General features: G+C 42.4%; 1 protein-coding gene across 2 annotated transcripts; it reads left to right on the forward strand.

The window, feature by feature from the left end:
* The first annotated feature begins 30,107 nt into the window (after positions 1 to 30,107).
* On the forward strand, positions 30,108 to 59,967 carry LOC147893043 (MACPF domain-containing protein At4g24290-like). Of its 2 annotated transcripts, none has more exons than XM_087387059.1 (7): positions 30,108 to 31,465; positions 31,717 to 31,955; positions 49,164 to 49,365; positions 49,745 to 49,834; positions 50,071 to 50,254; positions 50,365 to 50,531; positions 59,216 to 59,967. In XM_087387059.1, the coding sequence occupies exons 1-7, from the start codon at positions 31,208 to 31,210 to the stop codon at positions 59,909 to 59,911; spliced, it is 1,836 nt and encodes a 611-aa protein (XP_087243185.1). In that variant the 5' UTR covers positions 30,108 to 31,207; the 3' UTR covers positions 59,912 to 59,967. The 2 variants fall into 2 exon arrangements, with proteins under 2 accessions (XP_087243185.1, XP_087243187.1); XM_087387061.1 differs by having other exon boundaries at positions 31,351 to 31,465; positions 31,769 to 31,955.
* Positions 59,968 to 67,297: the final 7,330 nt, after the last annotated feature.

Raw genomic sequence — 67,297 nt, forward strand, 5'->3', positions numbered from 1 at the left:
GATGGAAGCATTGAAAGATACAAAGCCAGACTAGTTGCAAAGGATTTGCACAACAATATGGTCAAGACTATGATGAGACATGCTCTAGTAAGATGGATTCCATACAGTTCTTGATATCACTAGTGACACTCACCAGATGGAATGCGTACTAGCTTGATGTCAAGAATGCATTTCTCACTGGGAGTCTACATGCAACAACCAGTAGGTTATGCTGAACTAGGAAAAGAGAATCAGGTTTGCCATCTCAACAAAAGTCTCTACAGCTTAAAGCAAGCACCCAGAAGTTGGTACATCAGAATCGACAAGTATTTCACTGATCAGGGGTACATCAAATCCAATGCAGATCATACTCTCTACTACAAAGTTAAAGGGGAATTGCACTTTTGTAAGTAGATAATCTGATTTTGACCAGAAGCAAGAATAGCTTCATCATAAAGTTGAAACAAGATTTATCTTCAGAGTTCAACATGAAAGATCTTAGACTTATGCACTATTATCTTGGAATTGAGTTCTGGAGAGATTTAGACAGCACCTTCATGAGTCAGCTCAAATATGTTGATAGTCTCTTGAAGAAGTTTCATATGGTACATTGCAAGATTTCAACCACTCCCATGGAACAGACTTTGAAACTTACAAAAGATTTAGAAAAGCCTACAGCCAATGACAGGTACTGTAGGAAACTCATTGGATATCTTATATATCTGACTATCACATGTAGGCGAGATATTTGTTATGTAGTAAGTTCACTAGCATAGTTTATGGCAAATCCAAAACAATCTCACTTGAATGCACCCAAAAGAGTCTTGAGATACATAATATGTACAAGACAGTTTGGGATAGAATATAGAGGAAGTCATCCGAGGTTGCATGGATAGTGTGATAGTGACTATTCCGGAGATCATGAGACCAAGAGATCAACACAAGGATATACATTTTTCCCTGGTCAAGGTGCTATATCATGGTTTTCAAACAAACAGCCAACTATTTCTTTGTCTTCGACTGAAGCAAAATATAGAGCACTCACTACAAGTGCATGTGAGGCTATATGGCTCAGAAGACTATTGTCAAAAACATATTACTTTGATGAATCAAAGCCAACAACAGTATACTTTGATAATCAATCGGCTCAAGAATTGGCCAAGAATCCAGTATATCACTCTAGGACAAAGCACACTGATGTCACAGAGAACTTCATCAAAGAATGATTGTTACTTGGTGACATCACAATACAGCATTGTGATAGCAAAGAGAATGTTGCAGACATATTTACCAAACCACTCAATAAAAAGCTTTTCGAGAAACACTGACAAGCTCTTGGTTTGACGTAGAGGAAGGACATTCCCATTAAAGGGGTCTGATGGAATGTAATGCTCATTCCTTCTTCGATTCCTTAGAATCATCATCTTGAGGAAAGGCCTACTTCATGATGTTTATCTTGAGGGAAGGTGTTGAGAGATCGTGCTCAACATCATGTGATTATATGTGCATAGCACTAACACATATAGAGTGTTATAAAGGAAAGGGTTTGATGACCTAAACCTAACCCTATTTGTATATATTCTACCTTTTTAACTAAATCTAGTGTACAGTTAGTCATTTGAGGCGAGCTCTCTAGTTGTGCCCTCTCTCCTCATCTCCACTCTTCTCCTCTCCCCTCTTCATATTTTGTCAGATTTGGCTTCATCCTCTAATTGTGTGATTGATTTAATGAGTTGATTGATAGTGATATCACAAGCTTTTAGCATTTAATTCCTTATAGTCCACATAGACTCGTATTTTTCCATTTTTCTTAGGCACAACCATAATAGGAAAGAGCCAATCAATGCGATCGATGGCATATATAAACCTATCACGTAAGAGTTGATCCAACTCGGTTTTGACATGCTTGGCATAGTTTGGATTCATTATGTACCTTTGTTGTCATATTGGTTTAGCATTTGGCACTAAAGGTATCTTATGTTGACACAACTCAGGAGGAACTCCTCATAAATTGGTGTAACTTCATGCAGACACATCCTTGTATCTGAGGAATAGATCTCTTATTATTTTGAGTTGCTCAGTAGACAGATTGGTGTTCACCACTACCATAGTCAAGTGATCTCGTGCTCCAAGTTCAATTCTTGTGAGGGTTCTAGAACTAACTATTCAGTTCTAAGTCGATTAATAGTCACTGGCATTTCAGTAATCTCCCATTCTCCTTTGATTTCTTTAGGGAAATTTCTTGGGAAGAGATTCTTTTGTTTATCAATCTACTCTTCTCTCAACTACTTCGTCTTGATATCTTTGGCTGCTTGAACTATGTCTATATCACCAATAGGTAAGATATGCAAATCCATTAATCGAGACTCAACATCCTATGGAAATGGATCTTTGATTTCCAAATCCTTAGGTCAACAACAACTTGGGACTTTTCGAGGGTCGGTTGGTATGCACAAATGTCGACCATCTATCTTGATAGTCATTTCTTCTACACCCCAATCATGGACTACCTTTGCACTCTTCCACAAGGGTCTTCCAAGTAAGATTGGGTAAGCATGCTATTCCATAGCAATCATAACAAAAATTTACTGTATAATAGAAATCCATAGCAATCATAATGAAATTGATAGTATAATAGATTCTGCCCAATCGAAATGACCATGTCTTGTCCATACCCTTAGGGTCAACTAGTCATTGGTCTGTCATGCATACTCGGAATGACAATGGCTTATATGATTTGAGCTTCAGGTTTGTGCAATCTCTTCAAAAGTTATATTCACTCTTGATCCTCTACCCACTATTGCACACGGTCCTTTTTGTACATCAACCATTGGATCAAATGATTGTTTTGGCTTTTTCCTTTGAGGTCCATAGTAGTGATCATTCAACTCTTCAATTCTTTGAAACTCATCGTTTTCATTATCTACTTGCACACAATCAATATGTTGCGTCTTTGGCCAAAATCTCTCGTACATGCCCTCTACACTATTGTTTGGTTTATGAAGCTCATCAATCATGTTCTTCTAGTACTTCACTACCAGCTTGTAAAACTTTGTGAAAGATGCTTCTGGACCTTGCAGGTGTGCCCATTTTTCCCAAAAGTGTACATACTCCTTGATACCAACTATCACATCTGAGTGATCCTTCACATACTCGAAAATGGGTACACAAGGTGGCTCTCCACTTGGTAGCATTGGATGACCATTCGGATGTCTCTTCCACAACTCAATGCCACCTTCACTTGGTTTCCAATCTAATGATCATGGATGCACTTTATATTGCATGATAGGAACTTCATTTCGCATAAAGAACCGAAATTGGAGAGGCTTTGAGTGTCCCACTAAAGCATCTTGCCCATTGCATAGGCATCCATCAACATAGCTCTTGAAATTAGGGACTTCCGTTACCAAAAATGGCGTTGGAGAAGACTCCTCACATTGTCTAACAGTATCCATGAGATGTGCAAATGTCAATGTTTGGCTAGTTCTTAACCTGTTTTCACCGTGAGATGTGCAAATGTCAATGTTTGGCTAGTTCTTAACCTCTCTGAAAACCTGCTGAACATTGCATCAATATCCTCATGTGTATGCCCAACCATCAAGAATCCCAATTGAATTGACTTGAAAATCCCTAGAGGAACAAGTAATGATAGGCATGCAAACAAGTACCTATTCTTGTTTTCAGAACCACAATTATCCAACTGCAACAATAGGTGTTCGGGTAGTTTCTTATAAGGATTTTTTTGATGGGAACTTCCAAGTTCAAGGTCTTTGAATGTTCCATCCACTGCTCCAAGATGAAGTTGTTGCTTGTCATTAGAAACCAATGCTTCTCTTGTGGTTAGTGCGTTTAGTAGAGCATTATTAGACCTTGGCATCCCATCATGTACCAAATCTCCAAGTGCATGGTTATCAAATCTTTCAAGATTTCTCAAACACAAAGCCAATGAACCGATTGTGAAGTTAGGATCCGACGGCCACAAGGATGAAGAAAAGTGACCATAACATCCTTGACCATGTCCATGTGTTATCATGCCAGTCAAAGCCACTGGGAGCTGAAAGGATTTGTCTGTGTCCTTTGAACGATTGCATAATCTAGGGATGGCTGTCTTCTTTTGGTCCATCTTATCATGGATAATGCACAAGTATGTCTGAGGATACATTTCAGAAAATCTACACCAAGTGTAGTACACATTTCTACAACTTTTTTGTTATAACATGTGCTTTCTTCTATCTTCCATCAACTTATTACGTTCATTTTGGCATTTTGTCGCTGCAAGCTGAGCCTTGATTGCACTACATAAACCATACTTAGAGAATTCACTTGTTTTTGACAAAGTTACATGCTTGAATTCAGAGTTCCATATACGATTGAATGTGGAAGTTGACATCTCCTTACAACCCAAACTACACTTTAACTACATGTTAACCTCATAGAGAATATCAACCTACTTGTATACATCCAGTATCACCAGCTATGTTTCCCTTGATCCATCCTGAAGTGTTGTACTTTTGTGTGGCATACGCTCAGAATTGTTATTCACAAAATCTTGGATTATGGCTCTATCCAGTTCTATGTGGTCCCAACCTCTCTGCATGATTCCTTTATTACCATGCATGCACCTTTGTATACCAATTTTAAATTGCTTCCTGTATCGATAAAATGTTTTTGGAATACCATGCATTTCATACCATGCTCTACAACAAACTTGAATACCATTCAATGAAAAGACATATTTGAACTGCCCATTGTCATCTTTTCGACAAGCAACCCCAAGAGTGTCATATACATAATTGGTGCGAGCCTCCAAACTTTGGCCCCAAAACTCTATGCATAATTTGGATATCATTTGACGATCGGCAAATTGACAACAATTTTGTTTACAACAATCAATCATAGATACTTTTGTGACTGCATCCCTTGTGAGTCTAGATGATGCTAATGGCATGCCATGTTTTTTAGTTTTCCTCTTTATCATGCAGTAACGCCTCTTTTTTGTGGATTTTTCATTTGGGTCCTCATCTTCCATGTGCTTTTGCCTAGAACCACTTGGAAAATTCATGGTGTCATCGATTCTTAATGAAGTTCCATCTAAAAAGGTTATTTGTGCAATGGGCCATTTTATTAAGTGGATGGTATCGATGCCTGATACATCACTATGATACTTTTCAATTCCCACACCCAGATTACCTTCACCAAGCATCTCAAAATTTATAGGTTCAAATGGGTAGACATACAAAACAACACCCTCAGCAATGCTCTTGGTTTTCTGCTCATCCCATATCCTTCCATGATTCTCGAATGGAAAACTCATCATATTCACATAGAGGTTCAACATCAATGGTATCTGATGTTATATCATTCATTGGTACAATAGCTCCATTGACATTGTCCACACAACTCATTGATCGTGCTTTCCAACGAACAACACTACCCAAAGCCTCATAGACTAAGAATGCATCCATTGTAGAAAATGGAAGAAGTGCACTTTAATCCATACAAATATCGATCGCCACTGATACATTATTTTCTCCCAAGGGCACACCTTGGCACATGTCATCATGTGATGTACAGAATATTGTCCCAATGGCAACAATCTTTCCACTTACAAGCAAGTTGACTTTAACCCCCACTTTCAATGTGGCACCTGCATACATAACATTTGTTATAGTTCAATATTGATATCTGATGGTGTGACTTAGGATGAAAATGCTTTACAAGATTTCACTACACTAACAAATCTTCCTAAACCTTGGTGCTTTGAATTTTAGCCAACAAAATCTGGCTGCATGGCCAAATCTTCACAAACCATGGTGCTTTGAAAGGGAGATAGCAAGATTTGTCCACACAACCAAATCTCTTGAGATGCTGGTGCTTTCAAGAAACCATCAAGATTTATCCACACAACCAAATCTACTTAGACCTTGGTGGTTTGAAAGAAGCCAAATCTCCACATACCCTAGTGCTTTCAAAGAAGCCCACACTCCCCATACCCTGGTGCTTTGAAAGGAGCCAACAAGAGTTGGCCACATGGCCAAATCTCCTAAGACACTAGTGCTTTGAAAGAAGCAATAAGATTTGGCCACACGGCCAAATCTACTTAGACCTTGGTGCTTTCAAAGAAGCTAGCAAGATTTGGATGCACGGCCAAATCCTTCGAGACTTGGTGACTTCTTTCAAAGCACTGAGAAGATTTGGTTGTGGCGTTCTTTCAAACTTGGGAAGATTTGGTCATGTGGCCAAATCTTGTAGGCTTCTTTCAAAGCACTAGGGTATGGAGAGTTTTGGCCGTGCAACCAAATCTTGCATGCTTCTTTCAAATCACCAGGTTTTAGGAGATTTGGCCGTGTGGCCAAATCTTTCAAAGCACCAGCGTTTGGGAAAATTTTGCCGTGTTAGGACAAGGAGTTGGAAGCTATGACTTGTTGTCTGACCTTAAAGAAAAGGAAGCTCATATCACCTTTGGTCAATTACTTGCTTTGTCTCCAAAACTACGGAAGGAATGGGGAAAACTAGCAAGCACAAGGGTGTCAAAGAAGAAAAAGAAGAAAAGTGCCAATCCTGTTGTTCAAAAGGTAGATATAGATGTTGGTGATGATGTACCTATGATTGATGTGATCATTGATGGTCAAGTGATTTCTAATGTGTACATTGATGGAGGTGCATCGATTAATGTCATGAGTGAGAAGACCATGATTGATGCTGATTTAAAATACTCTAGTACTACCTCTCCTTATCGCATCAAATTGGCTGACAACACTAGGGTTAAGACCTTGGGAGTTGTGAAGAATCTAGAAGTGGATGTATGTGGAATTTCTGTGCCGAATACTTTTCAGGTGATCCCTACCAAGCCAGATGCACATGCCTATCCATTGATTTTGGGAAGGCCTTGGCTATGCAAGGTGAAGGCTGTTCAAAAGTGGGATACTGGAGAATTGATTTTGCACGAAAATGATAAGAAGGTGCGCTACAACATCAGAAGCCGCAAAAAGGAAGTTGTCAAGGAGGAGTCTTCAACATCAGAGAGTTCAAGCTCTGACTTAACCGATGAAGAAGAAGAGACAGGGTGTAGCTCCGAGGAGTCCAACTCAGAGGGTGAGGTGGAAGGAGTGGCCTTTGGTCTTTGTCTTGGTGCTGATCGGGATGAGTCAGGAAGGAACAAGGTGGTGGTGCAAGAAGATCCTGTAGAGACACTTCATGTGGAGGATGTGGAGCACATTAAACGACGCCAACGCAATGAAGAGCTTCTTGGTGATTCTCTATCAGGTAGTGAGAAGCTCCAGTACTTAGATATGCTAGATGATTTTCCATGTCTCTTTGCAACAAGCTATTCACAGGTTCGGCCAGTCTCTCTTGTGGAGCACAAGATTGAGTTGAAGCCAGAAAGCAAGCCAGTTGTGCAATGCTTAAGGCGATTGGGGGTGATCCAAGCTGAGACACTAAAGAAAGAGGTAATACAACTACTTGAGGTGGGATTCATCTTTCCTGTTGATGATTCAGAATGGATATCTCCTGTAGTTTTCACACCAAAGAAGAGAAATAAGTGGCGAGTTTGTGTGGACTTTCGTCCTTTGAATGCATGCACTAAGAGGGATCATTTTCCTTTGCTATTCCAAGATGAAATACTAGACCAAGTAGCAGGGCATGAGATGTATTCTGTATGTGATGGGTATTTTGGGTACTTTCAAATTCGTATTCGGGAGGAAGATCAAAAGAAAACATCATTTGTCACACCTTGGGGAGTTTTTGCTTACCGAGTGATGCCTTTTGGGTTGACCAATGCACCAGCTACATTTCAAAGGTTCATGAGTCAAGTTCTTGAGCCTTACTTGGGAAAGTTCATAAGGGTGTTTTTGGATGATTTTTGCATTTATTCTCGGCGCATAGATCACATGGAGAAGTTAAAGATGGCCTTAGCTAGGATTGATGAAGCAAAAGGGTGTCTAAATCCTAGCAAGTGTCATTTGGCTCAAACAAAAGTAGTCTTGTTGGGGCATATTGTGTCTCAAGAAGGCCTGCAAATGGATCCTGACAAGGTTCAAGCAATCATGGCATTGCCAAGTCCTGAGAGTGTCACTGGTGTTTGTAGAATTCTAGGAAAGAGCAAGTATTATCAACGCTTTTGTGATGATTTCATAGAGATAGTGCATCCCATGAACTTGTTGACAAGAAAAGGAGTTTCTTTCCAATGGGGTATGGAGCAACAAGAGTCTTTCCAGCAACTTAAGGAGGCCATGAGTAAGGGCCCAATATTGAAGCCCCCTGATTGGTCTCAAGACTTTTATGTAAATCCAAGTGTATCTTTGCATTCAGTTGGTGCTGTATTGCTACAAAAAGGAGAGGCAGGTAGAATGCAACCCATCTATTATGCCAGTCGACAGCTTACAGATGTGGAAACAAGGTATGAAGAAATGGAGCAGCAAGCTCTCTCTTTGGTGTTTTCCGTCAGAAAGTTTCGCTCCTATTTATTACCTCGACCATTTTTCTTCCTTACCTCTCAGTCTATATTAGCATATCTAGTTCGCAAGCCTAATCCTGGGGGGAGATTTGCAAAATGGTTGTCAGAGCTTCAAGAGTTCTCTTTCTCTTTTGTCACTGAAAATACCACTAGGTCCACTGTGGCAGATTTGCTCACAGGGCGGGAGGATCTAGGAGAAGAAAAGAAATGTAAGGAGAACATTAAAGATGAAAGGGATACACCACCAACAGCTTTTGTTTTGTATTTTGATGGGGCTTTTAGTCCTTCATGCCAACAAGGAGCCGGGGGGATAGTCTTGATGAATCCTGAAGGTCAAGAGGTATGGGCAAGAGGACAAGAGCTTCCAGGTATCACAACTAACAATGCAGCTGAGTATAATGCTTTGATTCTTGGTTTGGAGGGTTGTCTTCAAAGTCAAGTTAAAGAATTGGAAGTAAGAGGAGATTCTCAGCTTATTATAAAGCAAATGCAAGGGCATTACCAGACAAGAAGTCCTCATTTGAAGGAGCTTAATCAAACTATGTAGTCAGTTTGATTTTTGCAAGTTTGTTCATATAAACAGAAAAGAAAATCAAAGGGCAGATGAGTTAGCTACTCAAGCCATTGTAGTACAAGACCGGGGGGTGGTTTCTTTGGTAGACACTGGATGGCCAGAATTGCAAGATGTTCAGTAATATGTGGAAGAATGCATGTTTCCTCGAGGGTTAACTCCACAACAGAAGCAAAGATTGGTAAGGAAGGCTTGTCCCTATACTATTGTTGATGACATTCTTTATAAATTGGGAAAAGATAAGGTGCTCCGTCGGGTGGTCCATCCCATGGAGACTAGGAGAATCCTAGAAATGTGTCATGAATGCTCTGGTCATTTTGCTTCAGCAAGCACAGCTAGGAAAATTCTTAATGCAGGATACTTTTGGCCATGCCTCCATAAGGATGTATATGAATGGTGTCGAAGTTGCAAAGTATGCCAAAAGTTTGGAAGGTGACAGTTGATTCCTGGGCCCTTGAAGCCTATTCCAGCATATGGACCATTTGAGAGGTGGGGGTTGGACTTTGTGGGACCACTCCCTCGCTCATCTCAAGGCAAGCATTATTTATTGGTGGCCACAGATTATGCGACTCGATGGGCAGAGGCCAAGGCCACAGTCAATAGCAAGGCAAGCACAGTTGCAAAATTTCTCTTTGATCAAATTTGTTCACGCTTTGGTTGTCCTTTGGAATTCTCACTGATGGAGGAACCTCTTTTAGAAATGAACTAATTGAAGATGTGGTGCATAAGCTAAAGATAAATCATAGCATGTCCATGCCATACTATCCCCAATGTAATGGCTTGGTTGAGAAAACAAATGGATTGTTGTGCAATTCAATGGGAAAGCTTGTTGACACCAAGAAAAGGCATTGGGATAGGCATTTGGCAGAAGTTTTATGGGCTTACACAACCACACACAAGCTAGCTATTGGGTTTACACCATTCCAACTAGTGTATGGAATAGAAGCCATTTTACCCATTGAATTGGAGATACATAGTTTTCACATGGCTGTTACAAGAATAGAAGAACAGGAGGATGCCTATGCTCAACGCTTGGTACAGCTAGAAGCCTTGGATGAATACAGATTACAGGCCTTACAAAACTTGGAATCTTCTCAAAGAAGGCGCAAGGCCCGTTTTGACACCAAATTACGCAAGAAGAAAGATATTGCAGAAGGAGATTTGGTAATGAGATTTGATAGCCGTCTAGACAAGCGGCTAGACAAAAAGTTTATCGGCCGATGGGAGGGACCATATCGAGTCAAAAAGAAGTTCACGAATGGAACCTTTCAGCTTGAGGATGTTGATGGCATGGTGATACCCGGATGCACCAATGAGTATCGCCTTAAATTCTTCTATGCTCGACCACCTTGAGGGCCAGCAGACCCTCTCTGTACTAGAGAGGATCTACTGGGGGGGAAAAAGATGTGATGCCAAAAATTGATATTTTTAACTTGGCATTGATAATGTTTTTCTCTATGTTTGATAAGGGTTTGAGTATCAAGTGATAGCCTAGCGGCTCTCACTTATTTCTATTTTCTATGATATTGTATGGCATTGAGAGGATGAGTGGAATGGCTCATTGTAAATACCATAGGTATGAATTATAAATACCTTGGTATGGGGTGAGAGTTATTTGTGTATGGGATATTATGGAGTTTTTTAGAAAATAGGAAGAGTGAGTCATATAAAGAGGTGGGCTCATGTCCATGTGTTCCAATAATATAAGAGAGGCCACATGCCAAGCGTGTGGAAGGCATGTGGAGGAGTGTGAAATCAAGAGGAATCCTTCTAGAACTCCTATGTGGAATAAGGAGGATGTGGACATGTGGAAAAGAGAGGGTCCCTATGGGCTCCATGTGAGGAGACTCTTGACTTTCTCAATATTTTAAGAGTCTTGAGCATCTTTTGATGGGACACATGGCAAGAGTAGCCAAAAAGGACATGGATGGTGACATACGTGCTTATGTGATTGATGGGGAAAGGAATCTACAGGCAGCAATTGTAGCAGCAATTGTAAATGGGTGAAGGAGGGTAACAAAATCTCTATAAAAGGAGCCCTCCTCTCCCTTGTTCATCAAAATCTCTTCCACCATTGGGCCTTATGTTGCTGTAGTTCTAGTCTCCCCAAGCCTCTTCCATGAGCCTTCTCTCCCTCTTGTAGATATTCTCTCATGTAGACTCTTGAGTCCATCTCTCTCTAGTTTATTCTCTCTCTATGAGTAGTCTTGAAGCTTCCGCTCCCTCTTGTATGTATGAAACCTCTTCTTCTCCCTTGTGTTTGTAGTGTTGAAGTGGATTCTCACTCTATTTGTAATGAAGGTCACTTCAAGTTCTCTCTCTCTTGAGTGTCTGTGATCAGATCTTGAATCAGATACTGTTGCAAAAAGTTATGAGTCTCTGTGTCTGACAGTCTGTTTTTATGATAGTTTTTACCCCCGTCTAGTAAACTGTCCATAACTTTTTGGCCGCTTCTCTGTTTCTTACGAAACATATATCAGCGCGAAGCTCTCTTTAAGAACATGTCTCTATGTACTTAGATCTTAAATCAGATACTGCTGCAGAATGTTATGAGTCTCTGCGTTTGATAGTCTGTTTTCATGACAGTTTTTACCCCCTTCCAGTAAACTGTCCATATCTCTTCAACCGTCTATCTGTTTTCAATGAAACTTATATCAGTGTGAAGCCCATCTCAAGGCGCATCTCTTTGTGTACTTGAATCTTTGATATCATGTCTCTACTGAAAGTTATAGGCCTCTATGTCTAATGACAGTTTGTAGAGTGTTTTGAGCTAAGTATAAAGGTGTCTATGAAGGAGGTGCAATGTTTCCTCGGAATCTACCCATCCGACCTAATCAGCCCCTTCAAACTCCTCGATATATATCAGTTCATGTCATGTTGAGCCGCAAGATCTTCTTTCAACAATGTATCGCTCTTCTCTTTAGTGCAGACCGGCTCGCTGAGATTATGGCCTCTGTTGATCCTTTCCTTCTCCCTATGCTTGACTACAACATCACTTGGGATGTTACCATCTTCATTCTCATCTAAGGGAGGAAAGTATGGTGTGGTATCTTGGCATAAAAGCTTCTTTCTAATGTCTCATTCTTAATGATAAGTATCTTTGGCAGTCAGTTCGAATGTTGCAGGAAGTAAAGAGGTGCGTGAAGTTTATTACCCCCAACTTCATGTCACAGTGCCTTTGCCTAAAGACAAGAATGCAATTGGTTGCAAGTGGGTTTATAAGGTGAAGCACAATGCAGATGGTTCTGTGAACAGATATACAAGGCAAGATTAGTTGTCAAGGGGTATGCACAAACATATGGCATTGATTATGAAGAAACATTCAGTCTGGTTGCAAGGATGGCAACCGTAAGAGCAGTCATTGCTATGGTTGTATCAAAGGGATGGTCTTTACATCAGATGGATGTAAAGAATGCTTTCTTGCATGGTGATTTGCAAGAAGAGGTCTATATGGAGCAGCCACCAAGTTATGTTCATGCTATTCATCTTGAGTTTGTTTGCAGGTTGAAGAAAGCCTTGTATGGCTTGAAGCAAGCACCCAGAGCATGGTCTGACAAGATAGGACAGTATCTTGTCACTATTGGCTTTCAGATTTCCAAGGCAGATTTCTCACTTTATGTGAGAAAAATAGAGAAAGGCATTATGCTGCTTGTCATTTATGTTGATGATTTGACCATCACACATGACAGTGATGAAGATATCCTTTATTTGAAAATGCTATTGAAGCAGAAGTTTGAGATGAAGGATTTGGGAGAGCTGCGTTACTTCTTGGGCATTGAGGTGATTAGATCCACAAGTGGGATATGGCTCTTGCTGTCCAAATATGGGATGACAAGCTGTAAGCCTATTTTAGTTCCTTTAGAGCAGAATGTGAAGTTGAGCATAGATGCCAGTGAGTTTCTAGAAGACTCTACTATGTATAGACTCATAGTAGGAAGTTTGATTTATATGACTATTTCCAAGCCAGATTTGAGTTATGTTATTGGGTTGGTAAGTCAATTTATGCAAGCTCCAAGGAAGCCGCATTTGAATGCGGCTAGATGCATACTGAGGTATGTGAAGTCCACATTGTAGTATGGACTATTTTATGAGACTGTGGTCCAGATACAGTTGCATAAATACACTGATGCTGATTGGGCTGGTACTATTTCTGATAGAAGATCTACAAGTGGATATATGTTCTCTTTTGGAAGTGCTGCAGTCACTTGGAGCAGCAAGAAACAGCCTACAATTGCCTTGTCGAGCACAAAGGCTGAGTACAGGGGTGCAGCAATGGCTGCATGTCTCCGAGTATGCAGACGACACAGCCCTATATGTGCAGGATGATGTCGAGTCACTGGAGCGAGTGAGACTATCCCTAGAGATTTTTTGCCTTGCGGCTGGGGCGAAAATCAACTGGCATAAGTCAGTTGGTTTTCTTACAGATCCGGGAGCCAGCTCACAGTGGGGTATTTTCTTGGGGTTTCGTTGTATCCCCAGAGGATAGACGACACGTTACCTGGGATTCCAGGTAGGCCTTGACATCACACCGGCTCAGAAGTTCTTACCGGTCATAGCCTCCATACGACGGAAGCTTGCTTTCTGGAGCACGGCTCGGCTTTCCTTGGCAGGCAGGGCCCTTGTGGTCAACCAGGTCCTTCTTGCCACTGCTTGGTATGTGGCCTCTTGTTGGTGTTTTTCGAGGTCTTGTGTAGCTCGGCTGAGGAGACTGGTGCGGAACTTCCTTTGGTCTGGTTCAGACGGTTCCGACACCACCAGAGCTAGGGTTGCCTGGCAGACGGTCATTCTCCCCCAGGCAGAGGGCGGCCTTGGCATCATAGATCCAGAGCTACAGAGTCAGGCACTTCTTGGCAAGCTAGTCATCCGTGGTCTGACCCCAGGAGGACAGACGTGGAAGCTCTTGCTACAGCATGGTCTAAGTGGGTGTACTCCCTAGAGAGGGGGTGTTTGGCAGCCTTCTATTCGATGGATCTTCACTTCAGCTCCTTTGACTCATCCCCGTTCCCCCTTCCTCCGTAGCCTCATTTCAGTCTGGAGGAAGTTGCGACATAGCCTTTCCCAGGTTCCCCCTAGCTGCCAAGAGGAGACAGACAGACAGCCCTTGATCTGGAGCAGCCAGCTGACAAATGATACAGGTCGTCAGCTTGGAGAGAGATCCCATATCCCTTGGGCACTCTCGGCGCATGGGCCCGCGCGCTCATTCCGGGTTTGGAGGGACGTCTACAATCGGATGAGCCCAGGCGAGCTGGCAGCAGTAGTAGGTACGGCACGTGGGATCCAGGCTCGACGAGCGGAGATTAATGCTGCCATCCCTGCAGGTTGGAGGATTCCCATAGGCACCGGACAGCTCTTCTCGGGAGATGAGAGGTGGCTAGGACAATTCACTCCACGAGGCATTCCTTTGGTGGTGGCACGCCTCTTCTCGGATTCTTCGGTACATTTCTTCTCCATCACTGATGACAGTTGCCTACAGAGCAGAGAGGCCGTGATCGACGACCCCCAGCTTCCCTGGCAGCGCCTTCGCATTGTAGGGCTGCAAGGGAAGACTTGGCATATAGACCCCCTGATTACGCAGGACCAGGATTGGAGACTCTGGATATGGGAGGGCCGTTCCTTGTTAGAGGTGGAGTGGGACCCAGGGGAGTGGCTTTGGCCACCGTCGAAAACCTCAGAGAACCCTACCCCCTTCTTTTCTTACAGTGCACACACTGGTCGGCGTGCTCTTGGGGCTCTCCAGCATGGGCTACCCACACAGGCACATAGGTGGTATGCCCAGGGGATATCCTTGGTCTTTCTTCGCACTTTCTGGAAGACTCTTTGGGCTAGTTGGCATCCGAAGAAGATCTTCTACTTCCTTTGGATGGTGGCACACAAGGGGCTTCCAGTTGGTAGCTGGCTAAGATAGATGGGGCAGGAGGGGCATTGCCAGATGTGTCTTCTAGAGGAGGAGTCCCTAAAGCATTGCCTTTGGAGCTGCTCGCATGCGTAGACGGTTTGGAAGGGAATCATGGGGATCTTAGCTAGGGCTACACCCGAGCTAGGACCGATCACTTGGGGAGCCATTTGTTGGTGCAGCACTGAGCCGGGACATCACTTGGCCTATGAGTTCTCTAGACAGGATCCTGTCTTTTTCATCACGCAGGCCACTTGGGCATACATGGACAGCTTCCCATGGCATTTGACAGAGACAGATGCAGGAGCGATGCCTCGGCACCCAGTTTGGGAGATCATAGGGAGCATCACAGGCTGGCATATCTGGACTTCCAGATGCGTGCAGATTGTAGAAGCTCAGACTTCTTCTACCACCCAGACCCTCGTAGATATCTGGAGCATGATCATTCACACGCTCAAGGGTCAGTGGGATCAGATTCAGGGAGAGTCCCGGGTAGGGAAGGAAAAGAGACGACGTTTCCTTCGCGATTGGGACCACCAGGAGTTATTCTTCTAGCACTCCACTCAGAGTCTTCAGTGGCATTACGCCCCTCCACCGTGGCTATTTGTCCACTCTCCGACGATTATGCCCTAGGAGGCTTGTATTTAGCATTTTGACTTCTCGGGCTGAATTTTTTTTGTGATTACAGCCCGCTGGCCTTCAGGCCTTCTTGTACTCTCGCTTTCAAGTAATATAACTAGCACTACTTTTTGCGCAAAAAAAAAAGCAATGGCTGCATGTGAGGTAGCTTGGTTGCATAAGCTACTTTATGATATGCATCAATCTACAGATGGGCCAGTTGTCATTTATTGTGACAACATGAGCAGTATACACTTGGCAAATAGCCCAGTCTATCATGCTAGAACAAAGCACATTGAGGTGCATTATCATTATGTGCGGGAGAAGGTTCTAGTAGGTTTTATTGATCTAGTTTATGTCAGCACAGAGGATCAGGTAGTTGACATATTCACGAAGGCATTGGGCATAGAGAAGCTGCACAAGTTCAGAGACCTACTTGGTGTATAGGAATTGGGATTGAGCTCAAGGGGGAGTGTTGAGATATCGAGCTCCACTCGTGATATGCCAAGGTGACCATTGTGCATTTATGTCACTGGCTTATTAACTGCAGATGCGGTTGGTACACCGCCCATGAATAATAGCTGGGTGGATGACAGCTATCTTTATGTACTCTGGTTAGTGGCTTAGTTAGTATGCCACATTAGTTAGCTGAGTTTGGTTTGAGACCCGCATATAGGGTTCACCTATTCTTTTGTACTTAGAGTTCTTTTGGCTTTCACAACTAAGAAGAGGAAAACTATTTTTAGCCTCCACCTTTGTGTATATTCCCCTATTGTGTATGTGAGAAAGCTACAAGTGAGACTCCTTCCTTCTCTCCCACTCTATTCATAGTTATAACTTCTTGTAGCTTGAGCAAACGCTTTAACATTATATAGCTCATTCCAAGACATGTTTCGCCAAGCTTTAGAAACTCAAGTGGCTTATCAATAGGTTGGTGGTTCTTGAATGTGCCCAATAGTCTCTCATGGCTAACAAAGTATAATACCTTTGAACCAAGGGGACTCCGCTGATTTATACCAATCTTCAAGAATAAGGCTAAGACAATGGCAACATGGCAATTCCCAAATAATCGGATATTTTCTATTTATAATTCTTCCAACTTTCCAATAGTTCTTCACATTATTGGCGATTATCTGAATAATGTTAACTTGCCCAACATATATATTTACTCTCTCCAACTATTTAGTGATGTATTCACCTGTCTTGGCATGTCCACTTGTGTTGATGGACTCACGAAAGGCCTCTCCCTTAAATGTTACAACTATGATATTAATCATAGGCCTCTTGATGATGTTTTTTCATCCATCACTGACAATGGTACGACCTCTCCCCTCGATACCATCGTATACTACTAATTGCATCTCTTGTTTCATCTTCTCATAATATGCATATAAGTAGTTTTTGTGAATGGCATTATAACTCTGCATTGTAAAACTTGGACTAGCTCTTGCTATAGACACCATGGCTCTTTTCAAATGCAAGTTTTGCACCATGCTTAGCGGATACCCGATGCATCAAATGGCCTCAAAAACATCTTGTTGTGCTTTCTCTATATGTTGTTGTTTGAACGACTCTTCCAATGACCTTTGTTGCAAGTGCAAAGATGATTGTGAACGAGCCACATCATTGCCTTGTTCACTCTCCATATGCAACACGAAGCAACTTGCTGTCTGTGTCATCAAACTCACGCCACTATTGTGAGTTGCCACATTTTGCGATGAACTACCTATAGCAGCTTGAGATCCTCAAGGTGTGAATATATCATTAAATATGGTTCATAAGGCTAGGATTGGTGACGTGCTACTATGTCATTCACTTGGCTATCTATATTTCTAGGTATTTCTCCACCTAGAACGGCTATAACTCTCTCCACTCCTAGGCCCTTGCATTTTCTTTTTTTTTTTTGAGGATCGCCCAAGAAGTGCCTTTGCATTCTTTTGCTAGAGTACTTTTGCATTCTTTTTCCAGAGCCTGGGTATTAAATTACACGGCACAGTGGAATAGAAACTGAACAAAGAATAGAGAGTACATAGCAAACTAGAGATGAACAAAATTTTCCTTCAATACTGATGTAGTACATATGATGGCTCCGTCCACTCGTGCACTCCTGCAGTGGAGCTTAGATGGTGATCTAGACAGATACTAGGTGAAGAGCTACTAGCTAGAAGATCTTTGCTCTGGAAGATATGATCTGGTGCAATGGACTGGGAAGGTCACCTCTTTATAGCTATGAGGGCGGTAGTCGCAACGTAGTCAATGGAACTGACCAGTCAACCTAGTCGATGGAGCCGACCAATCAACCTAGTCGGTGGAACCGACTAGTCATCCATGGAATATTCAAGGAATACTCCTTATATCGTCACCAACAACAAGAGTAAGGGGTTCCCACACAATCAATTCAATGTGCCTCGTTGTGCTACCAGCTTACCTACCCTACCTAGCCCATAGGCTAGACTTACATAGATCACCTTCTACCATCAACGGTCTCATTTGATAGACCTCATCTAACGTGCAAGTCAGGATCCACATCCAGTGTCTCGGGCTCACGCATGGCTTCTTCTCATATGGGGGCCTTACAACTTGAGCACCTTGGACCACTGGTGGTTACCAAGAGGGTGGGGCATTGAGCATATCTAACACCCCACCTCAATGTCCACCCGTAGGTGAACTACCTTCTCGGCCCAATGCCAAGTCTCTAAAGATGACCCTGAAGCTGATCCTTCCTCAGTGCCTTGGTGAAGATATCTACTCCATTTTGCTCTATTGGATAGTAGACCAATTCCACTATCTCGTCCTCGATCAAATCATGCACATAGTGATTGAATCTCTATATGTTTTGTGCGCACATGAAACACTAGATTTTTAGCAATGGCCATGCAACTTTGATTGTCGCACCTCAGCATAGTTGCCTCATCCTCTTGCACTCCCATGTGCCATAAGATCCTCCTCAGCCACAGTGCTTCACAAGTAGCAAAACATGCTGCCTTGTACTCAACCTCAGTAGAAGACAATGCCACTATTGGTTGTTCCTTACTAATCCAAGAGAAGATACTTGAACTTCAAGAGAAACAATATCCAAAAACTGATTTCCTAGAATCAACATCTCTAGCCCAATCTGAGTCACAATGACTAGCCAAGGAAGTGCCCGTACCATAAGTGATGCCATAATCAAGAGTGCCCTTCACATACCTGAGCACCCGTATCCCTGCATTCCAATGATTCTCCTGGGGCTTATTGGAGAACCTGCTCAAAACCCCAATAGCAAAACTGATGTCTGATCTGGTGTTGCACAGATAGATGAGACTTCCGACCAATGTCCTGCACCTCCCGATGTCTATTGGTGGTGAGGTATCCTCCATAGACAACCTCACCTTTACCTCCATAGGTGTAGCTATCTCCTTGCACTCGAACATAACAAATGCCTTCAAGATCTCCCTTGCATATTTATGCTGACAGATGAAGATCTTGCCTCTGGCTCTTGCCAGACTTCAATCCCCAAATAGTAGTGCATCAAGCCTAAGTCTGTCATCTCAAACTCAGTGCTCAATGCCTTTCTAGTCTACTAGATCATGTCTTCATAGTCACCTATAATAAGGAGATCATCCACATATAGAACAATAATAGCAAATTTTCCATCTTTCATATACACATACAAGTTAGCATCTAAGGCATATCTTTTAAAGTTTAATTTATGAAAGAATTTGTTTATTCATTGGTACCATGCTCTTGGGGCCTGTTTCAGCCTGTACAGAGCCTTCTTCAACTTACATACCTTGTTCTTAGAATGGGGGGCCTCAAACCCAGGTGGTTAAGCCACGTACACCTCCTCCTTGAGGTCACCATTCAAGAATGCTGATTTAACATCCATTTGATAAACTAGCCACTTTTTATGAGTAGCCACCGATAGTACTGTGCGAATAGTGGTCATTCTGGCAGTCGGAGTGAAAGATTCTTGAAAATCAAACCCTTCAACCTGCAAAACTCCTTGTGCAACCAATCTGGCTTTGTACTTTTCCAAAGTCCCATCGGCCTTGTACTTTACCTTCCAAACCCACTTGGTGCCAATAACCTTTCTGTTAGGTGGTCGATCTACCAGTTCCCACGTTTCATTCTTCATGATGCTATCATATTCTACTTGCATAGCGTTTTTCCAATCTCGGTCTGCAAGTGCTTCCTCGAAACTCGCAGGCTCCTTTACTTCTACAATAATCTCAGCCATCAAGGCCATATTGACTATGTGAATAGAAGCCCTCCTTTGCTCCTCAATTCTCTGAGACCGCCTTGGTCCACCTGCATGCTACTCAACACGCATAGGCATCTGGTTATCATGGTCATAGAGCTGCCTTACCCATCGTGGTAATGGCTTTTCTGATGGTGTAACAATAGGTTGGTGACTTATACCTTCATCATCTGATATTTCCTCCTCCTTTATAGCTCATAGGACAAGTCCATAGTGAATTACCTATTCGCTTGATGATAAAGTGGAGGAGCTCTTCTCTGCCTCCACTGCATGTGGCTGCTCCCTGAACACCACATCATGGCTCTCTATGATCTTCTTTGCCTCTCATTCATACAACTTATAGGCTTTCTTCTCATCACAATAGCCTAAGAAGATACATTTGGTGCTTTTTGGTTGTAGCTTGTTTCTCTCTTTGTCTAGTACATGTGCATAGCATTCACACCCAAATGTTCTAAAGTGGGAGACAGATGGCTTCTTACTGCTATAAGCCTCATGTGGTGTTTTATCTTTGAGTGCCTTTGTATAGCTGTGATTAAGGATGTGAACCACAGTATTGACAGCCTCAGCCCAAAAGTGGTTTGGCAGCAGTCCAGCACCTTTCAACATACACCTCCCCATCTCCATGGTGGTCCACATTCGGTGTTCAACAATCGAATTTTGTTGAGGCGTATGTGGTGTCATCGTTTGTCACTTGATCCCTTTGCTCTTGCAAAAATATCCAAACTCTATAGAAACAAACTCACCACCACCATCCAATCTAATTTTCTTCACTTTTCTCCCTGTTTCAGTTTCAACAAGCTATAGCCATTCTTTCAATTTACCAAAAGCTTGAGCCTTTTTGCGAAGAAAGTACACCCACATCTTCCTACTATAGTCATCGACAATCAATAAAAAATAGGAAGATCCCCCCAAGGCCTATGTAGGCATCTTACCGCACAAGTCAACATGCACCAACTCTAGAGGAGCGTTTGCTCTATTCTTGCTTTCTTGTGGGAATGCTTGCCTCTATTGCTTGCCCATCATGCAAGCTTCACAACACGGTTCTTTGATTTCTATGACTGCAGGTAAGTGAGCAACCATACCTTGCTTCTACATCTCCTTCAGCACTACAAATCCAATGTGGCCAAATCTTTCGTGCCAAAGTGTGCTTGTGCCCACTCCAGCGGTAGCTGTAAGAGCACTTAGCTCATAAGGTTGTTCCTCCTTATTCTTGTGCCAACAAGATTTCTTGCACTATCCAGAATTTTTGCTCCTATCTTGTTGAACCTCACCTCATGGTCAAGGTCAATTATGGAAGCAACTGATAGCAAATCTCTCTTGATTTGTGGAACATACAGCACATTAGATAGTTTCTTAACATCTCCATTTACAAAAATAAATGAAACCGTACCTGTACCCTCAATAGGGCATTTTGTGTTATTACCAACCGTCATGGTGATGGGTTCTTGTAGAGGCTACATGGAACAATATAGACCCTTCTTGCAGGTCATGTGACGGGAGGCACCACTATCCAACACCCATTAATCAATGGTTGAAGCTTCTTGGACTGAGGAACACTCTTCCTCAATGGCCAGAAATAGATCCAACTCTGCTTCCACTGTGTTAGCTGACTCTTTCCCCTTATCTGTCCTCTTCAAGGTACCATTCTTGTCATTTGCTTTCTTGACCCGGCAATCTGCAATCACATGGCCCTTCTTCTTGCAGTAGAAGCATTCTCCCTTAAACTTCTTCTTACTGCCCTTCTTCTTTTTGTCACCACTAGTAGAGGACTCACCTTTGGCAGAGGAACCACCTTTGCCTTTGTAGTGGCAGAGAATGTAGCATCCCCATTGCTGCCTCCATCTCAAGCCTTAAACCTCAATTCCTCCTCCATAAGTAAAGCACAGAACTCCTCAAATGACAATGGTTGGGGTTTCACCTGAGTGTTAAGCACTGTTACCAATCCATCAAACCTTGGTGGACATATCTAGAGACACCGCCAAGCTAGCGCTTCGCTAGTCTTTTGTATCCTAGCACCAGCCATCTGGTCACGCAGATTTTTGATTTAGGTTATGAACGCCTCTGTTGTCTCTCCATTAAACTTCTTAGCTATGAGCTAATTCTCCAGGTTCTAGAGCCTTGTCTGATTCCGTGTCTCATACTGACTCTTCAATATGTTCAGGCCATAGTTGCCTTAGATGTATGCTAAATCAAGGTCAAAACACTATCAGTAGTACTTGTAACTAGGGCACACAGAGCATCTGCATTCTTGCATTTCCAAGCTCGTAGAAGGTCGGCATTAGGAGGTATTGTACTCCCCGGATTTGCTGGGTCGAGGGTTCCTTGTGGTTCTAGGTCAGTCCCCAGTACTGTCTCCAGAAGCTCATATGAATCTAGAATAGCAGTAATTTTAAACTTCCACAGAGTGTAGTTCGTACCATCTAGCTTGCCTTTAGTAAAGGCTAGTGGGTAAATCCTCAACGCCTGGATTATTGGTGAAGCTGGTGCAGTTGTAGCTGCTGAACTCGAGCCTCTTCCTGTTGCCATCACTCCGTATGCTATTAAAGCCCTCGCCTCTCTTCTATTCTTCGATCCTTAGAGCCGCCTGGGCTCTGATACCATGTTAAATTACACGACAGAACAGAATAGAAACTGAACAAAGAATAGAGAGTACACAGCAAACTGCAGATGAACAAAATTTTCCTTCAATACTAATGTAGTACAGATGATGGCTCCATCCATGCGTGTGCTCCCACAGTGGAGCTTAGATGGTGATCTAGACAAATACTAGGTGAAAAGCTACTAGCTGGAAGATCTCTGCTGGAAAATATGATCTAGTGCAATGGACTGGGAAGGTCGCCTCTTTATAGATATGAGGGCAGTAGTCGGATCAACGTAGTCGGTGGAACCAACCAATCAACCTAGTCGGTGGAGCCGACCAGTCAACCTAGTCAGTGAAACCGACTAGTCATCCATGGAATATTCAAGGAATATTCTGTATACTATCACTAGCAAGAGTAAGGGGCTCCCACACAATCAAGACAATGTGCCTCGTTGTGCTACCAATGTACCTACCTTGCCTAGCCCATAGGCTAGACTCACATAGATCACCTTTCTACCATCAACGGTCTCATTGATAGACCTCATCTGACATGCAAGTCAGGATCCAAAAGTCAGGATCCATCCAGTGTCCCGAGCTCACACATGGCTTCTCCTCATATGGGGGCCTTACAACATGAGCACCTTGGACCATTGGTGGTTACCAGGATGGTGGGGCATTGAGCATATCTAACACTGGGTACTCTTAATGGCAAATATTGCATTTCCACTTCTTACTATTTAACATCATAACATAATCCCAAGCCTTTGTCAAGTTTCATCCTCTTTTCTCCAGAGCCATGGTGGCTGTCGAACACCCCTGGGCTAATTAGAAAATGTTCAAAATGTTTTAATACCATGATTTAAAATGAATGTTTTAATACTGCCACTGCAAATCCTTGGTATGATCGAAACCCATGCAGCCAGCAAGAGTTTCATGTTCTTAGCTCTGCATGATAACTAGCATTACTTAACAAGCCACATAGGGCCAAGAAGTTTGAGCATGGTGACTATTTTGTTTGAAGCCATTTTTTCACCTTAGTGGATGCATATCATCTTGGCCTACTAGTGCAGCCTTTTCCAACCCAAGAAGAAATCATTCAAGTTAACGTGATAGCCAGCTTTCTCTTCTTACCCAATGTTTTTGTAAGTGGGAAAATCAAATTCGCTTATTGAGTTGGTTGTGGACATATTGAAGGCATCTAAAAAGTGTAGATGATGTTGTCATACAATCCAAGGCCATAGGTTTAATGCTTGCATGAGGGGTAGAAGAGGAAGGCCTCTAAGGATTGTAGTGCGTGAAGGTGTCTCTAGGGCCTCCCTTTGTTGAGGAAGACAAGAGAGACACATCATCTGCATAAAGCAATATCTGGATCTGTGTGCCCGCCGCGAGAGAGCAACCTACCCCCCCTGTGTCTACATCATTGTCTCAAGCTTGTCAATGTAGAGGCCAAACAAGGTAGGTGATAATGGGCACCCTTGTTTGACCCCGATAGTGCTCATGATCTCATCTGTCCACCCAGATCCTGCCTGAAACTTGCTCATAAAGTGTCATGATAGCCCAAATGACCTCCTAATCATAACCCAAATCCTGTAGGCATCATATGAGGCAGGCTCTTGGAATTGTGTCAAATGCCTTGCGGAAATCCATAAAGCAACAGTAAACTCTCTGCTTCTGTGCCCTTGCCTCCTCAATGATACATATGAGCATGAGAATGTGGTCCATGGTCCCATGATCACGTCTAAATCCGAGCTTGTCCTATTGCTCTAAGTCCTCGACACTCCCCAAATCTGCCGACCTCATAATCAAGCACTGATGCATAAATCTTGGACATGACATGTCCAATCATAATGATCCTATAGTTCTCCGGGCTCATGGGATCTTGCCTTGTGAATGGGTGAGATCATGTTGATGGTCCAGGTGCGTGGAAACCCCAAACAAACAGCTTCATTAAATAGCTTTGCTAAGATCAGGGCTAGGAGGTTAATCTCATATGGAATGAACTCAGTGCATAGTCCCTCATGATCCTTCGCTCGGCCATTATGAAGTTTCATTACGGCATCCTTTACCCCCCCTAGTGAAGAGGGTGCAGGATGTGGGGTGTGGCATATGTGAGAGGTTAGGGACTAGCTGATTTGGGATATCATAGAGTGTGCATGCATAATCAAACCACACCTGAGTGTCAGTGAGTGGTGAGGGGGACCGCCCCTCTAGAAATCTCCACCAAAAGTCCTTACAATTGTTACTGAATAGAATGTTCAGTAGCTCCTCCTTGTTCCTGCGAACAAAGTCTAGTTTCTTTCTGTGTACCAGTCGACGATACTCACGTAGCAATCGCTCGGACGACTATTTTTGGTTTCAAATCTGCCGTGAAGTAATTGGTTTTTTGAGCCTGCACAAAGTAACCAAACAAAGCTGTGACTAACAAGCATATCAATAGAAATATAGATGAATACTTCTAGTATGCTTACGAAGCTTATATTGATGCATGTCATTTTAGCCAAAAACCATAGAAAAAATGGTCGAGGACTCTCTTTATCTATTGTAGTGAATTCTCTCTAGTATGTCTTAAGCCCTTGCTTGGTTTGGACAATGGCATGCCTTGGAATGGGGATGTCGATGCAATGGCACAAGGCTTCTTATTAAAGTGTGTTGCAATACATGGTGCTTTTGATCCAATGAAAATCATGGACAAGAATGTGTTGGCTATTGTGGTAGTAGTTCATTGGAGGCCACATGTGATCACCTCTGCCTACCTAGCAGAATTGAGTAACATGGAATTAAACATCCATTGGGCCTTGGCCCCTAATGATTGAGCATGCTAAACATCCATTGGGCCCTGGCCCCTAATGGTGGAGCACACTTGACTAGATACTTAGAGTACTAGGAAGGCTTTGTGAACTTAGTAGCAACACCACTATGGCCCCGCTTTAATGAAAGGAAGAGGAGTTGAGGTTGAGGTCATACAAAGAAAGGCTATCCTTTAATGGGCACAAAGAACACAAAATTAAAGAATAAGCTACTTTCTAATACTATCAACTTGACTAGAAAGAAAGAAAAACAAACATCGGCCCAAATTAGCCAAAACAAAATTGCCAACTTCCATGGACCTTAGCTAGAGCCATAGATAGCAAGCGGGGGGGGCACAACTTGTACCATTCTCTCTCTCTCTCTCTCTCTCTCTCTCTCTCTCTCTCTCTCTCTCTCCCTCTCCCTCTCCATCCCCTTCATAAGAGAATCTATGGCAAAAGAATACAAATGAGTCATATCTTCTATATATTAACCACACCACGGATGGGTTTTTACCACTTGGCAACTTAGAGGATAAGAGCTTAGGAAATGTTGCCACATGCCACGCTTGGACTCCTTAAACTATCACTACTTCTTAGATTACCACCCTTTAACTCTTGTGAGCTCTTGGACTACCAACGGCCCACACATGCACAGGTACACATTATTAGACTTTACCTCACTTGGACTATGGGGGTTTTCATTTTCCTAGCAAAAACCCCCGAGCAACGAGCGAACAAAAGGTAGGAGGGGTCAAAATATATAGGCTCAAGTCATTTTTGGGGAGCAAAAAAATCCAAATTATTTCAAGGAATATGTAAGTAAATATGAAATACTGATAAATAGATATAGATATAAATATACCTTTATATAATATACATATATAATGTCCAAGTGGTGACTTATTTTATCACTTTTAAAAATCCTTTCTTTTCCTTTCACCATTGGTTGGATCATGAAATTTTGAGCAAATATCCTCTTTATAGTTCCTTAGGATGACCTAAGAAAATAATATAATACTTTTTTAATAGACCCTCTAAGTGTATTTTTCCAGAGGAATATGGTTTGAAGATCTTGCCTCAACCCTAGTCCACCGACGGAATACCCTTGGAGAGCCTACGCAGAAGGGGTCATAACTTTTGCTCCTTATCTCAGATTGAGGAGCTGTAAAAAGGAAAAATGTTCAAAATTTCATGATCTATGCAATGGTAGGCTTAAAATTATACTTTTTATAGTTATAAAAGAGAAACAGTAAAAATTTCAAGATGTATGTGAGAGTTACAACTTCTCCCTAATTCATATTATGGTAGGAAGGAGTTTAGTAGAGACCACATTTCCTTAAAAGTACTTAGGTTTGGAGAATTGGGAATATTTTGAAAATCCGTTAATGTATTAGAGATTAATTTATGATCGATTATAATGGCCTCAAGTATGAGGTTTCCAATATCTTTTTCCTACTCATCCAAGGAATATGGTATACATTGTTATATGAGAGCTTCAAATATGGGATCGCTAAAGATTAGGGAAACTCTTTTAAATTGATTTAATTACCATAATCCTCAAAAGAGAGTATGGTAGGGAGGTATTTATAGGATTTTCTAAAGTGTTCACTATTTGTTCATATATAGATGATGTTCTCTAAAATGAGGGTTATAATGAAAAATAAGAAAGTATATGGTTCCATAAATGAGAAATTAAGAAAGAATTGTATATTCCTTTGAGAAATATACAAGCATGGTTGGTGTAAAAAATTATCGCTCGGACTTTTCTGCTCGTAGGTTTTTGCTCGGAAAGTGTGTACATCCCTTGGACTATTATAGACTCATGAACTACTACAAACTCTTGGACTACACGACCCACATGCTCTTGGACTGCCACCCTTTGACTCTTAGAGCACCTAAGGGCTCTTGGACTACCACCCTTAGACTCTTAGACTATCACCACCTCTTTGACTACCATGAGGTCTTAGACTACCATCCTTGGATTCTTGGACTACTAATGGCCCACATATACACATATGTATACACACATATACACACATGCATACATGCATGCTCACATATACACACTTTTTTTGGTGAAGACGCTCACACACACACACATACACACACACACACACACACACACTCACACACACACACACACACACACACACACACACACACACACACACACACACATGCTTATTTTTGGTGAACATACACACACATGCACATGCACACACACCAATACACATATGCATGTGTAATTATAGGCACAAGATGCACACACATACATAAACATGCATGCAAGCACAAACACACACATGCATGTGTGTACACACACACAAACACACACACACACACACACACACACACACACAAGTATGCAAGCACATACTCATCCATAACACATGCACACATGCAAGCGTGTCTGTAAACACACATAGTCACACATGGAGATAAATGCACACATACGCGTGCGCACACACACATTTTTACATATATATTGTTTCACAAACAACCTATTATGTTCATTTAGCTATTATTTCTTTAAATTATAATTATTTACATTAACGCCAACCCTTCTTTTGGTTTCTATTTTGGCAAAGTTTCAATTATCAGTGTTTTCCATACATTTTAATTTTTCTCTTTTTAAACCCCCCTACTCCCCTTTGATGATACCTAATAGAAAGTACTTTAGTCTGTTGGCCCCCTTCCTAATTATTTGACACTATACATATGTTAATAAATATAACCCCATTCATATCTATTGTTTACCCCCTTCTTGAGTATTTATTGATACACTCTTCAGTGTTTTTGACTATTTCCCCATTGGTCTTCCCACTAGCCCCTCAACATATTGCCCCTAACTTAAGGTCCCTGCCCCCCCTCCTTTATGTGATATATATATAAACCACTCTTTCCTACCCCTTAGTCAACTAAACCCCTATAAACCCCCCTAACTATCCCCCTTCCCAACTAAACTAAGACTAACATAGTGCCCCTTTCCCTAAGCCCCCTTGTTGCCACCTTACAGGGTGGTCACCCTACTTTCATTTAAATTTTTTATATATCAGTATCACTTATACCTTTACTTTATTTTTGGAGGAGCATTGGCAAGTATTAAAATTACCTTTGAGCGTTTATTTTTTGATGGCAAACCCCCTTTGCTTACTCTTACACACACTATGATTGACCTAATGTACTACCTCACGACCCCTTATATAAGTAATATTAATCTTATCCTAGAATAAACCCCCCCTCTCCTTTTCACAACAGCGCCACCTCAAGTGTCTTGCTGCCCAATGCCATTTATGAACTCGTTTCTTGACCAAGCGTTTCTTGTGTGCTCTCTACTTATGATGGCTGAGTTGGCCACTTTGCTTGCTCCTTGTAGCCGCTCAACACGCTTCTCGTAAGCTCCTTGTCTACCTTTCTTGTGTACTCACCTCTTGGCCTTTCTCTCAGCCACCTCTACGTCGGCTCCTCCTCTTACGAACCTCACTTCTTGCTTTTGGTAAGTCTCACAATTTTGTCGCCTCTTACTACCCCCTAGCAAGCTTACTATACGAAGTCTTACCTTTACAGTTTGCCTTTATGCACGCCTTTCGCCTTCATAATTATGTGGTCCTTTTCGGTTACCTTTGCACACTGGCTGTGCCCTCTCTCATTGGCTGTGCTCTCTCGTTTTGTAAGCTACGCTTTCTCTTATTTCCCTTGATTGAGTGGAGCTTGTTCATAGATGCGCTCTTCTCAGAAGGTCTGTAACCTTAGGTGGCTTTTGTTGGGTGCCTTACTACTATCTTTCCCACTCGTTTTATTCTCTGATGCATGCCTTCTTACTTTATTTCCAAGTCTTCTTTGTTTTCTACTGCCCTTTAGACTTGCTCCTTTTTGGGTAGTCCTCTTGCTCCTCTTCTCGCAAGTACGAAGGGATCGGGTTTGGTCTTTGGCAAAATGGTGATTCTCCTTGTGTGCCGTGACTACTCTGGTATTTTCTTTTCCTCCACTAAAAAGTTCGGTTCCCTCACGTAGCATTGTTACCTTCTTTGCTCGCACTTCTCTAACCTTAATTGACTCTCTGCCCTTCTCTCGCCCCTCTGTGTTTCATTTGGTTGGCATTCCTTGGTACGTCCTCGTTGTTCACACTCCATACTTTCCGTCAAAACACTCTTACCTCACATTTAGTTTGTGGCTTGCTGTCCTGAGCCCCCCATGCCATGTGGTGAACCGATTTCTATTGCCCGCCGACTCAGTTTCCGACCTTCATGGCTTTTCTGTCCAACTCACTCACACGTGCAGTTTGGCCCGTCTTTCCTCCTTGCATGGTGTCTTTGGGATTGAGTATCTTCCCTTTTTTCCCCTTTATGTGTGTGTGTATATATATAAATATATATTTGTATTTATATTTATATATTTATATATACATACATATACTAAAAAATATTTTATTCATGTTACTTTATATATTTATTTCATTACAGTTCATTGCTTATATGACTGCATTATTTATTATTTTTTCCTCCTCCAACGGTATAAGAATTTAAAAATAACCCTTGACCAAGGTTTAATAATTAAGTTAATGGTCCTTTTTATTACAAGATAACTTGTATTTAAATTAATCTTGCTTTATTGATTCACATTTACTTAGATGCACGTATATAAATTCTTTTTTTTTGATGGTTAAACTTTATGTTCTCCTTGTTAAAACTTGTTCGTATAAGCAAAAAAATTGCACACACAAATGCGCAGAATGAGCGATTCCTTTTTGAGGTTGCTTTAGCCAATCAGCTGCCACATTGCACACGAACCCTGCAGCTCGACTTGAACACTGGTCAAGAACCCTAAAGAGGTGCGAGGGATGCTCAAGAGCCAATCTATCAAAGGCAACATTGAATGGGCTTGAACAGAAAGCCAATCCTAGGCACCATTTTATTGGGCCTTATGGGGCATGAGTTCCTTTTTCAAACGTGGACAGGTCACATGCAGCTAACACCTTTTGTTCCTTAACAACCTCAATCCTCTTCACGTGGGCTGTACCACAGCCCAGAAAATCGATTCTGTCACAGGAGTCACGACCGATGAACGAAGATCATGTGTGGGATTCATTGGATACGGCAGAATTTTCAAAGCGGAAGAGAGCAAGGAGGCAGGTGGGCATATAGGGAGAAGTTCGGAGAGCCGGAGAACGGAGGTTGAAAGGCGAAAACGCTGGAGGAAGACAGATTGAAATGTGGGAGAGGAGAACGGGAGGTTGAACAGCGATGAAGAAACAGCGAAAACGCTGACACACTGAAATGTTGTCGGAGATGTGGGTGAGGACAACGGAGATTGATCAACAGCGAACACTCTGATGAAGACGGAGTTGTGGGAGTGGGATGCTTGTAGATGGGAGAGATTTGAAAGGTGGAGAGAGGCTAGAACCATGGAGCAGGCAGCTGGGAAGGCGGGCAAATGGAATTTGAACGGGAATCGCAAGCAGGAGAGAACACACTGACGCAGTTTGAAAACGATCACGTTCCCCGATGAAGCTAACGATTCGAACGCGTCTTTGGGATTGAGAAAAACAGCAGAACAAGGACACTGACTCGAAACCAGAGGCAACGAGGGCGATGGAGGCAGATGCCAGAAGGAGCTATCCACAAAGAGCTGGGCGACTCTATCGAAATGCTCCATCTGCACTTGCCAGCTTCTCCTCCTGAGATCCCAATGCCATAGCTGCCGGGCCGGCTGCAAGTAGAGCGCGTTGCCCGAGTCGCCAGCTCCCTTCAAGCTCCCCTTTTTGTTTTTCCCGTCCCCTCCAAGATTCCGGCAGGTGTTCTCAGTACTTTATGCAAACATCGGTTTGCATGTGAGCGGGAGCGAATAGAATAGCGTAGCTACCACCCGCAGGACACGTTCAGGGAGTTGTTTTGAAATGTGCATAGAGCATGTTCAGAGAAGTGTTTCTGGTCTCAGTAGAGTACGCTTCAGCGCCACGAACACCTGTAAGATAAATTGGAACAAAATGTACCAACAATAGCACCTTCTGCAGCAAGAGAGTGCCTTCAAACTGAAAATTCGAGGCGACTCTGGAAGCGAGAACGTGATGTTTGGGACATGACTTCCAAGCAACGGACGCAAGGTGCCGAGTCTGTAGCAAAGCTAGCCATTCAAGCCTTGGGACGTGGCTACGATGTTGCCTATGATTTGCGGTTCTCTTCTTGCAAGGACACATGCTTAATTGAGCTCGATGGCAAAGGCACTCAAGATATGGTATTGCCAGGAGGCGTTGTTGTTCCCAATGTGCCCAAATTGGTTAAATGCGACAAAGGGGAGCGCACTCATTTTAGATCAGACATTTTACCATTCGATCAAGTAACTATTATTTGGCCTCTTCCCTTGTCATTCAAACGGATAATCGGAGCTCTGTCATTTCCTTTTCACTCCAAGACATGACTGACGTATATTGAAGAAACTGTTTTGGCCCTCTCCTTTCCTTTTCTTCATAGCATGAGCAGCAAAGAGTGATTTTGTTCCTTTTACCTCGTTGAATTGCCTTGAAAGCATTACGTGATTTCTTGTATATCCTATGTGATGTCTCTCTTGTTACAAATGCTTGATGTCAGATGTCTGAACAATTCAATCAGGGCCTCTCGTTAACTGGAAAGATTCCATCAGGTCTCTTCAATACCATGTTTAATTTTACCGGAGCCTGGCAAAAAGATGCTTCAGCAACAAAATTTCTAGCTCTGGATGGATGGTTTTACACCTTGTATACCGTGGAGCTGCCAAGGTCCAAGCTTGTTTTGAAGGAGGAGGTGAGAACATCAGTACCGTCATCATGGGACCCAGCAGCATTAACCAGGTCAGTGATACTTTTCCAAGTATCCGGAGATTGCCTACATGTTCTCGTACGATTGAGACTGTGCCTCAGTTGATAATTCCATCGTTTTCTGAACTTGCAAAGCCAGTGAAGGAGTTTTGCCAGAGATGTGATTATGCAGGCAGTCAATTCTGGTTTGCGTTATATGAATGAGAGAGAGAGAGAGAGAGAGAGAGAGAGAGAGAGATTATTAATGTCTATGAAAGAATATGAGATTGAAAAAAGCCAGATACAATGAAAGCTAAGAGAGGGGCCCCACTAATAATAGGCATCGATGCCCAAGGTTGGTGTCTGAGAAGAGAAAATAAATACATCATGCCGTCACTGTGGGAGAGAGAAAAACTAAATGCAAAGGACCAAGAGGGGAGATCCCTGGGCATTGGCTAAACGATTATTATCCATTTAAGTGATTAGACGTGTATGCCGTTTGCAGGATCAACTCCACTGGTCGGGTGATGATAGACAAGATGAGCGTGTATGTTAGTGGCTTTGGATCTAATGAGGGCTGGTGTCATCGGGAATGAAATCAGTAATAGAACATTGCTAGTGCTAGCATGATGAGCCTGTCCAGGTCCCTCGTCCTCTGTAGTCGCCGAGAGGAAGCTTGTTTTTGACAAGTGCTATTGCTACTCCAGTGGCCTATCTCCACATCAAATAGTAGAGAGTGGATGTCTACAGTCCTCATGTAAGTATCCACATGAGATCGAGTCTGTCAAGTTGTGCACTTTCGGTCTCTATTGTGTCTTATCCCTTGCTGCCCTTGGCTCAGGTCATCGGAGAAAAAGTCCACAGTAGTCTTCTAGTTGGGCTGCTTTGACGGTCCCTTCTGTGGTCTTCTCTGTGCTTGCACGAGCTGATCTTTATGTCCTGGTGTCTCGAGGACGAAAATTGCGACGTGTCGCTGATCAGGATGTGGCAAGAAGTCTTTGAGTGGGCCAAAACCGCTCTTGAATAAAAATTTGTGCCATCGACGGATCTCATAGTACACAGGGCATCTGAATGCAAAGTGCTCCTTTGTCTCATTCTCCACATGTCACATAAAGTGTAGACTGGTGCACCCCACTTCGTAAAAGAGATTTGCTAAGATTGGGGCCATAGTACTTATTCCATATGCAATGTATTTAGCATGTAGTCCCTCATGATCTTTTGCTTGGCACTTCAAAGCTGCATGCTTGACACCATAGGTAGTGAAAAGCGTGACACAGTAATTGTGAGAGGCTAGGTGATGGTTGGTGAGGAATGTCGCACAATGTGCATCCACGAGTGCCAGAATGTGGAGTTGGTGAGAGTGGAGGGTGCTCATTGCTTGAGAAACTTTTGCAAGAATTCCTTAGACCTGTTACTAAACAGAATGTTTATTAACTCCTCATTCTGGTGAACAAAAGCCTGCTTCTTCTAGTGGACCGGAGATGATGACCTACCAAAAGAAGAAGAGCAGGAAGCCCAGAAGGAAGTACATGACTGCAGATTACCCCATGGGGAAAGAGCAGGGAGATTATGATTTGGTGGAAGATCTTTCAGCAAGGAAACCGGACATTACATTTGCCCAAATGATTGGTCTATGCCCAAAGCTTAAAAAAGAATGGAGGCGGGTTGTAAATCCAGCAAAGAAGAACTCTCATAAAGGTACAATTAAGCTGATGTCTGTCTCAGAGTTGCCAGATCTTTTACCTGCTGTAGAAGCCTGGCATAAAGGAAAGGGTTTTGGAGAGGCCTATATAGATGGGGGTGCACAGATTTGTGTGATCACCCAGGCTTGTGTAGAGAGATTAGGACTGAAGATATCCCGCCCCTCTAGTTATCGCATCAGAATGGCAAACCACTCCAAGATGAAGACTTTAGGGATAGTACCTGGCTTGGAGGTTGAGGCATTCATTGTTTCATGTCGAGTGGATTGTCATGTGATGCCTGCGGGGTTGGGAGCCTATCCTTTGATTCTTGGAAGGCCGTGGTTGAGGAAGGTAGGTGCAATTCAGAATTGGCAGAAAGGAATCTTTTCTGTACATACGAATGGGAAGAAATTGAATTTCGATATGGTAAGCAAGGCTGAAGTTTCAGATTCAGCAAGTGAAGAGGAAGAGAGAAGTGAAACCAGTAGTGAGGATGAGAGCTTCAGAAAGTGATGAAGGAACAATAGCATTGGTGGATTTGGTAGATGAGGATTCACAGGTAGATTTTGTGGGGGCAGCAGGGTTCGGTGAGGAAGAGGTGGATAGGTTTGAGGTTATCGAGGATTTAATGCAGCCCAAATGTTCTCAAGAATCAACCCAGGTGTTGATTGAGCAATCATTAAATCCCTATCTCAATGTTGAGGAGAAAGAAGAATATTTGAAGATGTTGCAGAAATACCCCAATTTGTTTATCACCTCTTATGAGGAGATCAGGGGATTTAAAGGGAAGCCTCTGAGGATGGTGCCAAACCTGTTTTTCAGAAAATAAGGAGATTAAGTCTGGAACAGAGAGATGTGCTGAAGGAAGAGGTAGATAAGCTTCTCAAGGCAGGAATATTTTATCCTGTAGTTCACTCTGATTGGATAAGTCCTGTGATCATAGTGCCAAAAGGTGTAGACAAATGGAGAGTCTGTGTCGATTACAAACCTTTGAATGCAGTGACAAAGAGAAACCACTATCCTCTGCCTTTTTTGGATGATATTCTTGATAAAGTGGCGGGTCATGAAATGTACAGCTTGTGTGACGGATATTCATGGTACTTCCAGATAGCCATAGCCCAGGAAGATCAAATCAAGACTACTTTCATTACTCCTGGGGCTGTTTTTGTTACAGGAAAATGCCTTTTGGAGTTACCAACAGCCCCTCGCACTATCAAGAGAATTTAGATCTGATTTTATCACCTTTCTTGGATAAATTTTGTAAAGTGTTTATTATGACATGTGTGTCTACAGTGGAAGAAGGGAGCACTGTGGCAAGTTGGATCAAGTATTTTATGAGATTGATAATAATGGTGGTCAATTAAATCCTAAGAAGACTCAATTAGCTCAGACCATAATTAAAATATTGGGGCATATTGTATCTAAGAATGGGATTGAGCCAGATCCAGGTAAAGTAAAAGCTTTAGTTATGCTGTCCTCTCCTGAGAATACCAAGCAGTTGCATACCTTTCTCCAGAAGGTGAAGTATCTGTCGAGATTTATTCATATGTTATCTTAGATTTTGTATCCTCTTCAGCAGGTGGTAAAATCTGAGCCTCTGAAATGGGCGACAGAGAGTGAAGAGGTGTTTGAGGCAGTTAAGGAATCCTTAACTCATATTTCAAGTGTAAAGCCACCAGATTATTCCAAGACTTTTTATGTGAATCCATACGTAGGACCAGATGCTATTGGTGCTATTCTTTTGCAGCAGGAAGAGGGTTCCAGATATATGAGGCCAGTCTACTATGCCAGCAGGGTGAAGAGTGAAGTAGAGAGGAAGTATTCAGCGGCTGAATTGGTCCTGGCTAGCCTCTTGTATGCCTGTAGGAGATTTCGGTCTTATCTATTGTCCAGGCCTTTTGTGGTTCTCACCTCATGTTCACTACTGCCTCATATGTTGAATAGTACAAACATCTCCAGGAGCATGATTAAATGGATAGTAGAGTTACATGAGTACTCTTTTACCTTCTTGGTTGAGAACTCTACTAGAGCTTCCTTGGCTGATCTCCTCACCTATAAGAAAGGACCTATTTTAGTTGAAGATGTGGAGAAGAACACTGACATGAATGAAGAAAAAGTACTAGAGGATGCATTTGTTTTACACTTTGATGGATCTTACAAAAAGAGTTTAAATAAAAGTACAAGAGGAATTGTCATTTATGATCCTGGAGGAAAGGAAATTCGGAAAATGGGAATTCAGCTTGAAGCCAGCAGTAATAATAAAGCTGAATGTGCAGCCCTCTTCGAAGGTTTGAAAGTATGCATTAGTCTGGGTATTAAGAGACTCATGATTAAGGGAGATGCTCTGTTGATTGTGAAGCAAATTTTAGGTGTCTGGAAGGTTAAGCATGTTCATTTGAAAAGATGGATAAGCGTAGTGAAGAAACTGTTAAATCAATTGGATGCCTGGACACTCTAGCATATTGAAAGAGGTAAGAATATAAATGCACATGATGCTGCGCAGGAAATTACAGCAGCTTATGTTGATGCAGTAGGAGTGCAGGAGCCCTTATACAAAGGAAGGGAGACATTAGCTTGTGAGGAAAGCAGTAGTTCCGAAACAAAGAAAATACAGATTTATTAAAAGCTGTACTTCTTATTGTCTGATAGATGATGTTCTTTACATGAAAGGGGCTGATCTGGTGCTTAGAAGAATTCCCTGGCATGAGGAAGTTTTTCATATTCTACAAGCTAATCATGAGGGAGTACGTGGAGGACATTTTGCTTTCGAAATCATGCTGAGGAAAATACTTACAGAAGGGTATGTGTGGCCATCCCTCCAGAGAGACATAAGACATTGGTGCAGGTCATGCCTACAGTGTCAACAGATGAGTAAGAGGATCTTACATCCAAGCCTCAGAAATATCATGCTTGCTTATAATATTTTTGAGAAATGGGGAATAGATGCCATCGGTCCTCTACCCATGACAGCCAGGGGAAATTGTTATATGCTGACAGCTGTGGATTATTTGACGAGATGGGCTGAAGCATGAGCAGTAATCTGTATGTAAATTTGTGTATGAGGATATTTGCTGTAGATTTAGTGTACCACTGGAGTTGCTTTCTGATAGAGGTCCAGGTTTCAAGAGTGAACTGATGGATTTATTATGTGGTAAGCTGAAGATTAAACACAGATATGTAGGTCCCTATTATCCTCAATGTAATGGGATGAATGAAAAATTTAATGGTGTGTGTACTAATATCATGGGAAAGATCATGAGAACATATGAGAAGGAGTGGGACCTTGCTTTGCACTGGGCTTTATGGGCTTATAGAGTTGCTGTAAAAGAAGGCACCCAGTTTTCACCATTTCGTCTTGTTCACGGGAAAGAAGCTCTATTACCTTTAGAAGTAGAAATTCCTGCATTACAGATGTTAATGAAGATAAACGAGGATTCAAATTCTACTTTCCAGAACCGGTTATTAGATTTGCAAGAAGCACAACGAGATAGACAAAAGGCGGTGGGACATTATGCTTTAATTCAAGAGGAGAATCAGAAGAGAGCAAATAGGAAGTTCATGGATAAGAAAATCGGGGAGGGTGATTTAGATACAACAGTAGTCTGGATTCTACCTTCAAGAAGAAATTTGTGACCAAATGGGATGGACCTTTTTGTGTGACGAAGAAATTCAAAAATGGCTCATACCAACTTGAGAATTTGGATGGTCAGCAGCATAAGAATAGAGTCAATGGCTTCAGACTAGAGAAATACTTTCATAGGATCATGAGTGTGGGCAACAGTGGACTTACTGTGATGAAACCAGACAAGCCGGAAGACCTCATAGATGAGGATATCTCTGAAGAAATGCAAATTTTATATACCCCTATCTGCAAGACATGAATGTTTGCAGACTGGGGGATGGGCAAAATGATAGGACAAAACCTGTATCAAGTTTTTGAGCATTGAATATAGCTGTGGGTAGGCACATAGTTGTACACATCTAGGGTAGGTGTGGGCTTTTGGCATTTGTGGATTTTTCTTTCACAAGCATGATGGACTGATGTATAGTTTTTTTGAGACAATAAAGTATGTTTTGCAGGGACTTAAAGGGAAACGATGAAATGCAATGTGGTTGTACCAGACCTCTAGAGCAAGGGTATCCAGTGTGTGGTCAAGTGAAATGATTTTGGGGTCATGTAAAGTCAAGTCATGAAGGATTTTTAAATATTTTCCTAAGTCGATGTGCACTCGCATGTTATAGGAATTCGATATGTTCTGGGGTCCATGCTAAGGGGCTTTTCATGTGTGTGTACGGGGGTGCATGCAAGCTTTAATGTGCATGCTAATGTGTGTAGGAATTGTGTGACTAAAGGTCCAAAATGTGCATTTAATGTGCCTTGGGGGAATATTTGCATTTTTTAAATGGGAGAGTGGTAAAATGTCACTGATGAGGTGGCAAATTAGGCTGAGGTGGCTGGACTGATTGGGAAGGCATCCTGCTCATGCAAAGGTGGCTATGTAGCAAGGAATGTAGAGCATCTGGATTGCGATCGATCACGTGTAGAGAAATCTAGAATATTTGAAGAAAAGAGGAAGCGACACACGTAACTAGGGGTCTCGGAGATGAAAGCGGAAGGCTAAGCGCCCATCAAAAAAAGGCCCACGTACGTGATGGGATGGGGATTTCTGACTGCATGCTTGGCACAAATGGACACTAGGTGCTTGGTGATGATGAGCTCGGTGGCGTAAGTGGGACTTACTGAAGTCCTGTAAAATTTTGGCCGTGTGTTGATAGTGCGGTTGAAGGAGAGGATCTTGGGCGATTGAGTCTGTGAGCTCCACGAAATCTGAGAGCATGGGCTGACTGTTATTAGGGGTACACGTTCGCTTCAAGGCTGACAGCAGGGAGGCTTTGGCCAAGCAAGTGCCCGGTGATGCTGAGGAGACCTTGGCGCTGAAGATCTCCAGAGATAGCGATCTGTTCGTAGTTGGCTGAGCAAGGCTACCTTACAGGCAGGACCATCGTCGTTTGCACGTGAGCTGATACGAGGAATGTATGGGCTGGTTTAAATCATCTGAAGGACTGTTGACGACGTGAAGTATGAGCGTGGAGTACTCTATGGGCAGGAGAAGAATACATACGCTGGAAGTGGATTTGTAATGCAGAGATGGTTGATGCAACCTGATTTGCCAGTCCCTTTCACTCTTGGGTTGTTGACTGCAGCTTTGGGGAGAGTTACGTGCTGTTGTCCTTGATGGAAGCTTAGGAGTGTCGGCTGTGGGTTCATAGTATTCTGAGGCTGACTGTTCTCTGAGTTTTGGGGGGAAGTTCGGTTCTAAGTTTATATGTTTCAGGCTGTGTAGTCTTTTGGCTCTCTTTGAGTCTGTGTGATCCATGTTCAGTCAGTTTTTGTGGGGCTTTGTCTTAGTGCCTACTACAAAGACACATGCTCTGGAACCTGGTTCATAAGCTCATCATCTATGAGCCCACATTGCAGCTGATCCCTATGAAGTCTCAGCTATTTGACGTGGTGAAGTACATAATTCCTGGTTGTCTTTCCTTTTTTTTCCTTATCAACGGCAAGAGGAGGCAGAAGAGGGTCGTATAGAGGAAGAGAGAAGAATTTTGGACACCCTAGAAACCGAGGCAAAGGTCAGTACTAGGGTAGACAGTCTACATCTTCATCGACTCAGAATCATGGTCCTCCCGCCCAGACGGGGACATGGAACTCCAGAGGTAGAGGAAACTTTGGAAGAGGAGGAAACTAGGGAAGCACTCCTAGACGAGAGGAAAACTACAACTATTGTGGCATCCCAAGCCATTGGAAACCAAAATGCAGGAATAAAGAAAGAGATTTAGCCAATGCGGGCCAATCAAACAAGTCTCACAACTCTCGTCGAGGGAACAATCATCAACACTATGTCTATGATGAGGACAACTCTCAGGACTATCAACACAAAGTTCTCATATCGCAGTATGCTTAATCTGAGAAGTCCACAACTCAAACATAGAAGGATAAGGACACGTGGTGGTTTGACTCTAGTGCAAGCAATCATATGACACTTGCGAAAGAATGGTTCTCTGATCTCCGACCCAATAGGAACCCGAGAGAGAACATCGTGATGAGGGATGACACGCCCACAAAATCGAAGGAGTTGGCATCATACCCTTGCACAGTAATGCAAGCAGTGCAGGGAGTACTGGAGATGAGTTCTATGTCCCCACAATGGCACATAACTTTCTTTCTGTTGGATAGATGACCGAGAGTGATATAGAAGTTGTCTTCAACAAGTGTAAATGCACCGTGAGGGAGATCAAGAGTCCCGGATCCATCATTGCTCAGGGTGTCAAGATTGGAAGAATGTTCAAGCTTTCTTCTGCCATTCTGATCTAGAGAGCCCTAGCAGCTTATCATCAGAGTCAGAATGTACTTTCAAAAAGATGTATGCGAGGCTTGTTGCATGGGTAGTCAGGATGGACCCCGCCAAGGTAGAAGCAATCTGCTCTTGGCCATGGCTCAAGAATGTTCATGAGGTATGGAGTTTCTTGGTTTATGCTCCTACTACAAACGGTTTATTAGGTATTTTGCTCTGATTACTTCGCCATTGCATGCTTTGCAAAACAAGAGAATGTCTTTTTTTTTTGGGCAAAAATATTACTTCATTAAGTATGAATGAAGCCGCAAGAGCAAGCTCACATGCGGGAGTACATCATGACATGCATTAAAGAAAAACCAGCTCAAAAAGAGCTAACAAAAATCCAAGGTGGAGGCTCAAAATGCCACCTCAACCCTGAAGAAGACTCGGAGAAGAACGAAGGGAATGTCTTTTCGGTGGACTAAGAAGGAAAACTCAGCTTTTGAGAAGCTGAAAGAAAAGTTGTGTTCAGATCGAGTGCTAATCCTTCTAGATCTTTAGAAACCCTTCGTTGTTCAGTGTGATGCCAGTGGCAATAGCGTAGGAGGCATTTTGATGCAGGACGGTCGGGTAGTCACCTATGGGAGCAGGGTTTTGCAGCCAATTGAGACGAGTTTGGGCATCTATGAGAAAGAGATGCTTACTGTAATTCATGCCTTGTCCATGTGGAAGCACTATTTGCTTGGTGCTGATTTTTATGTACAGATAGATCATTCTTCCTTGCGCTATTGGATCCACGGATGATGAGTCTTTTCTGGAGAGGGCTTTTCGAGAATGTCGGTACAACTCTTAAGTTCTCATCCTCCTTTCATCTACAGACTGATGGTGAGTCAGAGAAAGGTAATGATACTGTTCTAGATCTTTTAAAGTGCTATGTTTCAGAGCATAAGGCAAAATGGGAGGAGTATCTGCCACTTGTGGAGTTCGCTTATAACAATACTGTTCATATTGCAACCGGTAAAGTACCTTTCGAGATTGTGGAAGGTGGGTCGAAAAGTTCCACCCATTTTGCATACTAAGGATAAGATCTTTGAGGCAGACATGTATGTGGAAAGTTTGGATGAGGCTTACGAGAAAGTCAAGATAGCTCTTTAGAGGACTCAGGAGAAGCAAAAGAGAGCAGCTGATTGCCATAGGCAAGAGTTGGTCTTCAAGGAAGGTGATTGGGTTCTGTTGCGCTTCCATAGAGCAAGACTTCGGAACAAGAAGGGTAAGGAAGGGTTGTATGTCAAGTTGAATATGTGTTACTATGGGCCTTTCCTGGTTTCAGAGAAGATAAGTGATGTAGCTTACAGGCTGAAGCTACCGGATCATTGGAAGATCCATAATGCCTTCCATGTTAACAGGTTTAAAAGAACATGCAAGGCTCTCCTTCCCATAGTGCGATTTGTTCTAGGACAGCTTCCACTCTAGTTCCAGGCGCCTTGCTCCAGCTCCCTTACAGTTCCAGCTTCAAGATCTTCACACAGCCCTTCTACTGGCCTCCATGCAGCCACTCTCTCTCTAGTCGCAATCTTGGACAGCTCTCTTCATCTCAATCGCTAGCTTCCATCATCTTCTCTCCCCAGACGCATGCTTCTGCTCCCTTTCTGCTATCCTTTCCCCAATCGCATGCTCCTATTGTGACCTGGGAGACGGTCTGGAGTGGATCGTGGAGTTTTCAAATTGCCAGTATATGAATCGTTGCTGTTTGGAGTTATCTGGAGGTGCCAGTCGTTGCATCAGAGAGCTTCAGTTTGCAGCCGCACCTGTCAGGAGGAGTTTGCCACTATTTCGCATCAGTTTGGGACTGTTTTGCGAGGATCTCAGCATCGTGTTACTAGCCTGGACCAGCCAGGGGTAGCAGACAATGTTCTCCTTGATCAGAAGAGCCAACCTCTGCAATCACAATTTTCAGCCAGGGGATGTTCTTGCAGTTTCTTTTTCCAGTTATTGCTTTGTCCAGAGTTCTTGCCAGATGCCCATGGACAGTTAGGGTTTGCTGTCCTTCAGCTCGTAGTTTATCTGGGCAGTTGTCAGTGGTTGTTCTTGATGCCCTTCATCTATTTGAGCTTGCCTTGAGGTCCTACCCTGGATTGCTAGGGTTTTGCACAAGGTTTCTGCTATCAGTATTCAGTGATTGATCTATCAGATATTGGCTAGGCTATGGCTCTGTTGTAAAATTGATCTCTCTGATAATATTAAAGAAATACCGGTGCCACATTTTGGGGCCAATATGGTATCGGGTGCGATTCCGGGGCAATCTAGCTCTAGAATTGTTGTTCAAAGTTTCTTAATTTTCTAAGTGGCTGTAATTTCTGTTAACATCCATACCAATGCAAAAATGCAGAATGGCAGTACTAAGTCCTAAGTACAACATAGTCATGTTGATGGTTGACTATATATCAATCTCAACATCGTCATCATCATCATCATCATCATCGATATTAGGATGGATGAGGCAGTGCAGGCATGAAGTCGGCAATAGAGTGCTGTCGGCCACTCAGAGGTGCGGTCCTGGCACGTCTCTTGGTCGTAGCTCTGCGTCTGACCAGGGCTACTATGACCCCTGTCGGTCGGGCTCCGACTCCCCCAAGTGTGATCTGTGTGTCGACCCTCTGTTTGAGCTGTCGAGTCACAGGCTCGGGGTCACGGTCATGTCGAGGCCTTGTCTCGTGGGGGTCCATGTGATCTAACTGAAAGAATTTCGTGATAGAGCTCTGAGAGGGGTCAGCCAAGGAAGAAGTCTGCTCCTGTCTCCATGCTCGGAGTATCCTCTTGTGGTGTCTAAGTGCCTCATGAATGAAACTTGCCAAACACCGCTGGTTTGGGTAGGAGAGGAAACGGCCCAAAATCCCATAACTATCCTTAAAGAGGCAGTGGAAACGCCCTCAGATCTCATAGAACACAGGACACCTGAAGATGAAATGCTCCTTTGTCTCAACCTCCTACATGTCACACAGTGTGCATATGCGCCTCTCCCTGGGTAGTCGCTCTGCTTTGCCGCTCTCGATGCGAAGTCTGTGTGAAGAGACCTGGAACTGCCCAAGAGAGATCCTTAGCGAGTGGGGTAGGTGAATCCGCGTGTATCCTGGTGGGTCAATGAAACCCTCCACTGTGATATGTAAGAAGTGATCTCTGTAGAAGCTAAGCTTCACTGGGAGTTCACTCGGTCCCAACTAAGTCCGCAATGTGTGTAGCTGTAGTAGATCCTTACGGATAACCTGGTTGACCTCGTGTGATACGAGGGGAGAAAATGGAGCATCGATGCTGTATTGGAAGGGCGGTAGTCTATCCATGTGGAGCCCTAGTCGCTCAAACCATCTCTCTGTACGTGCATACCAGCACCTGTGGTCTCCTCCTGGTGCAAGTGCCATAGAAGAGGATAGAGCTATCCATGGTAGCCTGCTACGCCCCGAGGTATAATCCCCATATTCCCTAACTTGGTATAGATACGTGATGACCTGAAATGCAGCATCTAGCTGTAAAGGAGGTGACCCAAACTCAGCCTGAATGATCTGGTGAGGAACGGATGACTTACCACGAATCATCTGTGATAACATGAGAACTTGTAGCCGCTCCACGGGCCCACTATGTATCCGACAAGTCTGGCCCCCAACAAGGGCTGCTGTACATCCCCGCTGGGCGAACCAAGGAGTCAAAAAGCAACCCCTTGGTGCATGGATCTTGAAAGTGCGAGCAGAAGCACTGTCTCTGTAGTCTGGCCAATGAAGCATACCCTCTACTCAACCGTGCTTGCATCGCGGGTCTCATAGTGAAGTTGGGCCTGGAGAAGATAACCCCAAGATAAGTGTATGATGAAACTATCTCAACAGATGACCCCTCAAATGTGAATTGCTCTTGACGCATGATGGCTCGAGATGTATTGAAGATCATGACCTTGGTTTTACCTAGGTTGTTGACCTTCAAATCATGAGATTCACAAAAGGACTGTAGTGCGTCTAGGTGTCTCTGAAGCCCCTCTATTGAGGAAGACAAGAGAGCCACGCCATCTGCGTGGAGCAATATCTAGATCATCGTGCCCGCAAGAGAGCAACCTACACCCCCGTGTGTCTGCATCACTGTCTCAAGCTCGTCAATGTAGAGGCCAAACAAGGTAGGCGAATCGATCTATCAACATCAGTTTATGCCTCAACTCTTGTCTTCAATCATGTGATCAAGTCTCTCACTCTCTCCTCATTTCCATCAAATGGTATCAGAGCGGGTCTTCCCTGACTAAGCCTTAACTCTCGCAATGAAGCGTCCTGCCCATCCTTCACTACTCTTCCGCTTGCCCATCCGTCGTCGTCACTCTGTTGCGACAAATTGAACTCCTTCCGCTGCGCCACTCTGCTCGTCGTCTGCGCCACTCTGCTCGTCGTCTACGCTGCTCTGCTCGTTTTCTGCTCGCCACTTTGCTCGTTCTCTGCTCGCCCCTTTGCTCGTCATCTGCTGCACCTCTCTACCCACGCAGCTGCTCCTGCTGCCCATGCTTCTCCTGTTGCCCACGCAGCTCGCCATTCTGCCTGAACACCTGTTGGTCCGACTTTTGCCCGAACCTGCTGCTCCCATGCTGCTTATAGTTACCCACGCAACTGGTTGCCCACGTAGCTAGACCTGCGACGGCGCCAGCCATGGAGCTGACTTGACGACTAAGGATCTAAGGGCTGTGGTCATCAACTCGCACAACAGACCTGAGTTGTTGCTCTGCGCTACATCCAGAGTACTACCTGCCCGACATATCCTTTGAAGCTGCATCGCTTATCTGCAGCTGTTCATCGCGTATCTCTTGGGCTGATCTAATGATGTTCCTCTTTCTTTTGGAACTATGCTGTTGATCTTCTTCGTTCGCCTCTCCACATGAGCTCCATTGACCAGCAAACAGTCCGTCTGAGATATTTTGTTTTTGAAGATTTTTGCCTCATTTTGGGTGAATTTGTTGGGGCTTTTATGGTCTGAAGCTCCCCTAGTGTTGCTAGAACACTATGCTCTAGGAAATTTTGAAAAGCCCCAATTTTTAGCAAACCCTAATTTTTGCAGTTTCCCTAACCCTAACATTTAGGGGTTTTCTGTTCTGTGTCTTCCTTTGGCATAATTGAAGCTTCTACCATGTAAAATTTGGGCCCTTTTTGAAATCTGAGTAAACATTGTAAGGGATTTAGACACTGGCTGTAATAACAGCTAAGACCTTCCCACCAATGGATAGCATAAAAAACTCCTTGCTCATCGAGAAATTCTCAGGGAGCAATTTCCCAACTTGGTAGACAAAACTCCGGCTTCTTCTTATGCGAGAAGGGATATGGAATATCACCAATGGCAAGGAGCCAAAACCCCAAAGTGATGATGCTAGAATCAGTTGGTGGCAGAACCAAAATGATAAAGCAATGGCTATCATTGGCCTAGCTTTAGCTAACAACCTTATCCACCATGTGGATTTTGATAAGACAGCAAACGACGTTTGGGAAAAGTTAGAGAATTTGTTTGGAAATAAGATCAATAATTCCAAAGTATTTCTCAAACAAAAACTCTTCAAGCTCAAGATGAAGGAAACTGAAACCCTTAATGAACACTTGAGCAATCTTGGGTCAATTCTCCAACAATTATCTGCCATCCAAGCCATTGTTGAAGATGATGATCAAGTTGCTGTACTTCTCTCCAGTATTGAAGACATTTCCAAATACAATGAGATCCTTGCTGTCTTGAGAGTCAGCCGCAGTATGAGCTTTAAGGATATGGTAGCTCATCTCATTGATGAGGACCGTAGGCTTACAGAGAAAGCAGAATCTTCCTTCGAATTTGGCAAAGCATTCTTTCTCAAGAATAAGCCCAAGAAGAACGGAAAACCTCTTAAATGTAATTACTGTCAGAAACTTGGCCATCCAGAGGATCGTTGCTTCAAGAAAATGGCAAAGGTACAAGCCAAAGAACATGCCAATCTGGTTGCGGAGCAGAGCGAGGACGAAGACGATGAAGCTACACCTTCTGGACTTGAGGAACAAGCCTGCACTGCTGCTATTTTTGGTCTATCCCTCCATGAGGTGATAGATGAAGAGTGGGCTTTCTAGAGTCATGTGTGTTAGGTACTTTGCCTTGGGTAGTCCCCCTAAAATGATGTAATAATTTGTCATTTTGTGTGCCTTGTCCTATAAAAGGCTCCACTTACTTCCATGTACCCAGTTAGGAGTTTGTTATGTCTTTCCTTTATCAGGCCTGGCCGAGTTCCAGGATGTTGGTGTACTCCCTAGACCTATGAGTTGGTCATGCATCCATGCTCACATTTGAGTCTCTGATCATGTTGACACCTAAGCCATGAGAGTGCTTGGTTCAACCTCTGAATTATGCTCAGCTGTTAGCCTCTTGAGATTGCTTGGGATGCACAGTCTGGATGATGTCATAGTTTCTCACCCTAGCTCCGAAAGGGGGTTTGTTGGAATCGGAGTCCTAGTGTGTGTGGTCCTAGAGTCCTAGGAGTGTCCTACAATTATGTGAGTGTGAAGAGTCTTGAGGTCACTTGTGCCACCTCATGTGGTAGATGTGATTCCTCACCTAGATTATAGGATCTAGATTCTCGTGTGTGACCTCATCTATGAGGTGTCTGCAAGGCTTGCCCAGCCTATAAAAGAGGCTATGTACTTGCTGTGATTATCGATCTATCAACATCAGTTTATGCGTCAACTCTTGTCTTCAATCATGTGATCAAGTCTCTCACCGTCTCCTCATTTCCATCATATGGGACAAATTACATCAAGAGAAGAAACTCATACAAGCCTCTATAGGTGAATTGTCAAGTCTCTCTCTTTGCAAAACACCTCTAGGGCGCTTATAGCAGCATCTGTATCATCAAATCAGCTAGTAGTGATGCCTCACCTCCTAGGTAGTCAATAAAGGATATGAATCTTGTCAATGTAGAGCCTGAAGAGAGTCGTTGAAAGGGGGCATCCCTGCTTCAATCCGATCGTGCTCTCAACCCAATCTGATAGGCCTCTTGGAGCACAAACTCTTTCTCTAACGGACTCGTATAGGCTCATCATCCCCCAAATCATGACATTTGGAATTTGCATTGGAATCTCCTGATCATACGAGTGTTCGAAATGAAATCCCTATAGAGGGTATTCCACAGGGGAAGACTGATAGAGTGTTCCCAGGAATTACACGCAGAAGTGTTTCAATACGGAATCAAACTTCTTTACTCGTGTGTACTTCACAATCATAGATGTGTGTGCAAGCCAATACATAGACAGTGCATCCAAGACAAATATAGAATCCACAATGATATATTTCTGTCCAAAACTGGACACAATACAAAAGAGATGTGGAATCCCACCAGACCATGGTCCTCTGATCCAAAAGTTCTCCTACTATCTGCTTGGCACCTCTACATCTCTGAGCCCACGTGCTCCTTTGAGCTTATGTAGACTCTCTATCGAGTGATCCTTCGGCCTTGCCGCCCAAGTAGTTAGCCTAGGTGAGCAGCTTTTCTTGAGCTAAGTCTGCATCCCTATATGCCTCCTTCACCTCCTGGATGTAGGCCCAAGGGATGCCTTCCTGTTGCTCCTTTCTGCTCTGGATCTGCTGCTCCAAGTGATGCATTATGGGGACCCAAAGGCCCCCTTTTATAAGGGCCAAGCCCCCCTCAAAATAGCCGACCCATTAGGGTCTTCCTGGCTGACCCAGCAGCTTAGAAAGCCGACCCACTTTGGTCTGTAAACCGACCAGGTGGGGGCACTTTTCTTGGGGCTTTGAGACCCTGCCTGGCCACGTGGCATCCAGCCACTGGCTCAGGCATATCTGCCTCTGTCCAGGCTTCTTCCAGGCCTTATTTGAGGCCCAAAATCACCTCCAATCAGGTGCCTAATTGGATCTGCAGTTCCGCCTATTGTCAGCCTTCTTCCAGCCCAAGTTCCAGGTCTGTACAGCCTGCATAACCCCTCCATAGTCATGCTGATGTCACCGTGCCTGTTCCATACTGCTGCTGACATCATCTGCCATGTAATCCGTATGGAATCAAGCCTACTCCATCTGCAGACATCCACTTGGCACCTCTGTATTGTTGATGTCCTCCATGGTGGCTCCCAACTGCCAGGTGCCTCTCTTTTGATTTCCTCTGTCTCAACACTGTCCACATGGCAACCATTCTGCTGCCCATGTGGCAATCTCTCAAACCCTAGTTTGAAGTCAAACAAGGAGATTGTGGGACAGTTTCGAAGGCCTTCCGGAAGTCTAGTTGCGTTTGGAAAAAGGGAGCACCCTTGCCCAAAATTCTACTTGGCAGAAGTTGGGGTTGGATTATGGTTGCAAGCAAATGTTTGCAAGATGCAAACGTTGGCAGGTTGCAAATTTCCCCTAATTGAAAGCGTGGGCATAATAAAATGCCAGTTTTGAAGATTTTATATAATATTTCTCTGCCTGCCAGCTACAAAAAACAACAGCTGGGCTTTAGAAAACATGGGATTTTAAGACTGAACTCTCAAATTCCAAACTCAAAACTTGAAAAACGGGGGTCAAATGTGATAACAACAGTGTGAGACTTTCATCAATTTATGTATCAGTTTGAATCACATGTAAAATCCTATACAATCTAGATTCCTAAATCAAAAGAAGGCAACACAAAAAAAACTGCAGCCTAAAGTTTAATATTATTGTAAAATATCAATAATGCAATTACATAAGTCTAACTCCAATTCCCTAGGTAGAGTGTGAAATTCACGACCATTGCACGGCTAGTGCTCATGAAAGCCTCAAATTTACATACTAAAAGAATTACAGGTTTGCAAATTTGTTTTTAGCAAAGATCTACCTAAACATGCAAAGGAGTTGGTGCAACAATGGTGCCATTTTCAGAGTGCTAAAAGTTTTACTTCACCAGAAGCTAGAACACCTGGATACCAAGTGTAACAATGCATGATTTTAAATCTGATATATGGATAAGGTGCTACCCAAGAGAGAAATGACAACAAATGATTACAACACATGAGGATACGTGTGGCATGTAATGACATGGCATATTCGTTTTAGTTGGGGGAATTCCTTATAGTGCCTCATCCAGTAAATCTGCATGGATCATTGGTTAATGCACGTCAATCGTTAGTAGGACCTGCTGTTTTTATGCATTCTGTGGGTGTTTTTTTCCAAGATCTGTATGACACTGCCATTCAGACTTGTATTTTGCATGGCAATTTGCTGAAATTTTTCATGTGTGCCAGGTTTATTGAGACTTATGGGACCCACATCGTTGTGGGTGTTAAAGTTGGGGGTAAAGATGCTGTATATTTGAAACAGCACCAGTCATCACCTTTAACACCTGCAGATTTCCAGAGACTTTTCATAGAAGTGACGGATGAAAGATTTTCAGATGTGGAAGGTCATTCCAGCATGGGCTCCAGAGACTACTACAACAAAGAAAAGGTTACACTAATAGCTCATGCAAGGAAAGTTTCACAGATTTCTAGCCTTATGAAGTTGCTGGAGATACATTCCCTGCTTGTATTGTGTTTCCCAGAGTGAATTACAAAGTAGCTAGCACTATCTTTAGATGCATAATGATAACACTTCTCGATGTAATTGTAGCTTGTTTGAGTTCAAACAAAGAGCAAGATAATACTGTGACTTTGTGATTTTATGTTAATTATATTTAAAGAGAGTGTTTTGTTCCATACATGTGGACCTTACAACTAGTCTGTCCTTTCCAAAATGTTACTGATTTCCTTATCATGGTAGGATATAGATATAATTTGGAAGGATGGAACCTAAAGTTGCAGTGGTCTTTTGGGCCTGTTTTCTCCAGCATGATGTAGGACAGCGGCCATGGTCCACTCAGGAAGATCATATGGAGATTGTTGATGCTCTCAGCCAGATGGTCTATCTTCAAAAGCAAGTAAGGAATAATAGCTCTATACTATGATTCTCTTAAGGATGTCTTACTGAAGACTGCAATGACTTTCCAATATGCGATTTGCAGGGCTTAAACTCAGTGTTTCTGTAGAGGAAGTCAGTTGATAATATGTAAACTTTTCTGTTTTCAAAGCCCGTGTTGCTGCCTCATCTTATTCCATGATTGTGTTTGTGAAGGTGAGTGCCTGATCCTTAGTTCTGATTGGTTTTGTAATAAAGCATGTAACGATAATGCCACGGAGAAAGGGTGGCAATGATAGAGCGCAGACCCACAACCAATGGCTTTACACTGTTCCTCTTGCCCCTGATGTTATATCTATGAGTTTTGTACCCATAAGTTCATTACTGAATGGAGTTCCTGGATGTGGCTTTCTGAGCCATGCGGTGAATTTTTACCTTCGCTGTAAGTTGATCTGCTCTTTTGTGCATGGTGTCTTCAATTATTCTTTCTTCTTCATGATGCTAAACTTGTTTGCGGGCTGGGTCTTCCTTCTTTTTTGTGTTCCTTCATAGACAAACCACCTATTGAAGAATTGAATCAGTTTTTGGACTTCCAGCTTCCTCGGCAGTGGGCACCAGTTTTTAATGACCTGCCTTTAAGTCTATCAAGGAAAGAACGCAGTCCTCAAACTCTGCAGTTCAGTCTGATGGGCCCTAAGCTCCAAGTCAATAATATGCAGGTATGGAGAAATAAAATTGATGGGGTAAACGATGTAGGATAATGCTGCGCACATTCCTGTTCATGCACTTGGATTCTTGGTAGTCCTGTCACATGGTTTTTGCTTTGGCTCCTTGTTTTAAAACCATTATGCTATGTTATTCCTATTTATACATTCCTTTTCAATTCTTGTGATTTTATTCAATCTTCACTTATCTCGACACTTTGTTTAGGAGCATAGCATACATATTCTCTATATTAAACGATGGCTCCCCATGTATGTTAGCTCGTAGAAGCTTTGACATCTGGTTCTACTTGCATAAATGTGGCATCTTGCTTGCAGGTAATTCTGGATTATTAACCACCTTAATATTATCTTAGATGTTCCATATTATCTACTCATAAAGCATAAACTTGGGATGTATGTTACCCTTGTTGCCTGTCCAGATGCAGTCTTAAGTAAATGTAATCCTATTCAAAACTTAGTGCTCCCTTTCCTACCGCGAGACTTGCGATTTTTCTATAGTTTAGCCAATGCCTTGTTGCCTTTCATTTTGTGCAAATTCCTTCGAACTATCTTCTTCCATTACCAAAATCGTTGGCCACTGAAAGTCACTAGCGTAAACCGGCCGGAAGAGACTAGTGCCAATGCTTTGCTTAGAGCTGTTGCAGCCAAATTTTGGCAAATAGACACCTCTCATTTGGATGCTTGGCTCTCATGGAAGGATTGTCAACGGTACTTCTCTACTGTCGTATCAACTCTCTTGTACTTCTACATTTATTTGAGGATGGTAGACATTAGTATTAGTGCCAAACATAAACGGTGCTGCAGTTTGCTTAGATCAATAGGTTGCTTGAGCGGGGATGAGAATAGTTCTGTTAGTAATCGTATCAGTTGCCACCAATATAATTTACATTTCATTTGAGGTGAAGACAAGGCATTGGTCGAATCTTTATGTATGTGAGCTCTTTGTTCTTTAGGGGTAGGCAATGGCTATAGAAAACATGCTAGAGTAACCTTTTGGAGCATAGTAGCACCCAAATTAGTATGCTAATCAATGGGGTTAGCCAAGAGAAGAATGTTGGTTCAGGTGGCTCTGAAATCGGAGTCATATTGGGTGAGATAGGAAGGAAAAAGGGTTATGTTATGCTCTAGGTCATTGCCTAGGGGTAAAATGGGGATTAACTAGATCTTAGGGAGAATTGGAAGGGCACATCTAATGAGGTGTGAGCACTCGTGTGGTCACATCTCATCTTCCACCCTTCCCATTTAAGAGTAGGATAGGAAAAGCTCTAGAGTAGGATAGGAAAAGCTCCATTACCTCAAGGAGAGATGGAAAGAACATCATCTCCTCCTCATGAAGAGGGTGCATAGGTGAGACATAAGACACACCTGACTAGATAATCCACAAATGGAGTTACCCCCTCTTTCCCATAAAAATCTCATGATAGAGAGTTGTCTTTTGAGAAATGAGTTCATGCCACCAAGGCATGCAAAGAACTTGACCTTCCATTGGGAAAGGTTCAAGTAATATGACAATGAGAGTATTGCTTAATTTTATAGCCAGGTTTTGGAAAATCTCTCTTGAGTCAGTAGGAAGGAATGAGGAAGATAGAAGAAAGAGATTGCATTAGTAGGATTCTTGAGCATGAAGAAATTCTAGAAGCATTAAATAAGGTTTTTGCATAAAGAGACAAATTGAGAGCTAGGCTGTGGGAGAGGCAAAAGGCTACTCAACTTGAATGCAAGGAACGAGGTTCAGCCTTCTAGCTTGCAACATCTATTACAAGCGGGTATAGGAAAATGTTCCTAGAAAATTGAAACCTGTCTTATGCTTAAATTTTATCTTAGGAGGTGAAACTTTATAGAGTATGTGATGAAAAAGAGAGAAAGCTAGCAAGAGGAAAACATTGATTCATAGTGGCTTCGTTAAGCAGAGGGTACTTTGGAAAGTACCAAGAGTTAAGCAAGAGGGTGCTTTGATGGTACCCAAGAGTAATTTGGAGGCCCTATAATGGACAATCTAATAGGATCCTTGAAAGGGGTTACCAATTGGATCTTTGAGAGTACGTTGGGAAAATACATTGTAAGGCATCGAGGATTGGACTTACAAACAATTGTTAATCTGTTTCAGCTTGGTAAACTGAAATTGAAGGCAATGTATTACTGAATGGTATCAAGCGATATGCTAGCACCGAAGAGTAACTTCAAGCTGGTCACTTGGAACTAGACCATTTGTCTATTACATAAGAGTAGTCCCAGTTGGTCACTTTGAACTATACTAGGAGAAGTTCCATGAGTTGCACAAAAAGAAAGACAACAAGGACAACAATTGGACAGTACTGAAGCCAAGTATTCTTACCCTTTCTTTTGATTATTATTTTATAAAAAGGAATGGATAAGATAAAATGACCGCAAGGGATTAGGTTTGCTTTAGAAGCTTGAGGGTGAGTGGTAAGATAGCTAAGAAAAGAGATGAGGGTTATCCTAGAACTCTAGGAAACTTCTAGTGATTATATATGCATGTAGTCCACAACCGATATGAACTAAACCTTGCATGCTTCACAAATCTTTTCAAGAAACTGTAGCTTCAGAATCCCAATTGCCATATTCTGATTCTTGATATCTAACAAGTACTTGAAGTTGACATGACCATATCTCTTGTGCCATTTTGCAGATAGTGGCATCTGTTGCGGTTGAGCTGACATGGCATGCTTATCTGGTACTGTAGCTAGCATTCTGTATAAGCGTCCTTCTTTGACACCTTTTGCTACTAGCTGACATCTTTTGGATTTGTCTCTGATAGTGCATTCATCACCGTCGAAGATGACTTTGTAATAATGTTCCGTCATTTGACCTACTGACAAAAGGTTCTTGCTGAGCTTCGGAACATAGAGCACATCTTTCACTAATCCTTTCGTACCAGTGAAATTGTTCATAGGGATAACACCTGTCCCTTGAACCGGATTCGGTGTATTGTCTGAGATGATGCACCGCTGTCAATGTACCAAGGATCCTGTTCCACTTGGTCGACTTGATAGCTATAATCCTCTTTGGGATTGAAATCAGTGTCTAGGTACACTGTATCAGTCTGATGCAATTTCTTGCTTGTAAGAAACATATCTCCATGTTCATTTGCAAAATGACTGTGACTAGAATGTCCATCACGATGATTTCATCTACCTCGAGAATTCCCTCGATTACTGCTAGATTGACCGCCTTAGTCGTACCGCTGTCGATGTACCAAGGATCCTGTTCCACTTGGTCGACTTGATCGCTGTAATTCTCTTTGGGATTGAAATCAGTGTCTAGGTACACTGTATCAGTCTGATGCAATTTCTCGCTTGCAAGAAACATATCTCCATGTTCATTTGCAAAATGACTGTGACTAGAATGTCCATCACGATGATTTCATCTACCTCGAGAATTCCCTTGATTACTGCTGGATTGACTGCCTTAGTCGTACTGCTTCTTGCGGCAATCTCTTTCATAGTGTCGACACATTGGCGGATGCATTCCCTCGTCCTTGAAATCTTTCTCGGTTGGAATGATTTCCTCTTTGCTGATTCTGATGTTCCTGAGGATGATGCTGATGCTGATGTTGATGCTGACTTTGATTTTGTTGCTGATGATGACTACTTTTCTGGTATGATCTACCTCTGCCTCTGTCTCTGCTTCTGTTTGAAGCTGTGAATGCTTGATCATTAGAATGACCTTTACGTACTTGAATGGCTTGAGTCCTGAGTTCTTCACCAAGTAGGACTGATTGAAGTTCTTCCAGTGTTGAAATTTGCCGTTGGATGGCAATACTCTGGACTAGATTCTTTTATCCCTCTCCTAGTCCATTCAAAATGACTTGAACCATTTCTGCGGGGTTCATAGTCTCTCCTGCTGTTGCAAGTTGATTGTTGTAGTCTTTTATGCGGAGTACATAAGCATGACCAGTTTCACTGCTATTGCGGAAACTCTGGTTGATCTGGTTTCTCAGGGTGAGAATCCTGGATGTGTTCTTGGACTCGTAGAGAGCTGCGAATATATCCCATGCTTCTTTTGATGTCTTGACTGTGTTGAGTTGTCCTAGCATGACATCTTGCACATTCTGCTTGATCAGGTGATAGGCATACTTCTCTTTCTTATCCCATTCTGCTTGAGGCTTGGGCAATGGCAGGATTTGCTATTGGTGTGGAAATTGTTTGTGTAGATGTAGATCCCGATGTAGATCTCGTTGCTGGTGCTGTGACAACAGATGGAGTAGAGCTACTGGTAGCTGGATCGTCCAATGGTCTAGGTGTAGACCCATCGACATACTCCCATTTGTCCTGAAGTACAAGAATGGTCTCTATTCGGTGTTTCCATGTACCGTTTCATAGAGAACAAGATTGAAATGACGAAGTGAAATAGTTTTCCCAGGCCAACAAATATAATAATTATGTACAATTTCCAAGGGACGTTCTCTTCATTGATGTCATTATAGCTAAAAGGCATGATAGAACCATTGGATAATTTATAACACCACGGTCTAGAATTTGTCCCAACGATCCATTGTAAGATTGGCCATGAATTGTCAATGACCCATTGTCAATCACTTGCAGTTTGGAGAGATCAATGACAAGAGGAGGAGAGAGAAATCATGGGGAAGTTATGTGGGAGATCACTCTTAACTCGTCATGTACTCGATTTACTAGAAACTGAATGCAAACTCCTTGGTCCACCCCATGGATGGAAGTTCAATGTACGATGACGTAGCAGATGCCTCTAGATTGAGGTTGCTAGTCAACATGGTGCAAGAAATGTACTCAAAAGTGTCGTGAAAATCTATGTATGAATCAATTGAAAATCGACTGACTATGCCAAGTGAAATCTTTGTACTGTCGGTGAAGATAGAACTGCAGTATATAAAATTTGATCTGTATTACAAGGCTTGTGGCAATGATGCCGGGAATAGCCAAGAGGCTTTACAAGGCTGAAATGATGTGCACGATGTCGTGAGATAGCCGAATAGGCTTTACAATGGTGGCATGTGTGTGTGAAATCAAATGCTATCTGCCCACTGAAACAATCTGCAATGCCTTTGTACTCTTTGAAGTCTGCTCACTGAATTGATGAACGTAGGGTTTCAGGTAATGTAATGATGTGAAACCGTATGTGAGCGTATGGACTTTTACTGGATCAAGAGATATGACTTGATCTAGGTGGAGGGGCAAAAGGAGTGCAAATGTGCTCAATGATGATGTGTCACTGTGAGTCACATGCAGTGATGATGTGGCACTGTGCCTAGCAAGAGGTGTGCCAGTGAAGCCCTGTGCTGAGGTGGCAGGAATGGTCACATGAAGTGACTATGAAGCACTGTGTGCGCTTGCAGAGGTCAGTGCTGACTGGACAGCTGAGGTGGCACAGATGATGATGTCAGTAGATGACATGGCAATGCTGACGTGGTTGTGGCATTGATGACGTGGCCAAATGACATGGCAGATGACGTGTCTGTGATGACGTGGACTGTTGACGTGGCACTGTGGATAGGATGATGACGTGGCAGCTTCAGAGATAAGGTTGCCACGTGGTATGCACTGGAGACTGCTGACGTGGCAGATTGTTGATGTGGCGGATAGGATGACAAGGTGATGACGTGGCAGTCGATTGCCACGTGTCAAATTTGTAACCAAAGGTGAGGTCAATCAGGGGATAAGGGTAGCTCCTTATCTGCCACGTGTCGATAGAAGGGCTACTGGAATCTTTTGAGATTCTGACGAAATCTTTATAGATTCCGTCATCGTTATCGTCGAGGCCGCGCAAGAGTTAATCTTGGAAATGGCGTTGGGCAAGGCGTTGGAGCCGTCGGTAGGTTGGCCTTAGAGACTGGAGAGAACTTTGCTGACGGAGTCCGTTGAGGGTGTAGGCGTTCTGTCAGTGGAGGCTGGGAGTCCGTTGAGAGGCTGCGCACGTGTTGGTCGGCCGGTTGGAGCTCTGGCTACAAAGGCGTCCGTTTCGTGTAGGCTATAGTGTTGGTGGCTATTGGAGCTCGGAGTGCAGGAGAGACGTAGGTCGATGGAGTCGTTGGTCCGCACTGTTGTTGGTTGTGGGAGACTCGAGGCTAGGAGCGCTTTGAAGCTGTTCGTAGATGGTCGTCGTAGATTTCGCATGAAGAGCTAATGGAGGGCGCTGTGGGAGTCAACCGTTGCTATGAATGTGGTTGAGCGCTACATTTGGAGATGACCGGCTATGGGATTTTGGAGCACCTTGTTGAGTTCGACAAAGCTTTGTTGTGTAGAGGAGGTAGGCCGTTTCGGTGCTGTAGAAGGCGTCAAAGCCCGTGGAGGTACCTTGGATGCAGTTGTGGCTGATATGGCTGTATAGAGGTAGGTCGACGATGCGGTGTAGAGGCTTAGAAGCTTGGAGGCTTGTGGGCGTTGAACTAGGAATTCCGTTGTTAGGCCTTGTAGAAGCGTTGGCTGGCTGGAGCTATGAGCAGTTGTTGAAGATGGCTTTGGCGATCAATTGTAGTTGTTGGCGAGAAGTAGCTTTGGAGCCATTTGCGGGGCGGTGGTAGAGCCTTAGATGGAGCTCGCCTCAAGAGCTTTGGAGACTCACGGTCAGTGCTCTCTTGTAGAAGGCCGTGAGATCTCGGAGGTTGGAGCCGCTTTACCAGTAGCTGGTTTGCTTCTTTGTTGGAGGTCGTCTGTGTCGGCTCCTTTGCAGTTGTTTTGTAGTTGGGCTTGTGATAGAATAGAACCTCTGTGACAAGAGATGAATCTCTTCACAATAGAGCTCTCGAAACTAAATCTCAGGAACTCTCTCGAATGGATTTCCTCTCCAAATCTCTCTCACAAGCAATGGATTCCTATCTCAGTGAAATCTCTCTCTCACAATAAGAATGAACCACAAAATGAATTGAAATCCTCACAAGGAAATCTCAAGAAATGAACGGAAATCTCATAAGGAATGATGGAAATTTTCTCTCAAATGGACGGATGAAGATCTCTCACCGGAAGTGGACTCTCACGGAGAACACTCAAGAGAACTCTCAATCTCACAATCTCTTTCACACTCTCAAGAATTGCAATGCCTCAACGGAAGGCAAGGGAGCTCTGATACCATGACAAAATATGAAGAGGGGAGAGGAGAAGAGTGGAGATGAGGAGAGAGGGCATAGCTAGAGAGCATACCACAAATGACTAACTGTACACTAGATTTAGTTGAAAAAATAGAATATATACAAATCCTTTTAGGGTTAGGGTTAGGGGATCTAACCCTTTCCTTTATAGCACTCTATAAGGTTAGTGCTATGCACATATGATCACGTGATGGTGCTATGCACACATGATCACATGATGTTGAGCGTGAACTCTCAACAGCACATTCCAAATTCTCCACAATTGCTGGGAAGAGCACAAACCAAGTTGCCCGAAAAGATATCCTAGTCTATGTCCCATCCGTAGTTTGGAAATTACCATTGGAATTAAGCCGGTAAAAAACATCGCTGTTGTTGTCATTGAAACCGATGGGGACGATGAAGGAGAGGTTGTACTCGGCCTTTCGGAAATTGGGTTCTTGCTGAAAAGTGAGAATTACTCCATTGGGCTGTAATTCATGGTGGTGCGGTATTGTTCTTGTGGAAAAGAGGATAAAATCCCATCACATGGGAAGGTAGAGCGTAGGAGGGAGTGACAATGTATTGATGAAGCTTGACCATTAATCTCTCTCTCTCTCTCTCTCTCTCTCTCGCACACAAAGGCAAATGTTTGCACACACACAACTTGAGAGTTACATCCAAGGATAAGAACAAAGCTTGCGAGCTTATAATAAAGAGCTACAAGGCCAGCCAGAAGAGGGCCACCGTACATGACGAAGGATTTCACGAGCTGCAAAAACCTAGTGAAGACTATCTGAGGCCCAAAAAAATCCCTCTTCTAATGCTATCGATGCACCGTGAAAGATTAGAAATAGCGATGTGTATGAAAATTATCAAGGGTTGACGTATGCCATGCAAATGCGAATTCAGATGTGCTAGGTCAAGCTTTTGAGAACACGATTTTACCAAGCGTGAAGCAGAACTTTACAACCTGAAAAAAGGTAGGGCCATTCCACTCCCCTCACAAACCAACACAATGATGTAAAAGCATCCAGGCTAGGGCCGCAAAGTTGCGAGAACAATATGGAAACACTGGCCAGTTGGAAAGAGGAAGACATTGATATCTTCTACTTGAGTCACTCACGCCCCCCTTCCCTGACATGTACTCTAGCCAGCCACAGCTCAATGTTGTCTCACTACGTGGAATAGGAAGTGAAAATTCCAGGGCAACAAGATACTGCAACTCAATAGCGAAAGGTACTTTAAATTTCTATTGTTTTTTTATTATTTGAGTGCCATGAGAGAAACACTTTCCCTCCTGTTTATTAAAAAATTACCATTCTCAAATTAAATACTTTTTTCAATAATAGTTTTGAAATCAATTGTGATCTGTAATATTTTATGAATTTAGATGATTTAAATAATGTGAGATTTGTTATGTTTGATACTTTAAGGTCAATAGCTATTTCTTTTAAGAAGGAAATTATCAAATAAAAAATCGGAGAATTTTACTCTGTGGCTTGCCACGGGTTTCCCACTAGTTTAGTTTAACGAGTTATATTTTGGTTTGAAAAATTCTGTAGCAGTACTTTTGTCTTTGTGAAAGCTGTATTCAGGATTAGTTGCTTTATTGCAGGTTACAGTGGGGAAGAAGCCCGTGACAGGGCTGCGCCTGTACTTGGAGGGGAAAAAATGCAACAGGCTGGCAATCCACATCCAACACTTGTCAACTGTGCCTAAAATGCTACAGCCTTTATGGGAGGACCATCCCTTTGCAGGAGAGCCAACATGGCAGGATCCTGAGGATTCTGATCCAAGATATTTTGAGCCTGTAATGTGGAAAAACTTTTCTCACGTTTGCACAGCTCCAGTGGAGAATAGTGAGACATGGATCGGTGATGCTGCTGGTGCATCTGTGGTTGTTGGAGCACAACTTGGAGTCATACATTTTGGCATCAAGAATGTTCTTTACCTGAGATTATTGTATTCAAAAATTCCGGAAGCTAGGATTCGCAGGTCTGAGTGGGATCATATGCCTGCTTCCTCGCAAAAGACTGGGATGTTTTCAACTTTGATAAGTACAACCTTTTCTTCCACACCGCCGCCTCCGAAGAGTCCGAATGTAGTTATCAACTCAAGCGTGTTTCCTGGAGGTCCACCCAAACCTGTTCAGGTGCCTAAGCTTTCAAAGTACATTGATACAACAGAGATGATGAAGGGGCCGCAGGATATGCCTGGACATTGGCTAGTAACTGGTGCAAAGCTATACTTAGACAGAAAAAGGATATCCCTGCGTGTCAAGTATTCTCTTTTATATGTCAGCTCAGATTGATTATTTGTCTTGTTCTATATTGCAAATAGTTAAAAGCTTGAAGTGCAGGGCATCTTGCTGAGATTGTTTCTTTTTCTTTTTGTATGTATATCAATTTCACTGTGAAATTTTTTCTTGAATACTTGTTTTTTAATTGGGTCTTTGAGTAGGTAATGCTGCAAGTTTTGTATTAATCATTTATTCCAGCTTCTTCCATACAAAACCAGTATTGAGTCTCTGAAAATTTGGTGTTGATGTTGGAAAATTAAAGCTTGGTTTATTAGTTTCGCTTTCTGCGGCGTAGTTCAATTATGATCCAAGCATTGAAAGGACCTTGTGACTCTTTAGACTGTTCGAGGGTCTTGTCTAGTGATGCTCACTGGCATGGGAAACTTATTGATGCTCAAGCATTGGCATTCCCTTGCCATGCACGTTATTGAAGAGTATTATTAAAAAAATTCACAGCAGTTCATTTGGTAGACTTTGATGGAGCATTAAATTTCTTACAATTTTCAGGCCATTATAGGCAACATTATTGCAAAAGTGAACTGTTGTGGGAGATTGCCAGTATACTTTGAACCACAATGGTTTATGTATGCCAGAAATATGAAACACTGTGAAAGTTGGTTTGTCAGTTTCGTTCCTAAGGCTGCTGTGAAGGATACCAGGAATTGTTCAAAAGTAGACTTAGAATGGGAATTGTGAGGTTGGATGTATTGAATCACAATTGGAAGCGATGCCTGTCAGTGAAAATTTGAAAAGAAATTTCAAACTTCTATAAAATTTTGAAGTCAAAATAATAAGGAAAACATGAGGGAGCCAGCATCCATGAAATTTCTTTAGGACAGACTATTTTTCTTCCTTTTTTGAGAGAAGTCTAAGGCAAGGGACGGGCAGACTGGTGCGTAGCAAAGGGGGGGGGGGGGGGGCATGGTGTGGATGTGGGTAATTTAATCTTGGTTTGTCAGCTTCACTTTCCACGACATAGTTCTTTGGAGATGAAGAAAGTTGAAAGATGTGGAGCTAAGCTGTATTGAGATTGCATGAAATAGATACAAGAGGGCTATCGACATGATAAAACTCTGCAATCCTATGGTTAGTTAAAGCTCACATAAGTGCTAACATAACCAGATTCTCTCTCATTAGAGAGGATCTGCTGGGGGGGGAAAGATGTGACGTCAAAATTTGATATTTTTTATTTGGCATTGGTATTATTTTCTTTTGGTATTATTTTATTTTATGTTTGATAAGAGTTTGAGTATCAAGTGATAGCTTAGCGGCTTTCACCTATTTCTATTTTCTAAGATATTGTATGGGATTGAGAGGATGAGTGGAATGGATCATTGTAAATACCATAGGTATGAATTATAAATACCTTGGTATGGGGTGAGTTATTTATGTATGGGATATTATGGGGTTTTTAGAAAATAGGAAGAATGAGTCATATAAAGAGGTGGGCTCATGTCCATGTGTTCTAATAATATAAGAGGTCACATGTCAAGCGTGTGGAAGGCATATGGAGGAGTGTGGAGTCGAGGAATCTTTCTAGATTTTCCATGTGGAATAAGGAGGATGTGGACATATGGAAAAGAGAGGGTCTCTATGGGTTCCATGTGGAGAGACTCTTGACTTTCTCAATATTTTAAGAGTCTTGAGCATCTTTTGATGGGACACATGGCAAGAGTAGCCAAAAAGGACATGGATGGTGACATACAAGCTTATGTGATTGATGGGGAAAGGAATCTACATGTAGCAATTGTAAATGGGTGAAGGAGGGTGACCAAATCTCTATAAAAGGAATCGTCCTTTTCTTTGTTCATAATCTCTTTCACCATTAGGTCTCATGTTGCTGTAGCTCTAGTCTCCTCAAGCCTCTTCCATGAGCCTTCTCTTCCTCTTGTAGATATTCTCTTATGTAGACTCTTGAGTCCATCTCTCTTTAGTTTATTCTCTCTCTATGAGTAGTCTTGGAGCTTCCGCTCCCTTTTATATGTATGAAACCTCTTCTTCTCCCTTGTGTTCGTAGTATTTTGAGTGTATTTGAGTAGAGTGTTACTCTCATGGCAATGAAAGTCTCTTATCATCATTTTCCTTGAGTCTCCATTTCTATGTGTTGTTAACCCTTCTAACTAACTATTACATTGGCCACTTATATTACAATATTTTCGATCCCCCTTGTAGTGACAAGGTCTTAGTTACAAGTAGTGATCTTAATCACCAAATAGAAGTAAGCCTAAAGCTTTGCAGAAAGCTTCAAGGTAGGGCCTTGGTGAAAAGATTTGCAACGGGATAATGTGTGTCAATAGATTAAATTGAGTTCTTTTGCATTGTAGTCTCTCATTGGCATATTGATAATGGATCTCAATGTGTTTTGTGCATACATCAAACACATGATTTTGTCCCACTGCAATATCACTCTAACAATTAGTGTAGAAGTAGATGGTTGCAAACTTGGTGAAGATCTACCATCAGTCTCTGGATCCATACATATTCAATTGTAGTTGTAGCCTTGTCTTTGGATCCATACATATTCAATTGTAGTTGTGAAGGCTACCTTGTACTTAGCTTCACAAGATGATGTTACCATAGTGGATTTTTCTTGCTCAACAAAAAATTGCATGAACTTCCAATAAAGAAACAAAGTTCCACTGGTAATATACGGTATCATAATCCCCGATGCAATCTGAATCATTGAAAGCATGAAATTCATATTTGCTTCCCCTAGAAGAACAGAACAAGCATTTGAGTACCTTGCAAATAATTGAAAACACGCTTTACAGCACACTAGTGTTGTATATTTGGAATATTTGGATTATACATATGCATGCTCAATTGGGATACACTGAAATGAACATCTGGAAGGGTATTGAAGAGATAAATAAGGACATTGCGCTATCGTACTATCGTGCTCCAACATCCTTAAATTTTGTAATTTTCTTGCTTGGGAGCAAATGATAATCAATAAATTCTTTTTATCTGTCTTGACATATAGGGTACCCTTAGTTGGACTATTTTGTTAGACTTTGATTGGTAAAAATTCTATAAACTTTTTCATGCCATGCCCATGGGGCTTGTCTTTAGCTCATAGAGTTCCTTGTGGAGTTTGCATACTTTAAGTTCCTTACTAGGCCTTTGAAAACCGATAGGTTGGCTACATACATGTCCTGAAAATGCCCATTGAGAAACTCTCTTTTGATATCCAATGGATGTTCTTTCCTCTTAAAATGAGGATTGTTGCGTTTTTGCATCTTTTGTTGTATCTAAGAGTTGATACACCTTAGAGAGAGGATAATCTGGCATTTATTCACCCTTCAGCATCTTGAAATTTCTCTTTTCAAGAAAGAGACCTTGGCCTCATTCCTTGCTTGATACATATTCTCCAAGGTATCCCAAGCTTGCTTGGAAGTCCTAGAGGAGCGGATATGAGGTATGAGGAGCCTCTTGATAGACAAAGCAATAAGTGACAAATCCTAGGCATCTCTGGCATCTCATGTCCTTTGATCCCATGTAGGTGCAACTGGCCTCACCTAAGCCAATTATCCATGGGGATTATCTCCTTGATAAGATGTACTAGGAGCAATGATTGCATCTCCTGGATGGGCATTTTCACTTGTTATAGAACCCATAGAATCTTTGCAACCAAAATATTATTGACCTCAGAGCATCCATAAGGAATAACTAATGCCATCCAATTTATCCTCCTAAGCTAAAAAAATCTCCTATACTTTGATTTTAATTTTGGGCCATCTTCAAAGAAGAATGCACAAACATCCAAAAAGTTCATGTGATGTGAATTATATGGCGATCACAATAGAACACTATTCCACAAGCCAATAATTGGCTAGCAAATGCAGCTTGAAAGTGGATTGTTTGAACAGTTCCAAAGACAATCAAATCCACCCCAACAAGCCATGCTTGGCTCAAACAAAGAGCCATGAAAAGTGATTCAAATGTCACTGAAACAAATTAGAAAATCCCTATTCTAAAGGCACCACTACTCCCAATGCAAGAGCTATACTGGACATGCATGTGCATGGAAAATTCGACTTGATTTGATTTCTATTTTTCTTAAAAAAGACCTACAACGGAGAGTTTACAGTTGAAATTGGATAAGCCAACAAGCCTCCTTGAGATGAGATAAGTCAACGTAGGTCCAAAAGTTACCTCAAAAGTGATGCAATGGTTAAAATCAAGCAAGTGATCTGTGAAAAATGCAACAACAATACAAAAGCAGCAAATATCCTTGTCGAATAGCATTGTAGAAGGTTAGGAATGCGAGCAACGAAAAAAATAGGTTGAAATTTACTACATCCATTCTAGGGAAGCCAAACCCAAATTGAATAGTTGTATGTTAGCTCCAGAAGACTTCCAATTTGGAAAAGGTCAATCAATAGCTTTTGTGGCTCAAAAGCTACTTATGAAGAGGCATTTTTTATTTAGGACATGTTGCGCAGCTTCATAGTAGCTCTAGGAGCTCTTTGGATGCCACACCGAGGTGGTTCAGTTGAAATTGGGCTATAGCAACCACTTTCTTGTGACGAAATTTGAGTTCTTTGTAGAAAAGTAGTTCCCAAGGGTGTGGGAGGTGAGGGGATGTGCATGGGAGCATGGGGCACTTTGCTCTAATATCAAATGTGAGTTTTGGAGGTGGAGAAAGCTAAAAAACATGGATCTGAGCTGAATTTAGATATAAGAGGGCTATCAATATGATCAAACCAATGTCCTAAGGTCAGTCTAGGGTGAGTTAAAACTCACACAATTGTTGACTCAATCACTAACTGTGATGAGGGGGCGGAAAAGTGCCTCTTCGTTAAGGACTTGTCTTGATGTTGAGTTGCCTTTGGTAGATCTTGCATATCAATACCAACATCATATTTCTCGATGTCTGAAAATCTAGAGTTGTTATTTGATAACAATGTTGTAGATGTAGTACTTGAGTTTGTGGGGAACTTAGGAATTAGTTTGTTAATTTTTTTGTGATTTAAATCAATGGCATATATGTTTTAACAGTACATGTCATGCCATGTTTGATTATTTTCGATTAGAGAGAGCTCTATTTTGTGGTATGGGAGGAAGAGAATGCATAACTCTCTATAGTAATTTTCAGCATCGTGAACTTCGTTGAAGTTGTTGAAGCGAATTATCTTTGGTTTTTTCCTTTTTTGTGTCTTAGAAGGCATTAATATGTACTCGCTTGCGAATGTCGCTAAACAAATTGGGTGGAGCTCTGTTGTGCATTTCAAATACTTAGCCATGGTGCTAGACAAATACGGCCATTGTGTTAGCAATGTAAATGTTCCAGTAGCACACTCCTTGTCCTCCACCAAAGTGTGTTGCCTGTGCACATGGCATTATGAGCACCAAGGACTTCAAGTATGCTTACATGCAGACTCATAAGATATTAGCAAGTTCCACATAGAATCCATTGTGCATTAATGTTCACTGAGTCTCTCAAACCTACATTAAGCAGCCTAAAACTAGTCTCTACATCCTTACCCCTCCCTCGCACTCATGAGCTTCACACCATATCCCTCTTTAGGAACCCTCTTGTCTATACCCTCTATCTCATGGCCTCTCCACCTCTTGTTCCTCATCTTATTTGATCTCCCACTTGACCCTTGGGGATCCTCTCATCTTCATAGTAGGGCATAGTGATGGGCTAGGGAAAGGTCCATCTTGGACTCTAATTCTTGAAATTCCTATTGAGAAAGTACACATTTGTTCCCTTCATGTTATTGTCAAAGTAATTGAAAACATGGTATAGGTGTACATCATTGATGCATGGAACTTGAAGCCCCAAAGATAGTGAGAGGATGAAAGCAATAATTGAAAAGGATCTTTTAGATATATGCAACTACACTCTGGCCAAGTCAAGATTACAAAAGATGAGAATTTTTTTGGGGGGGAAATAGGCAATATTCCATGTAAGCTACGATATGGTGGTGTCAAGTCTTAAAATTACTTTCTACAAAGAATAAGAATGACAGGCTCAAGCATGGTGAGGAGTTTGATGTATGGAGTAAGTTACACAATGCTAAGGGCAAAGGGGACAAAAAAGATTAGAAAGCTCGAGTATGGTAAGCTTTTGATATCTTGATACACTTGCTACAAAAGAAAAGGTCTGATGAAAGGGATGTGTAGAGTTTCATCAATGTTGTGAATGCCTTTGGCATCAATATTGATATCCATTAGGAAAAGAATCATTTCATACACTACATGGTAACCTTTGATTTGAATATTGAGATGTACATATTGTGTGGTTACGTACCTGCTAATTTTGTTTTGATGTTTGGAAGCACATTTGATGTGCTCATGTGCCATATATGGAATGTTCAATTGCTTCAATGGTGATACATGCATATTAAAATAAGAGCAATTGCAATGCTAGCATACAAAGATTACTAGTGTCCATGCAATGAGAGAAGAACCACATAATTTTCTTCAAATGTAACAAATAATCATGCAAGGTGGCATAACTTGTCATAGAGAAGGTTACATAGGTGTGGAATCTGATATTAATGGGTTTCACTATTCCAACGTCGATGACCATGCATAACTTTCAAATATTATTTGTAATATTAGTGATCTAATATACGATAAAGCCTTTTTTAAGCTATGCATTTAGTTTAATAAACATATGATACAGAAGAAAAAAAGAGATTATGCATGTTAGTTACAAGTTTTTAGCTCAAATATTTTTAATTTTAAGTTTTTAATATATTTTTTAAACATGAAATCTTTAGAATTACATTTTTGGGCTGTATACAAAGGAATCGAGTCTCATTTTCATGTCATTATTTCAAAATCTGCATCCCACCCCCCCTAACACTTGCCCCTGATTCCCCATACTACGCTTGCTCCCACACCCTCTCACACCCACTCTAGCATCTCAATGCATGCCATTTCTCTTCATGGGAAAAACAAAGAAAATTGACGGAAAGATCCAATCCCAAGTAGATAGTGAGTCCTCCAGTGAGATCACAATTGATACCACACTCCCTCCACTACGCTCAAACAATAGGTGGGAGAAGATTTCGAATCAAAGGGGGCCTCTCACTAACGAGGATATGTGACAGGATGAGATTAGAAAGAAGAAACATGAATTGAATTAAAAGCTGCATCATGAGAAGGAATAGCAAAAAGGGATAGCAGATGGACCAGAGCCACACCAACCTCCACCTTGAGCCCAACCCCAACCCCCACAATCGAGAGCCCCTGCTTACCGGTATGTAGAGCACAAAGGTCCCTGAGGTTTTCTCTCACTCACATGAAGGAATTTCAAGTTTGGTATGGTGGCTCTTTAAGGGATCTAAAAGTTCAAAAAATTTCATCATTTTCAAGGCAATCTTTGTGAAGCTGGTACATGAATTAATGCAAAATCTCAACAAAAATGACATGGCTAGGTGG

Source organism: Dipteris shenzhenensis, chromosome 16 (genome assembly GCF_047967505.1).
Source record: "Dipteris shenzhenensis isolate YYH24624 ecotype China chromosome 16, Dip_SZ_1.0, whole genome shotgun sequence".
NCBI lineage: Eukaryota > Viridiplantae > Streptophyta > Polypodiopsida > Gleicheniales > Dipteridaceae > Dipteris > Dipteris shenzhenensis.

Coding starts and splice junctions, on each gene's coding strand:
- LOC147893043 (XM_087387059.1), top strand. CDS start 31,208: ATGACTTCCAAGCAACGGACGCAAGGTGCCGAGTCTGTAGCAAAGCTA. Junction 31,956..49,163: donor GACCCAGCAGCATTAACCAG/GTCAGTGATACT, acceptor CATGTGTGCCAG/GTTTATTGAGACTTATGGGA. Junction 50,532..59,215: donor TCCAAGTCAATAATATGCAG/GTATGGAGAAAT, acceptor GCTTTATTGCAG/GTTACAGTGGGGAAGAAGCC.